This window comes from Musa acuminata, chromosome BXJ3-2 (assembly GCF_036884655.1).
Source record: "Musa acuminata AAA Group cultivar baxijiao chromosome BXJ3-2, Cavendish_Baxijiao_AAA, whole genome shotgun sequence".
Classification (NCBI taxonomy): domain Eukaryota; kingdom Viridiplantae; phylum Streptophyta; class Magnoliopsida; order Zingiberales; family Musaceae; genus Musa; species Musa acuminata.
Window position 1 is genome coordinate 24,070,001 of NC_088350.1, and position 57,142 is coordinate 24,127,142.

The 57,142-nt window shown below is 45.0% G+C and overlaps 10 protein-coding genes and 1 non-coding gene across 11 annotated transcripts; 3 read left to right on the forward strand and 8 right to left on the reverse strand.

Moving 5' to 3' along the window:
• The first annotated feature begins 4,413 nt into the window (after positions 1-4,413).
• On the forward strand, positions 4,414-5,310 carry LOC103972259 (zinc finger protein STAMENLESS 1-like). The gene has a single exon (XM_065137899.1). It carries the CDS (start codon positions 4,663-4,665, stop codon positions 5,059-5,061), a length of 399 nt encoding a protein of 132 aa, XP_064993971.1. The 5' UTR covers positions 4,414-4,662; the 3' UTR covers positions 5,062-5,310.
• A 2,516-nt stretch (positions 5,311-7,826) lies between these two features.
• On the reverse strand, positions 7,827-9,188 carry LOC135630819 (cysteine protease XCP1-like). Its single transcript, XM_065138043.1, has 4 exons — positions 8,724-9,188; positions 8,414-8,646; positions 8,205-8,345; positions 7,827-8,123 (listed from the first exon to the last, which is right to left on the reverse strand). The coding sequence occupies exons 1-4, from the start codon at positions 9,181-9,183 to the stop codon at positions 7,908-7,910; spliced, it is 1,050 nt and encodes a 349-aa protein (XP_064994115.1). The 5' UTR covers positions 9,184-9,188; the 3' UTR covers positions 7,827-7,907.
• A 2,376-nt stretch (positions 9,189-11,564) lies between these two features.
• LOC135631134 (zinc finger protein CONSTANS-LIKE 5-like) lies at positions 11,565-12,954 on the forward strand. Its single transcript, XM_065138568.1, has 2 exons — positions 11,565-12,316; positions 12,411-12,954. Exons 1-2 carry the CDS (start codon positions 11,708-11,710, stop codon positions 12,711-12,713), a joined length of 912 nt encoding a protein of 303 aa, XP_064994640.1. The 5' UTR covers positions 11,565-11,707; the 3' UTR covers positions 12,714-12,954.
• A 37-nt stretch (positions 12,955-12,991) lies between these two features.
• Positions 12,992-15,935, reverse strand: LOC135631133 (probable receptor-like serine/threonine-protein kinase At5g57670). The gene is made up of 11 exons (XM_065138567.1): positions 15,564-15,935; positions 15,361-15,470; positions 15,163-15,284; positions 14,976-15,097; positions 14,481-14,891; positions 14,149-14,403; positions 13,897-14,054; positions 13,750-13,829; positions 13,549-13,684; positions 13,336-13,485; positions 12,992-13,265 (listed from the first exon to the last, which is right to left on the reverse strand). Exons 1-11 carry the CDS (start codon positions 15,796-15,798, stop codon positions 13,137-13,139), a joined length of 1,908 nt encoding a protein of 635 aa, XP_064994639.1. The 5' UTR covers positions 15,799-15,935; the 3' UTR covers positions 12,992-13,136.
• Positions 15,936-16,512: 577 nt separating this feature from the next.
• On the reverse strand, positions 16,513-17,908 carry LOC135631535 (PTI1-like tyrosine-protein kinase At3g15890). The gene is made up of 4 exons (XM_065139270.1): positions 17,862-17,908; positions 17,625-17,772; positions 17,294-17,556; positions 16,513-17,224 (listed from the first exon to the last, which is right to left on the reverse strand). The coding sequence occupies exons 1-4, from the start codon at positions 17,906-17,908 to the stop codon at positions 16,513-16,515; spliced, it is 1,170 nt and encodes a 389-aa protein (XP_064995342.1).
• A 2,452-nt stretch (positions 17,909-20,360) lies between these two features.
• LOC135630798 (protein GLUTAMINE DUMPER 5-like) lies at positions 20,361-20,963 on the reverse strand. The gene has a single exon (XM_065138007.1). The coding sequence runs from the start codon at positions 20,885-20,887 to the stop codon at positions 20,477-20,479; it is 411 nt and encodes a 136-aa protein (XP_064994079.1). The 5' UTR covers positions 20,888-20,963; the 3' UTR covers positions 20,361-20,476.
• A 1,952-nt stretch (positions 20,964-22,915) lies between these two features.
• LOC103972302 (uncharacterized) lies at positions 22,916-25,404 on the reverse strand. Its single transcript, XM_009386601.3, has 6 exons — positions 25,250-25,404; positions 25,114-25,140; positions 24,943-25,005; positions 23,365-23,443; positions 23,235-23,280; positions 22,916-23,146 (listed from the first exon to the last, which is right to left on the reverse strand). Exons 1-6 carry the CDS (start codon positions 25,289-25,291, stop codon positions 23,137-23,139), a joined length of 267 nt encoding a protein of 88 aa, XP_009384876.1. The 5' UTR covers positions 25,292-25,404; the 3' UTR covers positions 22,916-23,136.
• A 330-nt stretch (positions 25,405-25,734) lies between these two features.
• Positions 25,735-30,047, forward strand: LOC103972311 (uncharacterized). Its single transcript, XM_009386612.3, has 9 exons — positions 25,735-25,969; positions 26,062-26,241; positions 26,328-26,403; positions 26,971-27,097; positions 27,179-27,299; positions 28,939-29,030; positions 29,141-29,210; positions 29,312-29,394; positions 29,691-30,047. Exons 1-9 carry the CDS (start codon positions 25,859-25,861, stop codon positions 29,776-29,778), a joined length of 948 nt encoding a protein of 315 aa, XP_009384887.2. The 5' UTR covers positions 25,735-25,858; the 3' UTR covers positions 29,779-30,047.
• A 1,488-nt stretch (positions 30,048-31,535) lies between these two features.
• On the reverse strand, positions 31,536-34,690 carry LOC135631180 (ATP synthase subunit epsilon, mitochondrial-like). The gene is made up of 2 exons (XM_065138642.1): positions 34,461-34,690; positions 31,536-31,767 (listed from the first exon to the last, which is right to left on the reverse strand). Exons 1-2 carry the CDS (start codon positions 34,645-34,647, stop codon positions 31,739-31,741), a joined length of 216 nt encoding a protein of 71 aa, XP_064994714.1. The 5' UTR covers positions 34,648-34,690; the 3' UTR covers positions 31,536-31,738.
• Positions 34,691-36,666: 1,976 nt separating this feature from the next.
• On the reverse strand, positions 36,667-40,820 carry LOC103972339 (protein SMAX1-like). Its single transcript, XM_009386646.3, has 3 exons — positions 38,966-40,820; positions 38,471-38,732; positions 36,667-38,374 (listed from the first exon to the last, which is right to left on the reverse strand). The coding sequence occupies exons 1-3, from the start codon at positions 40,267-40,269 to the stop codon at positions 36,800-36,802; spliced, it is 3,141 nt and encodes a 1,046-aa protein (XP_009384921.2). The 5' UTR covers positions 40,270-40,820; the 3' UTR covers positions 36,667-36,799.
• Positions 40,821-46,468: 5,648 nt separating this feature from the next.
• On the reverse strand, positions 46,469-46,541 carry TRNAE-CUC (transfer RNA glutamic acid (anticodon CUC)). The gene has a single exon. It is a non-coding gene; the product is annotated as a tRNA-Glu (tRNA).
• Between the last annotated feature and the right edge of the window lie 10,601 nt (positions 46,542-57,142).

The window sequence follows — 57,142 nt, forward strand, 5'->3', positions numbered from 1 at the left end:
TCTATAAAGAGAGATGAGGAAGAGCCAAAAGAAGCTAAAAGATAGAAATTTCGGGAGATTAAAAGTTTGTAAATCATTATGCTGAATAAAAATTTCAGTTTTGAGTCTCTTATTCTTTTCTCTACGATTATATTATATGCTTCGTTAAGATCTGCCATTATCTTCCGAGTAATTTTCCAACATGGATTAGGAGTGCAGTTCTTCTACGAGCTATCATTATATCTTCCCTTAAATAAGATGAGAATATCATATTTGATATAACTAAATTGGTCATCATTTTTGGTGCATGTAAAAGTGAATAGTTTTCACTATTTTGGGGGCCTTCTCTTCTATTTCAACTCCCATTTTTTTAAGAAATTAGGAGGGTGAGATATTCAATGAGAAATTTGGTCGAGAAGATGTTTAGCTAAAATGTGTGATTGGAAATCAAAAGAAGTTGGGCGAGAAGAACTGTTTCGGGTTTTTTCTTGTGAAGCAATCAATGCTTAATTGATTCTGTCAGACTCAAACACAGTCAGTATGAGCAAATTGGAAGAGTCAAATCGAATCATTGCATGCTTGCACGCATGCAATCGTAGTAGATCAAGAACCATCGAATCACAGGAACGATGGTGATTAATCGCATACCACGCAAATCACGAGGTTGATCGAGCCGAGTCGTCGAGCTAAATTATCTGGTGGCGAATCACATATATAGAGAGAGATACGACAACGACACCGTTCTTCAGCCACTGAAAGAAACTGGTGGGGGTAAAGTTTGATGCAACATTTATCCTTATTATTTCCTTGTTCATGTCACAGTTCTTCTCGAGTTCACATTTGCATTCTTCGTTTCCTCATATGAATGCCGACCACATTGAGTTGGACCTTTCAACCGATCTCTAATATCGATGTATATAAATCTACGTTCTCTTATCTCTTATTTTCACGACATGTCGTTTTCATTTGTTGTCATCGTCCACTGTTGCTCACTCATAAAGGGTTGTCGACAAGTGTTCCACGAGGTCAATAGCATTTGAAGTCCATTCAGTATATTATATCCGATTTGTGAATTAACATTATATCTGTTGAATAGGCTAAAAAATAGTCATGATTATATTTGGTTAAGATATTAGATGGAGTGGATTGCACCGAGGGAAGCAATTCCTTTTACTAATAATCTCATGAATGTACCATCAAATAGCTATCGGAGACGGTCACGCTTGTTGTCTTTGTTGGCGAGAGAGGATGGGTTGATGGCGCCATTTATATTGTTTGTTCTTCCGGGAGTCCTTTTTCGATTATTTGTTCATATTTCAAAAGAAATTTAGTGGATATTTATCACAATGATTTTTCTTCTTTTGGGGGATCAAATACAGCCAAACACAAAACCCATGCACACGATTACGAGGAGGATGGAATCATGAGGTGATCCCTCATCATGTCCTTACAAATCCACCGAGGCAGCGGTGAGGAGCTTTGTTTCCACCCTTCTGTCGCCATGCAAACATGCATGTGCTTATTGTCAATGCATGTCGCAGTCCACATCTCAAATTGCCCCCCTTGACGACCACTTAAAACTCCTGACTGTCGTTCGATCTCGGATTGGCACATGCTCAACTTCCGGAATCGTAATCTATCGTCAACTTGCACCTACCGATTGTCGTCAACTGAAGGGTGGGACGTATGTCAACTTCCTTTGGAATTCGTCGACACCATCACATTTTATTTCCGTGGCCAAGACAAACGATATATCTACTGGTGTGGAGCTGGATTCGGTAGATCATTTCCAAGTGCGGCTCTTCTGTGAAGGTCTGTAGTGAACATGATGATGTGTGATCTGCGTGTCTTCACTGGAGCTGCAAGTATCAAATGACATACATGGCTCAACAGAGAACCTGATGTTGCGATGGGAGACAAAGCTTTTAACGCTCATCAATCACATTTATTAGGCTCGACATGTAGATCTCGGAGCTACTCGGAAGACAAAGATAACCTCTAGATTTTACTGCATCTTTTGTCGATCTGAGAAGGAAATGCTGCCCGACCACTCGTTTAGCGTCCATGGCAGGCTTTGTCCGTGCATCTTGCTCGAACTAATGCGTCCGTTTCTATCAGACAAGGCCATATACTCTCCAACCCGTACGCTGATTTCGATGTCTCATACAACGAGGTTATGAGAAGCGGATGGAGACGAGGTTCGTGCTTCGATATCCACCCCGAGCAATGGCAGCACTCTCACAGGCACATGACGACTGCGGCAACAAAACATTATCTACCATATCCGCAAGAACAACAAGAAATGGCACAGACCGGTGTGTCTGCATGTGGTAGATCACAAGACAATGCTCACGTTTCCCAACACGATTCATCCATGGCTTATCGTTTTCCACGGAACGGAACGGCAGGTGCTGTCAGGAACTAAACTTGGGAGGTGGTGTCTTGTTCACCATTTCCATCATTCTGGAGGCTTGAGCTCGTTCCTGTGGTTGCAAGTCCTGTAAGCTAATCCAACCAGGCAAAAACCAGTGATCCTTTCGTGCTGCTTTCACCTGGCCATGTGTGGACAATGAAACAGTTGTCCTCATAAATGGGAGGCCCCACTGACATTAGTGATGCATGTCGAGTACCGCATCTGCCATTCCTGTCGCCACTGAGATCTACGACAAGTTTGAATTAGATCACGTGCATGTAGTAGATGGGCGACTTCTCCCCTCTCCCCGACGCACTCGGCGACTTGGAGCCTCCATTTTCCATCTGCTACCTCAATCATCTTAAACAATGAACACACATATGTAGACATATAACAAAGGCCGGAAAGCCTTGGGGCCTTGGAGGATGAGGTTTCCCAAATCACATCAATCATAAAATAATAATAATAATAATAATAATAATAATAACATATGACTTTTGAGTGTTTGACGCCTATAAGGCTTCATGAGTCAGATTTGTTTGTGGAAAGACGTTTGTGAATGTATAGTGCTACTCTCCTTGTTTTTCCTCCTGATATTTCATAGTTTATGCCATGTGATTCATGGGAGTCGTGGACCGGAGTGATGCTGTCGCCATTGATAAGTACTTCAGGTAGGAGACACTTTAGATCCAAACCCATCTCATCATCTCATTTTATTATATGCGACATGAGCATCAATGTCTTGGAATATTAATTTTGAGTTATGCGTGATTCTGATACAAGAGAACCATGAAGTAGATGATGTATGTATAGTATAATATTATGAAGGGTTTTGGTAAGTAATTAGGGGGAGGAATACAGCTATAAACTTAGCATAATAATGATGTCATATACTAAACTGTGTGTGGAATACAAACAAATATAAATGTATTTAGTTAAACAATTTTGTGATGCACCACTGTACACCCATTTCTACAGTCGAGGATGGAACTGAGCATTTCCAAAGTTGCCTCCATAAACCCTTTGACGATGACGGGATGATGGAGGCGGCAGGAGAGTGATAATGATGTGATCGGCAAAGGGTGATAATTGGCACAACACAGCAGAAGCAGACACTAAAGAATGTAGATGAGTTTGATATGGCAACTGTTGATATATGAAAATAACGTTGGCGATGGTAGATTGTTGTATCATAATATTCATGTGATTGATTGTTGATAACGACGATTGTTGTAAGCGTAGCAAAAGTAATTATAATTATGGTAGGGTTAGAAATCTCTCCAAAGATAGTAAGCAATGGGACTTTATAGAGAAATAATAATAAATGTATAGAATTAAGGAATATGTTGTGAAAGAGATGATCTTTATTTATTGAGGAGATAAGTTATTTATACAAATTTTGAGGGAAAAATTTCTCTTAATTATGCATTCAAATCATGCAATCTACTTAAATATATGATTGATCTTCAAATCATAGATAGATTGATTGAGGATATAAGAAAGTTAATCCATATGTGTCTTTACGAATACTTCAAAACAAAACAAAAAACTCATGATAATAAAAGACTATAATAGATTATAAGAGTCTTTTATTTATGGAGAGGTAAACTTAAGACTTTGGTTGATGATAGTATTATTATCTTGACTAACAATCTCAAGTCAAAATTATGTTTGATCATAAAGTTCGATTTAATATTTTCATATTAGAAATTTAAGATATATCAAGAATATAAAAAAAAAGTAATAGAAAAGGCTATTCTTCTCTCTCAAAGAAAACAAGCACTTAGTAGGATGAGGGAAAACACTAGTGAGAATTAATGAAGTGAAGCCACTGTGCATGTTGTCAAGAATCCTTTTGGGTATTTAAAGCCCTAAAGAAGGAGAAGAAAGCACAAGAAACCGAAGCGGCGTGCATCTTATCCTGGATATTAGCCATGCATGGCTTGGATTGAAGAGACCGTCCCCATCTTGGGAGTTTTACGGCCATTGATCATACCAAGCAGCAGCAAGCTATCTCCATTTCTTCCCATGTATCCAAAGACCCGAGAGCACCCTTTGTGCCGCTCAAACCCTACCATAAATCCAGGCGACAAGTCTTCCATCTCCTTCAACACCCACCCCCCTTCCCCTTCCCCCTATCCCTTTCTCTTCTGTTCCCATACATCGCTTGCAACGCTCCCCACCTTTATATCCTGCCCCCACTTCATCTCTCTCTCTCTCTCTCTCTCTCTCTCTCTCTCTCTCTCGATCTCTTTCTGTGTCCGCCTGCAATGGAGTTTGAGCTGGAGAAGGACGATGACGATGTGAACCTGGAACTGGGGCTGGAGCCGTCGTCGATGCCGCAGCCGGAGCGTGTCTTCCGGTGCACCTACTGCCAGAGGAAGTTCCACAGCTCGCAGGCGTTGGGCGGCCACCAGAACGCGCATAAGCTGGAGCGGAGCCTGGCGAAGAGGAACCGGGAGGTGAGCTTGGCCATGCGGTCTCACGCTGTCGGCCAGATCCAGACCGTGGTGGCCTCCACCAGCTTGGATGGCCGGTTTGTGAGGAAGGAGGAGGCGGTCACCTTGACGCCGTGGACACGCGGAGGCGCCGACGGCAAAGGACGCGGCGGTGGTGCCGACGACAAAGCAGGGATCGCCGGTGACATCGACTTATCTCTGAGACTATGAGACCCATCCATGCATTTTAATTGTTAGTATATTTTATTTTCTTCTCTCCAAATTAGTAATTGAATTAATGGTCAACAATGACTTCTCTCTCTCTCTCTCTCTCTCTCTCTCTCTCTCGCTCGCTCTCGCTCTCTCCTATTCATGACATAGGAGATATGATTGAGCGACTCATTCTGCTGTGGTTGTGAGCTAAACTGTGTAGAAATAGAAAACCCTATATTTGGTACCAACACTTGTTCCTTTTTCTCAGTGGGTTGATGTGTTCATTGATGCACTAAGAAAGCTTGCAATCTTTGAGGCAAACTATATCTTCCAAGATGCACATAGGTGAATAAATAATACACAGATTGCAACCTCGATGCAAATTATAAGATCTTACAAAAAGCAAGTCCACACACACAACAAAGAATTGTAATCTCCCTATATTTGTCTGTCCTCTTCAAGTAGAGCATGATGACTAGTAGCATCGACAACTTTCAATGCATTCACATGAGAGCATATATTTGCGAAAGAGATGTATGTTTTCATAAATGATCTCATAACAACATGCTAAGATAAAAAGTGAATTATGCTCTGTGATTAGATGATAGCAACCTTTTGCTTTAATTCCCATCCTAAGTTTCTCATGTTGGTCTTTCGTTCTCAAAGATTCATTGCTCCATTCATTCATTTCTTAGATGTTAAAGAACATGTTTTTCTTTCAACTACTTCAGAATCACATTCCAAGTGCCTTAAAATCTAAATAGTGGTTTAGAAGAAGGGAGATGCATTAATTAAGCTATCATCTTAGTGTTTTATAGTAGTAAAAGGCTGAACACCCTAAAAACAATCACTTCAAAGCATTCCTTATGTCAGTGGCCAAATGAATTCGAATGAGTAGATAACATAAACTATGGTTCAGGCTTTTGATGTCTAATATGCCGATATGAAGAGTAGATTAATTATTGCCAAACAAATATTATGTATATATATATATGATTAGAAACTAATGTCCAAATATTAAGGAAGCCAATTAGCTCTGTCTGTCATTATAGAATGTCATTGCCATAGTAATGAAGAGAAAACCCCATATAAAGTAAAGTGTCTTCATACCTTGTCAAAAAAACTAATGCAACACAACCTATAACACACTATCGCATTAGAGATCAAAACTTCTGCAGTCATGAACAGAAGAATAGACATCAATAATTTGGCATAATTTAATTACTTAGTCCAGAAAATCTAACTTTTTTCCTTCAAGGGAGATCCAAAACCTGTTATCAAGTCCCTCAAAAATGTAGATGTAGTTTACAGGTCAATTACTACCCTCTCATCATCTGTTGAGTGGGAAAATGTCACTCGGTACGACAGAGAAAGAAATGTTGTGTGCTTTACAGCTACTTCATTGTTGTCACCTTTGAATCCCTCGCTTCTCCTTGCGACTAAACTTGCCTCGTCGCTTCTCAGAATCTAATAAATGATATCTAATCATGTTCTACTACATCCGGAAAATGACAATGCGAGGCAACTCATTTGACTTTATCCATGCTTCGAAGACAAGCGAATGCAAACAAAATCCAGTACGTGATCAGTGCAAAGTGAAGTCCTCATCGAGCCTTGGGTGAAGTCTTACAAGGTTGTCATATGACACGATGATCTGAGAGAGAATTAATGGCAGGAAGACTTCAGGACGCAGGTGGATTCAGAAAGCCAGACAAGATTGCATTTGCCACCTTACAATGTCTCATGTTAATTTGCCATGCTTATCCTTGGACGAATTCAGCACCTCCAACTTGTGAAACAGACATCTCAGTTTGATCTAAACATGAGCGAGAGTGAGTCTTTGATTAGCTCATCATTCCATAAGTACTTTGGTATGCACTAATCTTGTTTCAATGGACTCTAAAAATTAGCTCAGAAGCATAAGCATTCGTGCTACAGTTTAGAATCACTCGGTCTCCTCTTCTAAAGCTGGAATCTATTCCAAAATCTAAGGAGTGGAAAGTAAAATATGTTGCAAGTTGACTAAAGCCCAAAAGTTAATTGTCTTCTGAAGCGTGAGATGTACTGCAAAAAGGACCATATGCAACACAACTTAACCATGTCGCAATAGATGCGTATAATTAATATTAGGGTAATGTCAGCTGTTCCCTATGACACCACATGAAAGTACAGCATTCATATCCGACGATGACGTTCACATGAAGACTATTTAATCGACTGACACATGTTTGAGATGGGGTATTGCAATAGTAAAGCGAACAAATATTTGGATTGATTTATAAACAAAATGATGAATATATATTTTTAATTTGATTTTAAGTATTTCGGATAGATGATTTTGAGTAAGATTAGTATTATAAGAGATTCGAGTACTGCTACATAACACTCACATGACATTGTGTTGAATTAAGTATAAAAATACAAAAATCCATAAGGATTTTATATATATACATACATACACACACATAATGTTTTCGGATTAGTAGTCCAACCTATTTACCCTTAATACCAAACATGACACAAAAAAAAAATACAAGTATGTCAAATGCTCAAATTCCTATCACATAAATTAAATGGCTTCTTTTTTTTTGTTTATATTTGATTATTTATATTTTTTATTTAAGGGAGAAAACCCCCCTATAAATCACATTACACTCCTCCCTCAACTATAGACACCAACCTTGAATGACACACCATTCCTCCAATGATGTAGTCATCAAAGGTTTCGTCTTTCCAAGTCATGTCTGTGTCACAGAACAAAGGAAGTTGCGTAGAAGGAGATCTCCAACAAGCAAAGAACGGTAGTCTTTGTTATGACGCTCCATTGTGAAGAAGCAAGTAAAAACAAATAAGATGCAAATGCCTCAGGCATGTTTAGTAGGATAAGAAGCCATTTTGTTGATTCCACAGAGCCCTTGTGGTTTCCCTGTGTTCCTCTTCATCCGTATATACCCTCTCTCCCCCCACCTTTGGCCCCATGAGTTCTTCACGGTGAAGTAATCTTGGCCCTTGGATGAGCCATAGCCCACCGCTGTCACCCCATGATCGAGTTCGCTGCCACAGGATCCATCGAACACTCCCTGCAAATTCAACCCGTCGCCTCTTCACTACGACCTCTTCCATGAACTGCTTGAACAGATCGATCGAGGAGAAGAACTCACCCCACTGTAGAACTGGAAGTCTCGACCAGAAGCTTCGATGGCGACGCTCACAGGCTGGTGCGCCAGCGCCTTCAACAGGCTCTCTTCGCTGTTCTCTGGCACGTCCTCGTAGCCGCTGATCGTGACCACCTCAAGATCGGCCTGAAGCCAATACGAATAGTTATCGTCGGATAGCAGCATCATACACGAGAAGGTTAAGTTCATCGTACCCTCGTCCGCTCGCAGGTGCCTTCCTCCATCAGATAAGGGTAGTCGTCCTCGGTGTGCAGTCCGCCGGTGGAGGCTATGTAGGAGAAAGCGTAGTCCATCAGTCCACCATGGCAGCCATTGTTCTCGCTGTCGCAATCGATCAACTCCTGCTCGGACAGCGATGTCAGGTTCCCCGTCACTATCTGGTTTATGCCCTCCACCGCTGCCACCGTCGAGAACGCCCAGCAGCTGCCTGCAAACGATGCCATATGCCTTTCTGATCGTCATCTCTTCAAGTCTTACTACGACAGATTAGAGTCAGGTACTTACCGCAGTGACCTTGGTTCTTCACATGGGTTACCGCACCCTTCTTCCTCCAATCCACCGACTTGGGCAAGTCCACGGCATTCTCATACCTAAAGCTGGAACCGGAGTCTCTCCTTCTCGGCATGCTGGTGCTGACTCCAAGATACGTCGCCTTGAATTCATCGTGGGTCATGTCGGCAAACGCATTGAGCCCGAGCCAGTAGCTCCTCTTCTGCCTGTTGGTCTCGTCGATGTGTTTCAGGTTATCCTTGAACACCTCGAACCTCCTCAGCTTCTCCTCGAAGTTGGCGTACGACTTGCTGTGCCTCGACATCCAGGAGTCGAACAGCTCGATTAGCTTGTCATGGGAGGTGAGGTCCTCCTCAGAGTATCCGACGATGGAGAAGCCTCCGGGGAGGGCAGTGCATGTCACGAGGAACATGGAGAGGAGGAGAAGGGCGAGGTTCATGGTGGAGGAGGCCATTGAGATGGTTTGTTTTGGCTGGAAAGATGAGGGGACGGGCAGATGTTCATATAGCCTGTGCTCTGACGTTGCTTTCAAGTAAAACTCATGAAGTTGCCGGGCCTTTGGGAACAAGAATGGCAAGACTTGAAGCTTGCTTGGATTAGACTTTACTGTCAAGCACCCGACCGTATCAGTAAAAGAATAAAAAGGAAAAAGAAGTGCAACCCACTAAACCAAATCGATTCAATACTTCTTATCTATAAGAAGTGCTATGAAAACATACACTTCTACATGTCAGTGTATGAAAACATACATTTCTACATGATATATAAGAACTGCTATGAAAAGGCGTTCCGTTCCCTCTACGCAAACTTCACCGCCCCAATTCAAACTCAATTCAAACCAGACTCGAGTATATCTCAAACCTGCAACAAAATCCAATTGAACTGATCGGATAATGCTACCATCTTCGTATATAATAATAAAAATAAAATCCTAGTGAAATTCATCATACTAAAATCCAACTAGTTTTTTAGAAACTTAAATATTATTTATACGTCTATTTTTCGTTTAAATCCATCAGCAATTTGATTAAAAGGTTAGCCAATGTTAAGCAAACCAAAGTAAAGAATAGCACCAGATGTCGTTGTCATCTCGATGTGGGATCAGGAAAAGCCCCGACCTTTCGGCATTTATTGGATCCGCAGTGATGCGGCCAAACGCTACTCTGACTCGACTTTTTTATGCGACGCCACCAGCATCCATGAACATCTTTCTCCGTACAATATATTATAAACAAGGGAACTCCCCGATTTAGAAATTAAGGTTTATTATCGTATCCCAATATCAGATTAATACTGAACGTGGCAGTTCATCAGATCTCATGGTAATATTTTACCGATAATATAGGATGACTTGTACACGAGTACGTAGTAGTTCCAAGTCCACAAGATAGTATACATGTATGCTTCAAGATCGGAGCAGATATAAAAGTTCGGCGAGGGAGTGGAATAGCAGTTTGAATCAGACGCAATTCAAACTGCTGCTTTTGGGCAGCATGAATCAGACGACAGTGGTCGCCCAGATCACGGTTCTCTAGAAAATCTTGCAACCGAGCTGTCGTAGCGATGGGTGGGGAAGATGATGTAGACGAAATACAGAAAAAGAATTGTAATGTTGGCGCCGACGTACTGCCACCGTGCCGTCATCGCTATCGTGCTACCACCAATGAAGGCGCGGACGCACTGCGTGTAGCACCGTACTCAAAGATCTGCTGCCGCCTTCACCGCACCATCTCGGTTCCATCGCACAGTTTCCACCTCCACGTGTCCGCACGAGGTCAGACGGACGTTCCAAGTTCCCGCTTTGGGTCCCAGCGAACAGTGGCTTATCGACGAGTTTGTTGCGGATCATGCTGTATAGGTGGCGTCAGCCTTGTCGTCATACCAGGACGCCAACGGTCAATTTTGCCCTCCCCCGTGCTACCTTCCGTCCTGAGTTCCGCAAACGGTCCATGTCACCAGTGTGAACGCAAACCTGATCAAACTCAAATGCTTCAATTTGCAGCTTCGAGAAACAGCAGCACAACAAAATTTACGGGACTCAACTAAGTTATTTAACGATCCGCTTGACGATTTAAACAAAATCAAATTAAGTATTATAACATATAATGAATGGCTAATTAAGTCACCAACTCGAACCTCTGAATCATAAGAAACATAAATGCATAATTATTTATCTAAGTAATAAGATTATCTTTAACAGATTCTTATATTTTTAAAATTTATATTAAAATCTATATACTTTTTAAAATAAAACATTTAACTTTGATCGTCTTTTACTAGTGAACACATTCTATCATATTTTAATTTAACACTAAACACGATAATATTTTTACCAGTAAAATCAACGATAAAAAAAATAAAACTAAATATTTTTTTATATAAAAAGTTAATGTATTTTTTAAAATATAAAAAACATAATACTAAAAATAATTAATTAAGTAATTTCAGATAATAGACTACGGAGTTCCGCCGTGGGAACTCCGCTTCTTCTTTCACCTCCACGTGCTCCTCTGTCGGCACACATCCAAAGACAGGTGACCTAACGTGGCGACTTGGTCATTCGATCGTGGAAGTTTATTTGTCATTTTGCGCTACTCAGTCAACGACACGTGTCTCAATATCTTGTCGCCTTTTCGTCCTCCCTATATACCGTCAAATTTTTGTATGTCTACTAAACTTATACCCAAAACAATACCGGCCTTGCAAATGGTGAAAACTGTGGTCCTCGGTCACTTTGTCACGTCCCAGAACGTCGAACCCGCGGGCGTTTCGTTTGTCTTCGCTTCTTAAATCAACTAAACCACGAATCCAAACGAACCGAGATAACTCGACCGTAGAAGGCCGCGATGGTCAGGGAAGCGGAGGGGAAGGGAGCGTATTGGGCGCGGTAGGCGGCGAGGCGGTGCAATTCGTGCAAGGCGGCGGTGGCGCACTTGGACTGCCGGCCTGACGCGGCCTACCTGTGGAGTGGCTGCGACATGAGGGAGCACGGGGCAGAGCAACTCGCCTCGCGGCACAAGCACGTGTGGATTTGCGAGGCCTGCAAACAGGCGCCCGCCGCCGTAATCTGCAAGGCGGACGCCGCGGCCCTCTGCGACGCCTGCGACGCCGACATCCATTCCGCCAACCCCCTCGCGTGCCGCCACAAGCGAGCACCCATCGTCCCATTCCTGGAACCCATCGCCGCCCCAATCAAGCCCTCCACTGCCTCCGCCGCGTTCGCCTTTGGCGCAGGGGCTGGCGACGGCGTCGACGAGAAGGAGGAGAACGATGCGGAGGAGGCTGCCGCCGCCTCCTGGATCCTCCCGAACTCCGGCCACGCTCAGTTCAAGGGCTTGATTGAAGCGCCGCTGCTAAAATCGATGGAGTACTACTCGAGCGTGGGTTCTTACCTTGATTTGGAGTACGCCCTTTCGATGGAGACGCAATTCCACCAGATGAACAGCGTCGTCCCCGTCCGTGCCAAAACCGCCATCGTGGACAGCGGAGCCCCGCCTATCTCGTCGTTCCTCCCGCCCGATGCCGGCGCCGAGCTCGATTTCGTCCCAACAAAGCCCTGCCACACCATCCACTCCATGAGCCAAAGCGTAAACACTAATGAAACCCTCAGATCTAAAAACCATTTCTCACTAATCTACGTATATTGCCTGATTATTCGCGACCGCCTCTGGATCGGAGCAGATGCCGCCGTCGGAGGTGGGAGTAGTACCTGACGAGAGCGGCGGCGCCGGAAACGCAGCGGCGCAGATGGATCGGGAGGCGAGGGTGATGCGGTACCGGGAGAAGCGGAAGAACCGGCGATTCGAGAAGACGATCCGGTACGCGTCGCGGAAGGCGTACGCCGAGACGCGGCCGCGGATCAAGGGCCGGTTCGCCAAGCGGGCGAGCATCGAGGCGGAAGTCGACCGCATCTACTCCTCCGCGTCCGCCGCCCCCGCAGCACTTATGGCGGACGCCGGATTCGGCGTCGTGCCCTCCTTTTAATGGCGATCGCCGCCTTCTGCTTCCACACCGAGATGTATGTACTGGTGTTTATCACGCTCTCCTTCCAATTTACTCCATCTGGTGTTTATTATATACGTCGAGAGAGAGAGAGAGAGAGTAAAAACAAATCAGAGCATGGCAATTGATGCTTCATTTTGGAGGGAAGAGGAGAGTTTGAAATATATTCCATTGGCGCCATGGAATATAATATAAGAATAGGATGTGGGATTGCTTTCTTGTATTTCTGTTTCTAGTGTTCATCAAGTATAGGACGGTCATCAAGGAACAGCAACCCACTGTTCAAAATCATGTTTACAGCACAAGAGGCAATCACCATCAAATAGTTACAAGTCAATCGCTAAACCTAACAAAATCCATGCAAAGAAATCCAACTCCCAAAATTCCATAAAGTAAAAAAGATGGCTAGTAGTCAAAGTCAAAATAACAATTTGTTGCTAAATTTTGATCATCCATCTTGTCGGCCTGGAATTCGGTATTCCTCGAGATTTGTGCTTCCATTGAATCACGCCCGTTCGTTAAAAGATCCAACACCTGACATTTCAATTATCAAGACATAAATTGATATACTTAAGATCACTGCTCGGCTGTCATCGTCACTAACCTCACTCATGGATGGACGCCAAATCGATGACTGTCTCACGCAGTAGGAAGCAGTAAGCACCAGTCTCTGCATCTGGTTCATGTCAACCTTGCCTTCCAGCTTGGGGTCAGCCAGTTCAGCTATTCTTCCAGACTCGATAAGTGGCTTGGCCTAATCACCGTTCTTCTCGGTAAGCAATTCTCCATGCATGGAAGTATAACATCACAAACTTACCCATAGGAGTAGGTTCTGCTTTGAGGCATCTACTGGCCTCCTGCCAGTGACAATCTCCAGCAGCAGAACACCGAATGCAAACACATCAGTTTTCTCATCGACTATCCCATGCATGAAGTACTCTGGTGCCAGATACCTGCCCAGAATGAGGAGTACGTGAGCCATTTAACTTCGTATCAGGTTGATAATGCAGTACTGTACCCAAATGTGCCTTCAATGGGGATGACAGAGTGATGAGTCCACTGTTTCGGGAGCCATTTCGCGAGTCCGAAATCTGAAATCTGCAAGAACAAGAGTCGGAGTAAGCTTTTGTCAATGGTGGATTCTGCTAACCCACGATTAGGCCACCTGGGGCTCGAAGTCTGGACCGAGAAGAACATTGGAGGCCTTGATATCCCGGTGAATGATCCGGTGCCTGCAGCATTTGTGCAGGTAATGCAGACCTCTAGCTATTCCGATGGCGATCTTGTGCCTCGCAGGCCAGTCCAGAAACTTGCCGTTTTTACCTGAAGCAAGGTGTGGTATCCATGTCATCCATGGCTGCATCCCGAGAACAGAGGAGAAAGGGAGGAGGAGAAGTGGCTGAGGCAGAGGGCTCACTGTGCAGAGCTGATGCCAGGCTTCCGTTGCAGGACAAGTCGAAGACGAGATGAAGCCCGTTCTCGATGCAGCAGCCGATTAAGTTGGCTGCGTTGGGATGGCAAACGTGGCCGAGTATGCCAAGCTCGATCAGGAACTCCTTCTCCTTCTGCCGATCTCCATTTCCTTTTGCCAATCTTTTCACTGCTACGCTCCGGCCATTGTACAGGCTTCCTCGGAAAACCTCCGCGAACCCACCTCTCCCCACCAAATTGTCTGCTTTCCGAGATCAAGCACAGAGAACATGTTGAATGTTCCAAATCAAGCTAACTGTGAACCTTCGTTTGATTTACCTGGATGGAAGTTACTTGTAGACCGCGAGATCTCCTCGTAGGTGAAGCACCTCCAAGAAGGCTTCAGGTCGTCGGTATAGGATGAGCATGCATCGCTCTCCTTGCTCATCGACTCCCCTGACGAGCGAGGCAAAGAAAAGAGCAGCTTCATGACGGACGATCGCCTCCACATGTTGGCGCCGCTGCGCCTGCCGGTGACGCTGCTGGGTGGACTCAAGCAGTCCTCTGCCACCACAGGGCTTCCTGCGTCCGGCCCTTCAAGAACTCCTCTCGGTGAGTCCTTCTCGCAAATGCTTTCCCTGGGAGAATGCCTCTTTTCTCGCTTCGAGATCGAGTAGAAGAGCTTGTGGAACGGGGAGAGAGCTCTGACCGTGTGATTGCTGGTCCATCTGGAGCTCGAAGAACTGTTATCTGTTGCATGAATTGAAGCTTGTGAATTCCTCGCAAGGAGAAAAGGATCTGGACTTCTCATTCAGACAATTAGAGTTCTCCTACCTTCATATGTCGAGGAGTCTGCAGCACCATCTTTTCTAGGCAGAGATTGCATGTCGATACCGACAATGGAGCAGCCTCCGGGAGCATTCTTGAAGCAGTATCTCATGATCTCAAATGAGTTTCTGTTCCACAGAAAAAAGGATTAGAATCATTATCAAGAGGAACAGAAAGAGAAGAATTCAGTCACCTTTTGGGTGTCGAATTCCTCGATCTACCGAGAACAAGGAAGTTGGCCTCGACCTGTGCCGCTTCCTCGGTGAGTCCTTTCCCCACACTGGAACTACACCTGACCTTCGCTTCCAACGTCACCTGAGAAGAAGCATGGAATGAGACCGTCTCACCGAAGCAGGCAATGCAAAAGCAGAGATACTTTGCTCCGATCTACCTGCTTCGTTTGGCAGGTTTCAGCAAACTCTCCAAGAGCAGAGATCACGGACGCCTTGGCCTGCCGCAATCTACTCCTCTCAGAGCTGACCCTGTTCCCTTCTTTTTCGGCTGCTATGCTCATCAAACAGATAACAGAGGGATTACAAACCACTACTGACTGTCACAGCTGATGGCAGGTAAACATGTCGATCAAGAACGAACCGAGAACATGCAAGGCGACGACGGTGTCATTTGGATGAGCAGCGACAGTGACTGCCCACGAGAGAAGCTGGAAGCTGGCTCGAGCATCAAGTGAAACTCCGACCAGTATCTTAGCCGATGGAGCACTCTCGTCAACCGAATCCATTAGGAGAAACACAATCTCTTTCTGCAACTCAGATGAGGGACAAAGATGTTGCTCCGTTGCTTGAAATTTGTAGAGCAGAGGAGACTGCATGAGTGATGGTAGGATCGGATTGTGGAGACCACCATATGGGTGTCACTCATGCAGCCTTGCTTGAGAAGCACAACAGAATGGCGTCACAGAGTAGAGTGTAGGGGAATAGGATGTGAATTGTTCCACTGGGAGATGGATAGGGAGATGATGGCCTTCTCATCCCTGCTTCATCCTACACTGGATATAATGGGGTTGGTAGGAGGAGGTTTGGGGTGGAAGCAAAGGTCTGGAAATTGACTTATCTTGCTGTTGAAGCCAAAGCATGTGGTCAAGGAAATAATGAAAAGCAACATTAACTTCATTTATGTTCTTATGTGCATGCAACATAGGATGGGATAAAAACCTTTGCCAAAAGGTGAGGCAAAGTGAGGGAATTGTGGGGAACAAAAGGAATCCTCATGGTTGGCCAATGTCAAATCTTCATTTCAAGGGCACTATGATCGGGTGACAGGGAAGAAATGGCCAATGGACTATAAAGCATGTCTATGAAATGATTCATTCTATTCTGTTCCCATATAAGAATTCGGAGAATACAGTAGCACAAGATTAGATGTGTCAATTACATTTGTATCTGAAAAATGAGGGAACTTCTAATAAGATAAACAAAACGAACCATTTGCTGCATCACATTATGTGATTTTGCTTATATCTAATGGCTTAGTAACCTATTGTTCTTCTTAACATCCATCATCCGTGCACAAACTTTCTCCTGTCTCACGGCTTCACGTAGGGGTCATGCATCTCCTGCATCTCCATGGCTCCAAACACCCCGTAAGAGTTGGTCTCATCTTCAATCCTCCCTCCCCTTCTTCCTCCACCAACACCAGCGTCAACAGAGTCGTCAAATCCTTCATCACTGTTTTGGTCCATTGTCATCAGGTGCTCCCCGTATCTGATGCTCTTCAACCTCACCACCTCCGTCTTCGGTCCCATGACCTCCCTCCCCCCCAGAATACCCACCACCTCCTTCATGTCCGGCCGCTGCTCGGCCTCCCCCTGGATGCAGAGAACGGCGGCCTCCACGACCCTCCTGAGCTCGGCCCCGTCGAAGTTGCCACGAAGCCTGGGGTCGACCAGCTCCCTGAACCGACCCTTGGAAATGAGCGGCTCCGCCCACTCGATGATGGTGCGCTTCATGCCGCCTGGGAGCTTCTCGATGGGCTTGCGGCCGGAGACGAGCTCGAGGAGGAGGATGCCGAAGCTGTAGACGTCGCAGCTGTCGGAAACTCTCCCCCACATGGCGTACTCCGGCGCGAGGTACCCCAGGGTGCCCTTCACCCGGGTGGTCATGTGGCTCACCCCCTCGGGGACGAGCTTGGCGAAGCCGAAGTCCGCCACAAGCGGCTCGAAGTTGGCGTCCAGTAGCACGTTGCTGGCCTTGATGTCCCTGTGAATGATGTGGGGCGTTACCTCGTGGTGCAAGTACCTGAATCCAAGGTAACACTTGCTTAGCCAATCAATCCTTCTGCAAATGCACGAAAGCTACATGACTTACACCAAGGCTTCTGCAGATCCAAGTATGACGTTCATCCTCCTCCTCCAGTCCAACCGCACCTCATGTGCAAACTGGCCATGGAGATGGGACAATAGGCTGAGGTTGGGCATGTAGTCATAGACAATGAGCCGCTGGTCCGTTGCAGCACAGTAACCTCGCAGGCCAAGAAGGTTCTTGTGCCGAACCCTCGCCAACACCTCAACCTCCACTGCAAATTCCATTTCGGCTTTCGAGTTCATCGACTTCAACTTCTTCACAGCTATCTGCACAATCAACAAGAAGCCAATACTAAGTCATCCGTTCGCACGCTACTGAGCTAAGAAGACATCACCTGAAGACCATCGGTGGTCTTTCCCCAGTAAACGCTTCCGAATCCCCCTTCGCCGAGCAAACGATCGTCGCTGAAGCCATTAGTAGCGGCGTGGAGCTCCTTGTAGGTAAAGATCCTCCACGAACTATTCAATCCCCCACTCACAACCCTAATTCCAGATCAGAGAGGCGACCTCAAACACCACAGTGATCATCCTAAACTAGAACAACATCTACATGAAGTACACATCTTACGCACCCTTGCTCAACCTTCTCAGCTCCGCAGCAAGACATCGATGAGCCCATTGGCGTTCCCGTGGATGTCAGTTATCGCCGTCGTACGTTTTCCACGAGGCTTTTGTCTCGCTTACGGTTTGCACGGAGAACAGTGAGAGGTTTGTCCTTTTAAACCGGGCCTGAGCAGGCTTGGGCCGGCACGACAAGGACAAGCTTATGAGCAGGTCAACGCGTACAAGATCCAACGAGGTGGGGCCTCTTGTGTTCCTAGATTTTGAAGTACCATAGCTTAGATTTGGCCAAGTCAGCGTGCGCAGTGTTCTACCACTTGGAGGGTCGTAACATGTTGATTGAACCTAAGCACAAGCAGCTTTGTTTTGACTACGTTACAACACGTCATGGATTTTGACTTTTTGTTCGATCTTTGCAGGCTAATTTTTGGGCCAAACCCATCCCATGAATAACATCTTTGTGGATCGGCTAATTTATTTTTATTTGAAACTCTAAGGCTCATTCTAATTCAAGCAATCATTAAATCCTAAAAAAATAGAAAGAATTTTTTTTATTGATAATATCTTTTTGTTATTTATAATTTGATTTAAAAAAAACTTTAATAACTTCAACTTATAACTTAATTTCAAGACTCTTCCGACTTCTTACACACACCACCTTTTCTTCTCCATTCTTATTATTTTTCTCCTTTCTTAATCACACGTATAAGATTTCAACATCAGCGAATAAAATAGATTGTATAAAATAAAGATAATTAGGGGTATAATTGGTAATTAAGATATTATATTTAGTAAGATTATATTTTTTAGGTGATAATAGCAATCTCCCAAAAAAAAATCTTCCCTTTCTTTCTGTCTCTTTATTTTTTTTCCTTATTTTTAAGTAAAAACTCTATTCTCTCTCTCTCTCTCTCTCTCTCTCTCTCTCTCTCGTTAAGCACTTTAACTTTACTTTTTTGTTGCTTTCATTGTCTAAAGTCCCTACCATTTGTCTTTTATGTTGAGCTCCTTTCTAATGTTATGGTCCTTCATGAATGACCTTCTTCATGCATGGCTCCATCTGTCTCTTTCGTTAGCAAGCAAAAGGCGTCCTGTAGAATGCTCCTCCTCAACCATCACCTGTCGGCCACCTTCTTCATCTCTCCCTTTTTCTGCTAATTCTCAATATCAAATAGCTTCTTCTTTCAATCATGTATATATAGATACAGCAAATATATGTCATAGTAAACCATATATATATATATATATATATATATATATATATATAGATCAAGCCTTGTACTAATGCCATTTATCTTCCATGACCTGTGTGTGTCTAAGGAAGCTGTGGCTGTAAATACCTTGGAACATCCACAATGGATCCAAACAAATCTTGATGACACAATATTCCATCTCTCTCTCTCTCTCTGGAGGAATGGTTCTCCGTGTTCCATTATTTAAGGCTGCTTAGATCTCCTGAAATGAACTCGGTGGACTGGCTGCAACTCGAGTAGGGTTAGGACCAAACCTTAATCCAACCTCGATCCTAAAAGGAATGATCATGATCGGACAGTTTTACTGTGAGGAAAGGAAAGGAAAGGACGGTCATGATCGTTGAAATGGGTCATGAGGTTTCTGGAGATCATTTAGTATTTTTCTTGGCAGATAGCAGCAGTACTGCGTTCGTGCATGTCTTTATTACAGAAAAGAGGATTCTTTCAGGATGGCCCGATGGCTGTCATACTGCGTTCCTTATTACTGTTTGTGCATGCACCTGAGCGTTTGTGCATGTACCCGTCTTTCTTACAGAGTGGGCACACCACCTGAGCAGCATCACTGTTTGTGCATGCACCTGTCTTTATTACAGAAAAGAGGATTCTTTCAGGATGGCCCGATGGCTGCTGAACACCTCATACTGCGTTCCTTCTGCTGTGTTGTCCCTTCTGCAACGCTTTTGTAGGGTCACTTCTCTCCTCCATTATCATCCCCCACCTTGAGCTTGATTTCTGCAGCAAATTAAGGAAGCTTGGAAGAAAGCAGGACACGGAGATCTCATCCTATTACTGCATTCAAAGTGTTGTTGATTCTAGCTGTAACAGCAAAAGCACTGTGGTGTGACAAGAGTAGCTGCACTGTCTCTGTACTTATTATTGCCAATGAGAAAGCTCCAGTGCTTAGTGGAACCATCAAATCTATCAATCATTAGAGACAGATTCATGGTGATGGATCCCAATTTCCATTATGAGACATAATTACTGTCAGGTCCTAAATCTTAGTGGTCTTCATGTTATTGCGATCATGATCAAATTCATCGCCAGATAGGTGAACACTAAGCTTGCAAATCTAACATCTCATGCTGTCCCATATTGCATTCTCTTGCATGTCATCCTTATGATTATTTTGATGACTCCAACTTTCTTAAACTTATCTGAATTGCTTGCATTCTCTCTGGCAGTAAAGTTGTCTGAAGCTTCTTTCAAGCCTGACGACCAGTCTTCGGTTCAATTCAAGAATCTGAATATAGACTATAATTTTGAGCAAGAAACTGCATTTATCAATATTAAATGAAAAAAGAAACATGAACATGAACATGTCACTGCTGGTTGTGCTCGCCGTCACCGGGGTTTTGGGTCTCGACACTACGAGGTCAGTTCGCCGTGCTCCCTGCCTTCTCCCCGTCATTACCGGCCTCATCAACTTTGTCCGTGAAGGAAGCGGCTCGGCTGGACATGGGGGTGGCAAGGAAGGTGGGCTTACGGTCGCCGGCCATGATGACGACGATGCTATCCTCGAAGAGCAGCGGGGGCTTGGCCTCGTCGCCGCCATCGCTCGGGGCTTCCCCATCACCGTCTGCTTCGCCGCCGGACTCGAGGTAGCCGGAGAGATGCCGGAAGGAGCAGAAGAGGACGAGGAGGGCGAACGCGATGAGACCCAGCATCGCCGCTAGCCCGCCGAACAGGTACGGAACTGGAGAGCGCCATGCCGAGGAGGCCGGGTACGGCGGTGTCGCCTCGGTGCCGGCGCCGCCTTTCGCGTCCCACCCTCCCCCAGGCCTCATTTTGTATGTGTCCTCTGAATTGGTTGTGATATGGGGATGAGAAAGGATGGAATGGAGAGTCCTTATAATACTTCATGTAATTAGTGGTTTAATTGTATCAAACTAATCGGATGCTTACATGCTATATATATATATATATATATATATAAAGGGCGACAACAAATGATTCGAGGAATGGAATGTAGTGAAGGCAAAGGTGGTGGGCTGTCTTTTTGCCTCGTCATTGGTGGTTTGGTGTGATTTGATTTGAAGGGAATGCAGCAGGAAACACACCATCATCTCTTCCAAGTTCATCTTTCACAAGGCATCATGTATCTTTTACCTTTTCTTTCTTCGATGCTCGTTTGGTGATAAGCTATATTTACTGTATCTGATGTAAGAGGATGAGCTAAATTAGAGTGAGTACACTTACCAATTTAATCCATCAACCTGAAATGAGAATGTTGGCATAGCAACAAAGCGAATAAATAAAAATGAAAGATATATGGAATTATATATTTATTTCCAACCTGCTTTTTGGACCATCAGCACATTATCTACTTTGCATTAAATATAAAGCCATGAATATACATGCATTTCCTATGTGTTATGTGGAGAAGTAATTGATTTGGGATAAGAATACATGTATTGGAGAGGTAATGGATGATGATGAGAAGCGGTAAGCTCACCTCGTAGCAGATGCAAACACATCTGTATGGTTCTTGGCATCAACGCATGTTCTTGCCGTCGGTGTTCGTTCAACGGCGCCGCTAAGATCGATCATATTGGACGGCCGCGATCAGCTGACTCTTTCCGCCCTGCCTCTTTCATTGAGCAGCGGCGTTCCCCACCCCGAAGGACACGAACAATAGAGACGCTTCCGGACGTGGATCCCATTACGATGAAACACGGGAAGGGAAATGCGTCGTGACGCGAATGGTATCGCGAATTACGGCCCCACCTGAGTAGGTGGGACGCATCACATCTCCATCAACCGTAGCTGCATCACATGTATGAGTCATCACTATTGTGTACAAGAACCGACAGGTCGCCAATTAGGTCCCCGCTTGTGTTTTTCTGACATATAAATAGATAATTTCGTTAGAAAATACTCATATTTTAAATTATTTTCAACTGATATCCTCATTTTATTTTAATTAAAAATATCCAATCTATCCCTCAAAAAATTATTCACCTGTTTCAGTTTTTTTATCTGTTATAATATTTTTAACCTTATTTTGATCGTCATAATAAAAATAAAAATTTATTTAAAAATATTATAAATGATCTAAATAAACTTCAAATAACAATTAGACTGATTACAAATCTAAAAAATATAATATTATAATGATCTATAATCAATTACAATAAAAAAGCACGCTATGATGTCATTTATAATAATTTTATAATAATATTTATAAGTATTTTAATTATATTAAAAGAAAGATTCGTTGTTAAGAATATAAATAACTGACGCTGCACTTTAAGGCAGCTTATGTAAAATCTCTTCACGAGGAAGAATACATTCTCAAAGAGCAGAGAAGATAAAGACTTTTGTGGCCAAAGTGATTTATAGGCAGAGATTCCATAGCATGTCAAAGCCTATTGAAACGAGTGATTCAAAGCACCGGTGTTTTTGTTCTTCCAAGTATCATGAACTTGGAATGATAACCTTCCCACAGCAAAGGAGACAATACCATGCAAAACTAAAGCAAGCTGATTAAAAGGAGACAGGTATAAACCTTCCCACAGCAAAGGAGACATTAACATGCAAAACTAAAGTGAGTTGATTAAAAGAAGCCATTAACATGCAAAACTAAAGCAAGTTGATTAAAAGGAGACAGGTATAAACTTTCCCACAGCAAAGGAGCCATTAACATGCAAAACTAAAGCGAGTTGATTAAAGGGACATTAACATGCAAAACTAAAGCGAGTTGATTAAAAGGACATTAACATGCAAAACTAAAGCAAGTTGATTAAAAGGAGCAGGTAAAGTTCTGGGTGTCAACTTCACATGTATGTACAATCCAGTGACACGAGAAACAGTGATTCTCCCAAAGCCTGCAAACTTCACATTCAACATATCTTTGACCTATTACAGTTGCATTAATTAGAATGCTTATAACATCCTAGAGAAACATTTACCATCTCACACATTCAGTTAAAAAAGCCATACAGAATTTGCCAATACAAAAGTTGAAGCTACATGGTCTCTGAAGTCTAACCTAGGGATGCTGGCACCAGCCAAATAACCCAACAATGGCATATAATCATTTACCCCTGGAAAGTAAAATGGAACACAAATTTAGGAAGATCACTGTCGTAATGACTCGAAAACATGGACAAGATATGATTTATTTATACTTACGTATTCATCATCAAGGTTATGTTGTCTCCCTTCAACAGAATCCTCCCTACACCAAAAAGAGTAGACTTAAAGGATCAATTAAAAGAAACAAAAAAAAAGAAAGCAATAATCAGTAAGTTACATGACTAACCCAGTGGCTTTCTTGTTTTCTTCTTAACATTAACTTCTTCAGCTTCTTCCAGGACCAAATTCATGTATTCATCAAAGCCCTGCACAACAATCATGAACCGAGTGTTCAGAACTTCAGAAATTAAAACAAATGTGTGGCATTGCTTTTGTTATCGACATATATTTTTGTCCACCATCAGACAGGAGCCTTTTAAGACAACAGGTGAATATTTTGACTAGGAACACAATATTTATATTTACTATGTCTTGAATAGTTTATTCACTACCAAAACAGATTAACACAGCATGTGAAACAAAAGATGCATATCTGCATCATTGTCATCAACAGCCCAATCGGTCAAAACAACAGCCAGCACTCACAGTAACAAGCACAATGTATCCTTCAATAATGGAGAATGAAGAGCACCAATGGCATATGCAGAAAATAGCTAAGGTGAAAATGACATGCAGTCTCGAACACCATTAAACATTTGCTCATGACTCTTCAGTGATCACCGCTGACAGGTGAACCGTGAGCTAAGAATGTCATAAGATCACTAGGACAACATAAGAAAGTAAAATCCAAACTCTTTGGGGATGACTACATTAAACTTTCTAGCCATTGAGCTTGGTTAAGAGCAGCAACACTAGTTGAGTAAGAGTATAATCACAAATATGAACAGAAGAGTTGGCAATGTCTATTGGAAACATTAATTAATGATAACTGAGGGAACTGTAATATCAAAGAATACAAACAGAAAAGACTGGAAGCTATATAGATAAATTAATGAAAAAAGTGACTTAAGGTTTTTGATGCACCAATGTTTAGCATTTGTTCTAAATTCCAACAAACCAAACATTAATCTCAAATGCATGCAATCTACAAAATTACCCAAGAGAACTAGTAGATAGTCTCATCCGCAGCATCTAAAAGAAACAACAAGAACTAAACTGAATTATAGTCTGTTGCTTACAAGATTACTACCGAAGGATACTAAAAGAGCTAATCTAGTCATGATGATTATCCAAGATTGACCTGCCACTGTATTGAATAAACAGAAAATCTCTTTTAATGATAGACCTGCAACTCATGCAATTATATGTGATGAGTCTGATGACAATCTACCACACCATAACATGGGTATGTCTATGCCTTTCACATGCTGGAGACACATAATTATAGGTCCATATGGATTTAAAACAATAAATTACAACAAAATAAACAAGAATGGCTATAACCAAATGGCTTAAGATTTTAAGACATCGTAATATCCAAATACAGTATTTATCCCTTGCTCATGTGGTGTTCAAGACAACCTCCAATAGCAGATAAGGTAATGGCCCGTGAAGCTTGTTTTCCTTACTAATTAGCTAAGAGCCTAACATGAAGCTGATATAAAGTACCTCAACTTATATTATACACCACATGCTCAGTAAAAGAGAACTCTTTTTCTCAAATTCCGACGGATTAATGTGGTAAATTTAAATCAGAAGCATGAACAGATTCAAATGCCTTTCCTATAGATTTCCCAGTTCATGATAATAATAAAACTTTAACCCTGATCATCTAAAAATCAGAAAAGTAAAACAAAGCACTTACTATGATACGCCCCTCGATCCTCAAATCCTTCTGCTCAAAGAGCCATATCTGGATGCGAGCTTTCTAAACCAACAGCCAAATATCAACCAGATCAGCAATCTAAACATTAGAATATCGCAAGAAAACGAAACAAATGAAACAACAATATATAGATTATTCATCGGAACTTACGCTTTGGAGGAACCTGAATATGAGATTCTGCAGCAATATGATCGGCACCCGTCCGAGACACAAAGCAAAGAATCAATAACATAAGTAGAGATGGAAATGAGATCAAGGGATGAAGAAGGAGGTAAGGAGACCGTACGATAGGCTGGGTCATAATCCGCTGGACTTTGGTGGACGCCATCGCTGCTTCTCCCTCGGAGTCGGACCTCTCTCTACCTTTCCCCTGTTCGCTTCCTCTCCCGACTCGACTGGTTTGAAACCCTAGGCTCCGTCGAGGACCGAAAGAAAGAGCGGCTTGTCGAGGGTTTACCAAGGCCGCGAGTGGATCTTTCTCCGCCGTTGGATTATGTGATCTCAAGTGGGCCGGGATATAGACATAATCACAACCGTTGATCATGGAGATTCAGAACTCACTCGTTCCCGACTTCGTGAGTTGAGTCGGGGCGACGTTTCCAAACAAGCTTGTGGACACTCGTCTCGAAAGTCGTACGACAAATGACGCTGCGTGCATGTGGATTGTGGTCCAGATCCGACCCGTGTATGGTCCAAACAATGAACCCGATTCGTTTATTCGGCAACGGTAACGGATCCACTACTTAACGCCACCACTTCACGGGGCGTCGTTTTTGTTCGCCGCGCAACTCCAGGAAGCGATTAGAGAAAACGAATCCCCCGAGCCAGAGGACGAGGAGAAAGAGAAATCCCTAAACGAGCACATCCAGGGTTAGGGTTTTACCACACCCCAGCAATGGCGGGCGCCGGCATGCACCCCTACCACCAGCAGTGGGTGCCTCCACCCGCTCCAGCTGTCGCGCCTCCCGTCCCCGTCGATACCCCCAACCGCCCTCCCGCTGACGAGGTACGCCCTCTTCCCCGGCTGCCCTCGTCCTTCTTCCCTTTGATCCGGTGGGGATCGCTGGCATATTGATGGTTCCCCCTTCCATCTCGAAGATTCGGACGGTCTTCATCACGGGCCTCCCCGGGGACGTGAAGGAGAGGGAGCTCCACAACCTGCTGAGGTGGTTGCCTGGCTTCGAGGCGTCACAGATCAACTTCAAGGCGGAGCAGCCCATGGGGTTCGCCCTCTTCTCCACGGCGCAGCATGCCATGGCCGCCAAAGACGCGCTTCAGGTGATCTCCGCAGCTCTCGTGGCCGGGTTATTTTGTTTCTTGATCTCGTCTCCGGCCTTGTTTGATGTCTGAGTTTATCTGCTCAGGACTTGGAGTTTGACGTTGAGATGAAGTCCGCCCTCCACACAGAGATGGCAAAGAAGAACCTTTTTGTCAAAAGAGGTGTGTTTTGCTCGCATACAGCGGCTTCGTTTCAATTATTAGAACATAATTAAATCGCAATCCTTTTATTTTTACCAATTACATAAATTAATTTAGAAAAATTAACGCATTTTTTAAGTGAAAGAGCCCTAGTAAACTATTTTACGTACATATACAAACTTAGTATACGCTCGACTTTGCCCCAAGATCTATCCCAAAACGTCTCTCTGCATGAACCAAATACCATTTTTTACTTGCTTTCATATGCCATCTTAGGACTTTTTAGACATCATCTTGACATTCTTGATGCTTTTGATGAAACATACATGTTCATAATTTGTCTGGTTATGATGCTTGTTTTTACAATCTTGGTCCCTTATTTTTGTACAATTTAAGTGCATCTTGTATAATATAATTTCAGCTGGTGATTCTTTTAATAAGCACATGATTGTGCTGGAATTTACCGTTGCATTAGCTTATTTTGTAACTTAATTTGTTCTGAAAATTTATGATGTGAGAACACTATGGCTTTCTGCCTTTCTGCGCTTCTGCTTTTATTTAGGTTGTCTTTGATTTTTCATTGTGTAGGTGTGGCATCTGAGTCGAGTTCAATCGATCAAAGTAAACGTCTACGGACTGGTGGAGATTATACTCATGCAGGCTATGCAGCTCCACCATTTCATCCACAACCAACTCCTGTTTGGGGAAATCCAGGGTAATATAATGGATCATAATTAATTTTATTCGGACCTTTCTACATTTGTGTTTCTAAATAATCTCTGTCCTTAAATTCAAGTGGCTATATTGCCCCACATCCACCTCCACCATATGACCCATATGGAGGTTATCAAGTACCTCAGGTAGCCATGACCACCCCTCCTCCCCTGCCAGCTTCCAGTCGTTATGCCCCCGTTCAGGTAATATATATTGTTGTTCCCCCAGAGTTCATCACTTTGTCAGAATGGATTTTTCAGTTAATTTAATTTGTTCATGTCTTTTGTCTTCATGATCATAATTGTATGGCTGTGTAATGCAACCCTAATGAGCATTTCCTGTTCGTTATCCCGGTTGTTATTTTCAGTTTTGTGTTCCACGATGAATTCAATTGGTGTTATTGCTCTTAAATCTTGATAATGATTTTCAATCCTAAATTTGGTCTTTTTGTTGTGACATCAGTGATGATAAGATACCAAGTATTAAATAATGTACTAATTGTTTTTCATAATTATCAAGCTGGTTTCTTTGCGACATAAGGATAGAATCAGGGTTTGTGAAAAAGTGGAGCCGGATTGAACTAACAATGTATTTCATGCACATGCATTTGGGAACAAAGATTTTTTTACCATTTAGAAGGATGCCTATAATGAAAATTTTGGTAGGGTACTAGAAATCCTATCTTAGATCTAGAATAAGTGAATGTGTAGTCTGATTCATGAAGTTTAAACCCTAAAAATCTAAATTAAGTGGATCCATGTGGCAATTTGATTGATGTTGCATCTACTCTGGAAGAAAAAAAATCCCACTGGCAATTCAGTTATGTGCACTACAGGTAAACTGGTGAAATGTTATGTGGATATTTTTTAAACTAGGAATGTCATGTTCACAACAGGATCACATCATAGCATGATTTACCTGTCCGCCACAAGTTGGAGTCAAAGATGTTTCCTTAAAATATCAAAAGTTTTCTATCTGATGTTTTTTTGGGCAAAATTTAAGATGATGAAGCTTTTTCAACATTTAACTGAGTTGTATCTCAGAAGAGTAGTTGAATTAGGACAATACAGACACATTCTCATGGTTCCGATGAAGTTCTTGAGCATTTTCATGAACCTGAGGCCAAAGACAATCTTGATTTTCTCATCTTTTCTATTTAGGCTTTATGTTTGGAGAATAGTATGAGATATTAGAGACCAATTGAATAGAAGAATTATCAAATTAATTTACAAATATCTAAATAAGGTGATGGTTGAGGAATTTTTGCTTGAACTATTGGTTCTGTTATTATTCTTTGCTGTCAAATCATTTCATTTGTATTGTGTGTTGTTGCCACTTGTTTTGAATTGGTTCAGTGATGAAAACAAGCCTTACGAAAACGACCAATCATGTAATGACAATATGCAAAATATTTTATCAAACAAAATCTGACAGACTTAATTGTCAACCTTAATGATTTATAGATTTGATTTTGTATTAACTCTTGAATTTAAGTTTGCACCATTTACTTGAATGCAGTCTATATGGCAAACATCATTGAATAACTGAGCCAAGAAAGATATGCAATGTTATTATTAGTAGAAACAATCACCTGTGCAGTAGTTTCATTATTTTGCCTGAGATTAAATTCGCAGATTGAATTTGGGTGCTAAAAGAAGTTGGTTACTGGAGACTTACTTTATCTCTGGAAGCTGATATTCTGCTATATTTTTTATGATGTGTTCCTGTTACCATTTTTTGGTTACCATAGTCTGGAAGCATATTTAGAGCATATGTGAAATTACCAGTGCAAGCTATCAGATACTCTTTACTTATTTCATGTCTTTCCTCTTTATTTTGCAGAATAATAAAGATAATCCTCCATGCAATACTCTCTTCATTGGAAATCTTGGTGAAAATGTAAATGAGGAAGAAGTCAGAGGCCTTTTCAGTGTGTATGAGTCCTAACCTTTATATACGTTTGCATCAATGTTAATAAAGGCTGTTGAGTCTCTATAAAGGCTGTATGTGAACTCTGGTCACCCTTTTTCGTTCCAATATGCAGTCAACCTGGTTTCAAGCAAATGAAAATCTTGCGGCAGGAGAGAAATACAGTTTGCTTCATTGAGTTTGAGGTAAGTGTGTAAACATGTTAAGACAATGACTGTAGCTTTAACTTGTCTTTTTGCTCTTTGCATCAACTTTGTCTAACCATTCTGTCTGTCTTCTCATTCAGGATCTGAATAGTGCTACGACTGTTCATCAGAATCTGCAGGGTGCGGTTCTTACTAGTTCTGGCCGCGGTGGCATGCGAATTCAATATCCTTTTTTCTTTACTACTTTTCATCAGTCGCTATTATCTAGTTGAGTACATAAATGGAGTTAGATTTTGTTGATCACATTTGAAATCTTGCTCTTTAATTTGTTGTTTGAGGTGTAGTGGTGAGCTTTTCCTTCTTGGTTTTTCTCTTTGTTGTCGTATGATAGTGCCAATAGTAGTTAGTATAATTGCTTATAGCAATGTCCATTTTGGTGTTATGTATGTTTTATAATTAGATACAACCTTCTTTGCCTGTTTCATTATCCCTTGATCTGCTTTTCTTGACTTTTCAAACATTTTCAAAGAACCCTTTTGGGCGACGGAAGGACTTCATCAATGGTGCTGCATCGGAACCTAACGGAGCTCCTACTTACCAGCAGTGACACAAAGGGATGTATTTTTGCTCTCTTTGCTCAATCATGAAGATTATGGAACAGGAATGGATTGCATCATGGAAATTACACAAAAGTTATCATCAGCATCCTTGTGTGAATGAACCTGGTGATCATGAGTGTCATTATCATCTTTCGCAATGCACGAGTTCTCAAAAGGCATCATGATCTGTTGGTAATTGTGCATTGGCATCATCAACATGGATAATTGTTCATCTATATGCTGTTTACATTGTTCAGTATGATCTGCTATTTTATTATGCATCGGCATCAGTGAATTCTAGTTTATCTGTGCAGTTGAAGCACTATATTTGTCTAATGGACAATATGGTCGAAACCGACCATTCTTGCATGGCTATACAACTTGATCTTCAAGCAACTTGCTATTGCAATCTCATTGCATTGAAGGAAAGCTGCCAGAACTCATGTCATGTCATGGCATATCATAGCTTGGGACCATGGGCCATTACATTATCATCAATCCACATTCAGCAATTCATCATTCATGCTTTTGCTTAGCAGCATGAAACTGATCAATATGTTTTTTACCTCCAGGCTTGCATAAAGCCATTATTCGCAGGGTTTGGTGGTCTGTGTTTGTTTGCAGAATATTTTGAGATGGAGCACACTTCAGTGCTATGGTGGTCTTTGGAGATGGAGCTGAAAATGTCAAAAGTTGGTAAGTTTCCTGTGAAGTGTGGATGTCTACATCCCTGATGTAGCTGTAGCTACCATTCTAAGGTGACTTGACACTATGTGGAGATATAGAAATTGATAGGTTTGAACATTTCAACTTAGTTAATTGGGCATCTATTGGAGCAAATTCTCAAAGTAGTCAAGCTCCATTGTTGGATGGATTCCAAGCTGCTGGAGTAGAGATAATAAGGCCTTCTTGATTGACTGTTGTGTTTTATTTTTTTTTGTTTTATAGGATAAAGGCTAAGTCCATTTTAAACTCTGTGCCGGATTAGCTGATTTCCTCATAGCATTATATGGATAGGAATTTTCATTGGTGGGAAGCTGAATTTAGCTGGTTGCTTTATTATCATCATATGGCAATGCAATAATCAAAGTGTCTTTCTAACATAATAGGGGTGGGGGGGTGGAGTAATTTGAAACTGGCCATGCTGCTATGCATTTGGTATGAAATAGACAGTCCGGATATGCATTAACAAGGGAAGGGATGGTAGGAAAAAGAGTGATGTGCAGGACTAATTTTATAGTGAGTGCAGGCAGTGTTTTCTTTGGACCTTTTGTCATGCTTGGTTCTTTACTTGCAGTATATTTTGGCAGACGAAGCACAGAATTGAGATCCACTAGCGGACAGCAGCATCGTTAAAAGATTGCATTTACTCGTCCTGTCGTTCCCCATGTGGTGCCCGATAGTCTTAGGTAAGGTTTTTAAAAAGATTTTAAGGTGTTAATTAGTTTAATTAATAACAAGTTTTAATAAATTATCATAAAAAAGATAAATTATCACAGGCTGTTGAACTTTGGATAAACCCTATCTTCCCTACTTATAATCTATGCAGAGAATGGCTATCCAAACCTGAAAGCGATCCCAGTAATTATGTTTGGATGGCAATAAAGAAATTATCAGACAGCAGTTAGGATCAGATGCCAAATGTTACAAACCAATCAATCATGAAGGGCGTTGACAATTGAAGAAATTTTGCTCACTGCATTGAATCTGATCAGAATCATCAAAACCTAGCAAACACCACCGGCAATAATGTGGCAACAAAGAATAGAAAAACAATCCATAATTTGCATATTGCAGATTTGAGTTCATAAGAAGGTAAATTCCAAAACAGCCCAAAGGCAAATACTGGTTTAACAACTTGTTTTAAACTTTATTCCCTGCAAGCTGAAAAAAGTCAAACATTACACGAACCACTTAGCTGTAGTTGGAGCGACCTTCATGCAATTATCAAACTGTCTTCATCTCATTTCATGCTTCAGGTGAATCGGAACGGATGGCTGATGAGCAAAGAAACAAATTAGCATAAACAAAATTTTCTACAACATAAATTAAAATTTAAAACCAAAACACCAAGTATAGCATACTCGGATGGTAAAAAAAAAATGCCATGTAATTAACTTTTGGACTAATTTGGCAACCATGCATATCCAACCATAGTTCCTTTGACACTCACATTTCATATACATCACATTATTCAGCATACTCATCATAAAAATTTGACATAATTCATATAGGATATTGAGTTCTCTCTTAAGGAAGTGATTTTGAAGTTCTATAAGTTGGAATTACAAAGAAACATCAATAACAGAAGAAACCAAAGAATATAAGATCTCTGATCTTGCAACAAGGAAGTTAGCAAGGAGGTCAATCTACTAAGATTAATAAGCACGGTGGTCTTTGGGATTCAACTCATGAAAAGGAAATCAGTTGCAGTTTATCCTTGATCAGTAAGACCGGTCATACTTCACACAGGAGCATATGTAAGCCTGGTTCTGAAAGATGCTATCACTTTAACTTTACAAATACACTTGATATGACATGCGAACAACATCAATGAATTAGATGGGTGTATATTCTGTTTCTCTTAAATCAAGAGCTGATCAGTAACTATGCTCCTAAACAAAGTGTTCATAGAATTCAAATAACTTTAGATATGAGTATCATGCAAGATATCATAATACTCGTGCAGATTGCTTCCGAGAACGAAAAGGTATTATGAAAGATATCTTATCCATTCAGTAACAATTTTAAGGACAGAGAAATGGCACAGTAAGATATGAGTACTTCTCAGAAAGGATCCTAGAGAATATACAACTTGTGAAACCATAGAAATAACTAGTCTGATGGCACGCATCAAGAATGACCTTAACTCAAGAAAATCAAATCTAGCACTTACTCATGTCCATGATTTTCAAGTATGGCAACCATCAAGAAGCCCTTAACTTAAGATAATAAAATCTAGCACTTATTCATGTCCATGATTTTCAAGTAAATGTGAATCACATTACCATATAGAAGATTTTGGGCTAGAACATCTACAAAAGGAGAAAACCAAAGCGACTGTTTAAGCAGTAAGGTCATGGTGTTGACATGAGACTACTACAAAACAATACTAGTCCAATCACATTACTGTACAGAAGATTTTGGGCAACAACATCTACAAAGGGAGAAAACCAAAGCCACTGTTTAAGCAGTAAGGTCATGGTGTTGACATGAGACTACTGCAAAACAATACTAGTCTGACTATTTCTTGCTCCATCTGATTAATAGGTTTGTTGAACCCTCTCTGATGTCAAAATCATGTCACTGAAAACATTCGGTATTCACCAGTGATTTACTTGGATTGAGAGACAAGAGAGCAACCTCCAGATCCTCTTTTCTTACCAAGAGAGAAACTGTAGAATTTTGTCATCTTCACAAAGTATAACCCTTTATGCGGATTTGGTTCCTGGAGGATTTCCAGAATGACCCTAGAATCCAAACACTAAATAAATTCATGTTATGGGCTAAGATATGATTTGATGACTAATACAGCAATAGAGTAGCATACTCAGTGAAGTCTTTCATTGTCAACTCTTAGCTATGACATTGTATTGGGACATGAAGGACTTTAAGCCTACAATGAGAAGAAAGTAATTGATGCACTAGTCTCTCATGATTGAGGATGCAAATGTTCCTTTCAGATCAACATGATTGATCCCATGAGCAAGTACTGAGTTTTGAACCTATTATTGTTATCACATCTGAGTTTAGTCGCACATTATAAGTGGAAATGTGGAAAACACAGGTAAGTTTGTAAGAGTTTTATGGGTGTGCCATCATTAACTTGGCTTACACATCCTAAGTCATACGCTGGAAGTGAAAGAAGACTTAGGATAGCTTCTAAAAACTTGATGGATATACTAAGATTAACTTCGACCTAAGCATCCTGAGATAGTAGTCCAGTTCAGGCTCAACAAAGTTAATAGGTCAATGGCGTCGAGTCATGATGGTTGCTCTAATCTTCAGTGTATCACACATATAGAAATTCATTATTGCCACTTTAAAGGGTCAAATGCATGATTACTCAAGTTGGCTCACAGATACAGGATAATGCTTCTACTTGCCATCATTCTCGACCGCAGGCAAATATATTGATAAAGAATGATGCTATGGACAATATAAGCAAAATTATTTTTCTCTATTTCCACAATATAAGGAGGAACAAGAAAAAGAAAAGAAGTGGATCACCCACACCCAAAGGGCAGCAAGACTGCGATCTAAAATTATCAGGGCACTTGATAACGTTTCCACCACCTCCAATCCGACAGTCTAATCCGACATCTAAAGATCATAGACAACCAAATACCTAAATCCATAATTGATCGTGCCCATCAGTTAATCCGTCATGAGCAAATCGAGATCCCAAACACACAATGCAGAAGCCCGATGACCAGACGAAGGCTTGAAGAAGGAATCAAGGAAACAAAAAATACTATACAGAAGCATGTAACCCACTAAATCCCCCAAAAAAATTCCAATCGCCACGTTGTAGCCAATGGTATCGTTTCAACAGACAATACGAAAAAGGCATGATCTTTCTCCTAAAACGAAACCCTAAAACAACCGATTTGACTCTTACGAGAGCTTCGGCATAGTAGCGAAATCCATAAAGAGGGATTAGCCTTAGATCAGAGAAGGGGCGACTCACAGGGCTTCTCGGGCTTGCCGTCGGCCCACTTGGAGACGATGAAGTGGACCTTCTCCCGGGCGACGGCCTCCGATCGGTAGGGCTCCTTGAGGCAGCCCCGCACGAGGGAGGCGCAGATGTTGGAGTAGGTGATGTACGTCATTCCCGCCGCCCTCCAGAACGGCACCGCCGCCGCTGTGCTCGCCATCGCCTCCTCCTCTCTCTTCTTTTCCCACACAACAGTTCTCCTCTTTGGGGCATCTGCGATTAGCTTAATTAACAGTTGAGGACATTTATGTCATTTCATGCAAGTCCTGGACGGGCCGGACTACTTGAGTGGAGGTAGAGTGGGCCTTAAAAAAGGCCCATTAAAGGGCCCAAATTGCTGTAATGTGTGTTAGCTTTGCGTGGAAAAAAAAATTAAAAACACTTTTAAAAAATAAATTACCAAATTTACAGCTCAGCATCTTATTATGATCTCACAAAATTGTCAGAAATTTCACCACTTACCCTTTACTAATAATAATAATAATAATAATAATAATAATAATGATTATTCCTATAATATTGATGGTTTTTATTTTTTATTTTCCTTCCAAAGTAGTATGGAAATAACTTCATTGCTTATTGTTTAATTTATTTTTTATAGTGACGTTACTTTCTCTTTGTTGGATAAAAAATTAATATGCATTAAAAAAATAATAAATCAGATTCATGAGGTTCTTTTGCAAACCCTAACTGGTGTGATTTATGCCAATGATCTCAGCAGCCGCATGTGTTTTATGCCACAGTACTGTGCTTCTTTTCCTTGGGAGTTTGTGGAAGAGGGAGGACTCATTGCTTTGAGGGTGCCTTTGATGGCTCCTTTTACCAACAAAAGTTGCTGCTGACTTCTATATATTTCTTTGGCTTTGCGTGGCTGCGTCAAAAGCTACTTTTGTTGATCTCTCTCCTGTGTGGAAAGGCTCCACACCATGTTCTCTTGGCTGAGATATAGAGTGAGCAAGGCTTAGTGATCCATGCATGCTTGTAGTAGAACTCCCTACTATTCATACTGATAGGAGATTACAGGATGAGTAGTGTGATGTCGCATGTTAATTTGATGCACAAGCTGCATGCTCAGACTGTGGTCTGAGTTGGAATGATGCATGCATGAAGCGTCGTGTTCAGAACTCTCTCTCTCTCTCTCTCTCTCTGTGCCTAAATAAGTCTGATAAAGAGTGAGAAACAAGTCTGACAAATGCTGAACATGAGGCATGCTTTCCGGTAAAGGTTCGTGTCAAGATGAGTGGCCGTCGACCTCATGTATGTAGACAACCAGCTCTAGAGAATGATGATGGCAACTCTACCGCCAGACACTGTAGACATGGCAGACTGACCATCTTTGACAGCACTTGAGCTTTCATGAGAAAAAGGAGCAGACCACAATCACTGTCTCTTTTGTACGTGTTTGTAGGTGACCTCTGAGCCCATCTCTCATGCTCTGATCTCATCATATGTGCCACAATAATATATGTGGAATAGCTGAGGGAGATATGGCTGCAACGAGAGGAAGCAGGTGGTAGGCAAAAAGGCAATGAATGGAGGCACATGCATCACTGTTGCCGGAGGACCCTCTCCTCCCTTCGAGCTTCTCGAGAAGTGTAAATGACTTGTCTTCTTCTGAAGCATCGATCTTTAGACACCTGTGAATGAATGAGCCGTGTGCAAATTCCCTTTCTTTTCTATCTATCTAACCTGAGGCAACTTTTGAGCAGGCCATGCATTTAATCTGCTGCCTCTTTTATCTTTCTTGACAGATGAATTCACACGACACATCCCTCGCCGGTGGGTGGGGTTGAATTTAATGGAGGCCCGCCGGTTTAATGCTTTGCTTACAGGGAAAGGGTGTGTCCTCCATTGGAGTCAGCACAAAAGGTGTTCGAGAGTTGTCTTTTGGCATTCCTGGCAGCAGGCAGAGATTGCATGAAACATGCAGCCAACGCCTTCTGCCACTGCATTTAAAATAAGTGGCCTATCTTCTTCCCTCTCGGTCACTGCTTCTCGGTGGAGAAGACACCTCCACGTTGTATTCCTGAAACTACTAATTGTTGCTGCACCAATTGGAACACACACACACACACATTCTACTAATTATAATGTTAGACACGACATATGACTGCAGCATTACATGTAACATACACAACAACAAGAGAATCCTATATCAGTGCTGATGTCAAACAAAAGATCGGCTAAGAATATGATTTAGATTGATGAACATGTTATAAACAGCCTCATGATTCTAACTTGTTTGGGTTTTGAAGCCTCAGTATCCCAGCAGCATCCTAAGAGAAAAAACAATAGGAAGCACTGTGTGATGTTCATGTTGTCCACAACCCATCGACGGCAATTGCCACCGACGTCGGCAGCCACTCACGGTCGCCGGGACTCTTTGCTGGGCCCCCTTTCACCACCGATAGCCTGACGACCACCACGCCGTCGTCTGCTTGCAGATTACATTTCAGTTGCCTCAAGTTGGGTATTAGCACCCTTTCGGACCATTCGTCGAATGCTGCTCCCGCGAGCCATGCGCCCGCGACGATCCGGTCGACGGCGTCCTCGTCGACCTTTATGGAGCATCCGTCGCCCATTACGGTGGCAAATTTCGTCGATATTGAGTCTGATACGGTCCTTCTCAGAGGGCTGAAGTCCACAGGATTGAACATTATGGTATTCTCCACCAATTCCATCCATCGGGAGGCAGAGGACGACGTCGAACACTTGACGGCCAGCCTTCCATTCTCATGTTCGTGCTCGGTGGTGAGGTCGCTTGAGTTCCATGAGCCCTCTCCGGCTGCGTCCTCCATGGCTACTGCCAAGTTCAAGTCCAGCGATATGCCTACGCCACACGACGACTGCTTCCTCAGTTTCGTTGGTTGATCACCATTGCCGAGCCAATCGGCACAACGCTTTCCGGGGTTCTTCTCAGCTGAGAGCTCCAGTTGCCACCCATGACCGACGGAGTGCAAGATCTTCTCCTCTAGAAGGATGAGGGATTCATGGCGGCTCTTGAGCTCTTCCGGCAACCAACTCGAAGTGAGGACGAAGATGACACTCCCCAAGCTGACCTCCCGGCCGTACGAGTCGAGCAGTCGACCCCGTTCCATGGCCCGCTTGATGCCTCCCTGCACGACCCCATCTGCCTGATCTATATCCTCGAGCACGACCACCGAGAACGGGTTCCGGCGCACAGCCTCCGACACACGATCCATCGGAGTCCTTCCACGCGAGACCATGTTCGACTCTCCATCATCTCCATTAGAGCATGTTGAAGTGCCACTGAAACGAACCATGGTCGGGGCAGTCCCGAATAAGGTCTCCGACAGCGCGGTGGCCATCGTCCTCTTACCAACCTTGTCGGGGCCGATGAGAAGAAGCCAAGTGTCGCCTTTAGCACCGCCGCCTGGCCGCTTCCAGTTCTCGGGTTTGGAGTGCATCAGAGCAGTAGCAATGGCGGAAGCTGCTTCCTGTTGCCAGCCAACCTTCTCGGTGAGCCCCTTCAACAGCCGCTTGAAGGCATCTTTCTCCGAGATGCCGGTGACTTTGGCCCTCTGCTGGATCGAGAATCCATCCTGCGTGCACTCAGTGAAGTCCTTGACGCGCTCTGCATGGGTCTTCTCCAACAGAGCGTTTGAGGCTCTCGAGTTCCCGAGGACCAGATCAGTCTTCACCGGGCTCCGAGGAAGGCTACATGGCTGCTCACTTGATGCGTTCAGCATAATCTTTCTCCGGTGGACGAGGTTTCGAAACAGTGTTAAGTCCGAATCAGGCTGGGGAGAGCCGAGGAGCACCGTATGAGAGAGGCTGGGGTGAAGGCGAGAGCACGTGTCCTGCCATTTCTTGAGCAGCTCCTCCGTGCTCTGCTTCCCCATCAGCTCTTGTTCCTCTTCCTTCGCCTGACACAAACACGATTCAGATCAAAGAAATTTTAGCTTTCAGGAAACACTACCGTGCTTCGACTATGGAATGTGTATCTGTAAACAAAATGAGACCTGAAGAAGACTAGTTGATGGTTTCGTGCCACCTCCATTGCTAAGCTTAGCAAGCTGCAGCCACTTCGGCAATGCCTTGTTGTCTTCAACCTTGGAAGGCGATTTCTTGATTTCCTCGGTGACAAGCCTGGCCAGTTGATGCTTGTAGCTCTCCATGCAGACAGAGCACAGGATTTTACCTGAAGAATCTGCGCCATCGGGAGGTTGACTTCTGGTTATAGCAGCGGCAGCGGAGCTGCTAAGATTACCAATGACCCCAAGCCTACAATTCGAATCAATAAAAGAATGGTTGATGCTTGATACCAAAAGTGTTGTCCGCAAAATGAGATCTAAGGAAGGCATTTAATCCATTCCAAGAAAAAAACACTGAAATCTATCAGCTCCTTTCCTAATTGAATGGCAGCGTATTGTGCAATCCAAATAGAGAACAAAATCAAGACACCAGCAAGAACTTAGCAGCGAATACTGCTAACAAGAAAGGGAAAAAGATCTCACTTTGGGAATATACGCGGCCGTGAAGCGATCGGCAGCACCTGCAGATCCCAATCATTCTCCATCGCCGGGTAGTAGACCTGGCACCGGAGGTACGTCGCGCTCGTCGCCGTGCCAACCAGCCACAGCCGACCGTGGTCTTCAAAACTCTTCACAAGCTTCCCCATCTCCGCCACCACCACACGGCCGACCTCGCAAACGATCTGCCTCGTCTGAGGCCCAGCCGAAGCTATTGAAGCCCCGCCGGGGCTCTCCACCAGCCAACTGAGGTCTCCGAGATCAAGAACCACGCCATGGCCCCGGCTCATCTCGGTCTCGATGGAGGCGCCCAACTCTCTGATCCATGCGGGGATCCAGGACAGGTCGCTAGCTACGGCGGCTGTGGCCAGTTGCTTCGCGAAGGAGACGACTTGGGCTGTTTGGAGTGGCGGCGGGGCGTCGCCAGATTCGATCTTCTGTAGTACCTCCTTCATGACTGCGTCCGGATGCGAGTCACCGACAAGGACCGGATTCCGTTTCTCGGATCTCAGCAGAATGTCCATCACCCGCTTCACCTCCTCTCTCCGGGGTTCCTCTAGGCCACCTCCGGCGGTGGCGCCACTGCTGTGTCGGTGCTGGTAGAAGCGGGGATTCATGTAGAGGTTGCGGGCGGGGGAGGCGTGGATGCTTAAATTGTGACTGAGACCGCCGCCGAGGGAGGAAGCGAAGAGAGCAGGGGAAGCAGGGGAAGTGAAGGTTGAAGCGGGGGCGGTGGTGGAGGAGGATGACGAGGAAGAGGACAGGGATTGCTCGACGACAGCCTTCACAGCGGTGGAAGAGAAGCTGGCCTCGCGCATAACGCGGCTGACGGAGGGGTCGTCGAGAATGGAGATGACGAGCTGCGCGAGCTCGACCTTGACAGCGAGGAGCGGCGTCTGCTGCTGCTCCGGGCATCCACGGCGCTGGTGCGCCTGGGCACGCTTGAGCGCCGCCTTGAGCGCGTTAGACATCGGCGGCTCAGCAGTCGAGTCGGCGCCGCCGCCGCCGCCCCCGCCTGAGGAGGAGGATGAGGAGCAAGGGAGGCGGTCCAGGGCAACGGAGAAGCAGAGATCGAGGGCGCGACATCGGAGAGGGTGGACCGTGTCAGAGAGTGAGCTGACGCAGGCCCGCCGGAGTAGACCGGAGGGGGCAGCGACAAGGGTGGCAGCCACGTGGAGAGGGGTGGTCTGCCCGTGCTTCCGCCGCGCTGCCTCCTCGACAGAGCGGGTCAGAACGCTCGCCGCCTCCGGCGTCAGCGTCTGCAGGATTGCGCTCAGCCCTCCCCTCATCCTTCTCTCTCTCTTCCTCTCTTCTAACAGATAAAAATCTCACCTATAAAAGCTGACAACCGATAAAAATCTCACCTTTCCAAGCTTACTGACAACGAATCTGAAGAAACCCCGCAAAAACACAACTTTTCTCAATCGAAACAAGAAGAAGAACGAGATGAACAGCGAGCCGCCGAGGAAAACAATTCCCTTTCGACTTGATTCCCTTCTGTCACAAAAGAACAGGACTCAACGTAAAAGCCAAGGCCACTGTAGCTAATGCCCGAGGGGAAAGATGACACCTTTGGAAGAGAACGGAGAACAAGAAACCCAAGAGTTTTAGTTTGTTCACTCTCTCTCTATCTCTCTTTCTCCTCTTGTTTCAGCAGCAAAGTACGGAGTCGAAAAGGATCAAAGAAAGGATGGTCGAATAGAAACTTCCTTCTCTCACGAGCTGCCTCTCACCTCTTTTTCCCCTCAGGGAGAGAGAATGTGAAATTGCCTTGTGAAATGTGAAAGGAGAGACAGAGAGGATATAAATTCTAATGGTGTAGGCGTCCTGAGAGGCTGAGAGCCATCTCCTTCTCCTACCTTTCTCTCAAACACCTTTTGGATGTCATTAGTACGTTAGACCAGCCTTCTCAAAAGGCCTTGTCTGCTTGTGATGATATCATGTTTAGGTTGGCTTGTCATGATCTATTGTTTATTCTTTCTCTCTCTCCCTTGCTTTTCGATCCTTAGCTTTCTGAATCAGTTCTTTCTTTCTCTCAATCCTATCATTTTGACGTTTGACTATACTACCATGAGTTGTCTAAATCTGTTCGTGCCTCTCTCTCTCTCTCTCCTCCCTCACTTTTTGATTTCAGCTTTCTGAGTCACTTCTTTCTTTTCTGACGTTTGACTACACTCCACCTACTACCATTTTCTCTCTCCTCTGCCAAATACCTTCTCCGCGTATAGAACTGATACGACCTTTTCTCCCATTCATAGTCTGCCTCTACTGTACTATCCTGTCTACAACGTAAATCGATAATAAATTAAAATGCATGGGATTCAATATAAAGCTGAATGAAACATCGGATTCAAAACTAGTGAGGTTTTCGTCTCTCTCTCTCAAGCATCAGTGGTTTCACACGAGCATTATGTGTTCACTCCCCTTCAAGTCTCCGAAGTCGGCCAAAGGGATCAGATCGTTGTCGTCATCATTCCTCGTCTCAGTACTGCCACCAGTCTTCGCTCCATAACGCGCTCTCCTTTCGCCTTTGTCGCTCTCTCTCTCTCTCTCTCTCACGCGTTTCTCCAGCAGTTCGGTAGACCAGGAGGAGTAGGAGTTGAAGCGACTCGCCGTTTGGCTCTTTACTGCACGCCATCTTCTCATCGGCTTTTCATCGAAACCTTTTGTGTTCCCTCCTTTCGATGTAATCGCTGTGGTCCATGCAGCATCATCAGGTTCACAGTAATCAACCCCACCTGAAACAAGACGAGATCGAAAAGGCTGCTATTCCACCATTTTTTCCTCTCCTCATCAGAAACTACTTGCTCCAAAATTCAACCCACCATCACAACATCACATGTCGATCGAAAAGGCTGATCCACGAGCATGACGTACCCAACACCAAGCTCTTCGATCATGTGAAAAGAAATAGGCATCTGGATTGACATGTTTAAGATATATGGCACTAATATTTGTTGAGAGGGGGGAGAATAATTCCAAAAATCAAATGAAATCGCAGCGATCAACAAGCTAAAAATATATCAGAAATTTTTTTGCTCTTGAATTTTGAAGAAATACTGTGATGTTTACAATTTGAAAGGCTAATCAGTTCCCAAAATATTCATACGGGAGAAGCAGTCAAGAGGTATCTTTAAACTGAAATGTGGCCGCTTGTCTTCTTCTTGGAAAGTAAATTAATTTATGGGTTTGAGAAGATTCGCATATTGGGTATTTAAATGAACCAAAGGATCACGTAACAGCGAGCAAGAATTCCTTCGGCTGTTGAGCTTGCTTTATCAATAAGGAAGGAAGAAAGCTAAGGGTCATCGATGAACACACAGTGGCTATGCATGTGTCATGCCTTCCCTCTCCCTGAAACAATGGCCACACGTACAAAGTAGAGGGAGTCTCTTACTAATAGGGAGTATATGTGAATGCTTGCAAAACGAAGCTTCTCCTCTGACAAAGAATAGAATATTGCAACTGTGGTGTGCACGTTGAAGTCTCTCTCTGTCTCTCCCATCCTTCTTCCTCACCCTAAAAGCCATGGCTGACTTCATTCCACGACCTTTAGACTGCCTTCATCTGTGGCCTTGAGAACTGTCGCGGTTTGAGTTTGATCAGCAAATCTTCCATCCAAGCCAGAATCACAGAAGCAAGGATTCATGAAGAGTTCGTTCCCCTTCGTGAATTGATATCGATCATGTCATGAGGGGTTCCATTATGCTTTCCATTTATGCAAAGTCTAAGAGTTTGGACTTCCGCTAATCAAGGAAGAATGGTGCCAAATCACGGCAGTTCTTAAAGATTGATGGTTAAGATCACTGCAACTCAACAGTATCGATATTAACTTCGTGGATGGCTTAGGAATCCTTGAAGCTTGCCAACAATAGTATCCAGTCTCCATGAAATGGATCTGTGACATTACATTAGTCACCGAAGCTCATGTAGAACTCCCATGTTTGTTCAAAGCAGGCCTACAAAGGAAAAGGAGAACAACTCAAAGCAACAATGTCAGCAAAAACAGGCCACCATTTTCTTCTTCCTGACGCACGCACGCACAATCAGGAAATATCAGATGGGGAGGAAGGTTGTGATGTTACATGTAGCAAGTAGGCATACCAACTCCATAAAAGTTCACATTATTTCTCTGGAAGAAAAGTAGAAGAAATGAATCATTAAAGAATAAGAAATTGGAAGTGTACATGCTTCCAAAATATTCAAAGCCTTTGATTCAGATTTGGACACTTTTGATTCCATTAAGTTCAGCAACACCTTTCCCTGTTTCAGCAGCCAATCTTAAAAGTCAACTACCATACCACATGCAATTTCTTGAACATATCATGGCAAGCAATTTGTATGTGAACGGTTCCTCGTAATCTAAAGTCTCGCGGCTGATGCAAGGAAGCACTAATAGCTGGACGACACATTGATACCAAATCATCCGTCCCAGTATATTTGTCTTGAGGTCAGCTGACTCACACTCAGATTCTAATTGCAGATATTTATTGTTTACCACCGGGATAAGTAACTCAGAAACACATTGACCACAAGGTAGGGACTTAATTAAAATATTTAAGCTCAAGTTATCGATGAACTTATATTCTGGTCAAGAATCGAATTCAATGTATAGTGACACATCTTCCAAAAGTTCATATCAAATTCAATGTGTCGATTCGACGATCAAGATATATCTCATCAAGATCATCTCCAATCATAAATTTACAAACTCGGAAAGATATCTCGAGACAATAAGATTGACTCATAATTTCTAATAGCCTTATCGGAACAGCAAACACAGGATTTTTAAGAATAATTACAGAGATTCTCCTACCTGATAACTGCAAAGAGGGAGTACATACATTAGGTAAACATCCATGGTGACTGTTGGTGAACTGATGTGCCGTGGTGGGTCAGCTCGGGCTGGTCCACGGGCCGATGTCGAGAGACTTCGCTTGGTCGAACGGGTTGCCAGGATGGATCAACCGCAGGTCACGATACTGGTTGGTGTCTCTTGGTCGGGACGATCGTGCTTCCGGGGGGTGGCCACTCTCCTGCACAGAAGACCCTCGTCGGGTGGTTACCGACTTTGGCCCCTTAACGAATTAGTGCTTGGTTCTTTTTGTTTTTGACTCTCCCTGGCCAGATGCCAGCCAGTGATTTTTATACTATTGTACCAAGGCATTCCTCGGTACATCTTATCCCGGAAATCCTGTCATGCCAAACCCGTGTACGACCGACCCTCGTACAACAATATAAAAATCCATGGTCGGCATCTGGTCAAGGAAGGTGAAAACAAAAGAGAACCAAGCGCTAACTTACTCGTTGAGGGGCCAAAGTCGGTAACCACCCGACGAGGGCCTTCAGTGCAGGAGAGCGGCCACCCCCCGAGGCGTGACCATCCTGATCGAGAGGCGCCTTTCTCCAGACGGATCCAACATCCCAACCTACGGTCGATCAACCTCGGCGACCCGTTTGATCAACCATTGACTCCCGACATCGATCCGTGGATCGGACCGTGCTGACTCACCGGCCATCGCCCATCAGTTTACTAACATGTACTATGTTGTTCGATTTCTTTTCGGCAGAACAATTGTGATGGCACGGTTGCATGTTGAATTCCTTGTGCAGAACAAAAAATAGTCATTTGCAGGACTACATTACTTCTGTTGGAGTCTTGTCAGACAAAAACTTCAAACCAAATAACACTGATGTAGCAGATTGGTAAATAAATTTCAGTTCCTTGTTATTTTCTGCTGGATTACCTGATTGCAAGTTAACTCAAATTCCTTCCTTCTTCAACAGTAGAAAAGTTTACATGCTCATTCGATTTTGATGTTGTTTCAGGTGTCTCTTAGGGAATATGGCTGGAGAAAGGCAAAATACGAATCCACTTCATGTGCTATTTGTTTGGAATCAAAATGCACAGTTGCTGCAGTGGGTACATATCTTGAAACTTTGAATGAGATAATGCATTCCATCATCAATCTGCTGCTTTTCGCTAGATTGAGATTGGAATTACTCTATTCTGGAGCAACTACTCTATTCGGTCATCCATCAGCGCATACATATCGATACAGCACCTTTCTTTTCTTCTTACTTAGGGATAAAAAACAGAGCTTTCTTTTGTTTTGCAGGTTGTAACCATGAATTCTGCACCACTTGTGCATTGTATCTTCTGTTCAACCAGCAACACCGACCTCAACAGCACCTCCAGGATCAGTGGCATGTCCTCTCTGCCGACATGCCATAGTCTCTCATTCATCAAGCTTCCTGATACAACAAGCCCGGTGAAAGACCTGGTGAAAGTGAGTCTGCCCACACCTCTCTGTTCACTACAGCCTCGACACCGAGCTTAAAACCTGCCACCTCGAAGGCCAAGCACATAACCAAGTCCGACTTCCTATACAAGCGAATCAAGCAAAATTCTTCTTGCATGCCTTGCATAAGAGCTTATCTTGATTATATCGAGCTTAGATGTTCTTTTATCAGCTATCTTGATTTCTGTATCCTGTATTTGTTGCCGATAATATTGGCCTTTCAGATGTGATTTGTTAGCATTCTTGTAAACAGATTATAAGACCATTAGTAAAGCTATTAAGATGTAAAACATAAGATGTGAGAAACTGTTGTGTGTAGTGCAGAATTATTGTACCAAAAAAACTATTCTAGTTACCAGGAAAATGTAATTCCGAAATAATTATTTCCTTCGTATCCAGTCAAGAAGTACTTCCATGGTGTATCAGCAGATGTTTTGTAGATGATTACTGGTTGACAACATGTCTTAACAGCTCTTTCACTACTCCTGAAGAGTAAAATAGGTGCCGTTAAACCAAACAAGCAAGATCGTACCATACCGATGTTTCAAGGTTGACTCGGTACAATACGGTACCGGTATATCGAGCGGTATATCAGGACGTATCGAGAGGTACACCAGGGTATACCGAACAGAAGTACTTCCATGGTGTATCAGCAGATGTTTTGTTGATGATTACTGGTTGACAACATGTCTTAGCAGCCCTTTCACTACTTTGAATAGTAAAATAGGTGCCGTTAAACTAAACAAGCAAGATCGTACCGTACCGATGTTTCAAGGTTGACTCGGTACGATACGGTATCAGCATATCGAGCGGTATACGGACGTATCGAGCGGTACACTAGGGTATACCGAACAGTTTTATATATTTTCTTTCTTAATATAACATTGTTATAGTATAGTACTGTAGCACTACTACAGTGTAATACTGTATCCGAATGGTCCGCGTATCGATATACCGTTGGACCGGTACATACCGCCCGTACCGGACGGTACCATTCGATATTGCATACCATGAAATCAAATATAATAAAATGAATAGTAACATGATAAAGAAAATTTTATTTAAAAGAATAGGTGGTAGTAAAGATGAAAATTAATGTTGACAAGAATAATATATTATAAAAATAATACTATATTAAAAATCGTTTTCAGGAATGTATATAATAGAAAAACATGGAAAAAGTAACTTCCGTTGCCGGGACTCGAACCCGGGTCTCTCGGGTGAGAGCCGAGTATCCTAACCAACTAGACTACAACGGATTGCTTGATTAGGCCATAATTCATAAAAACACAAATTTAGATACGACACTCGAATATACCCGGCGGCGCCAGTGGTAAACGTTGCTTCGAGTCAATGGAGACGTTTTGAGCGACGAGCTCCGCCTCCGCCGGCTTCGCGCCCAAGGCCTGGCCGACTGCTGCCGTCCTCACAATTTGTGGCCTGGGACGAACCGTCGACTACATGTTGAGCAAAGGAAGTCGGGACGCGGTTCCTCTTGCCGACATCTCTCGTGACTTGGATGTTGCTCTGAAGGTGTTTGGTACAGTGCCCGAGAGAGAAATGCGTCTCTTGGACGGCTACACAAGCAGCTGATCGAACTCTCTCGGGGCGGGGGCCATTTATTTCGATCCAGGTAATTGATTCATCAACTTTAGTCAACTTAAATTCTTCGATTCGATTGACTTTTTACATGTGCGTGTCGAGACTTAAAAGTGTATGGTAGGAACGAAGAATACCTCTGAAGCAGCTGAATCCAGGAAACAAATGGAACTTTGTTGTGCAATGGTGAGGCCTCATAAACAATCAATTAGAAAGATGGCTTTTCCAGTTCAGAAAGGTCAGTTCGATGCATACATATCTCTTCAGTTTAGCCTTCTTGGGTGTTGGAGGGCCGCCGTATTCAATGGGAAAGTTGGTAAGCAACGTCGACATTTGGCCCATTTCATCATAGGACAAACATTAATGGCTATTTGAGTTGTGCCAAGTTAGATGCTGCTGTGGTTACTACTACTGATATGTGTTTTATGCCTTTCAATATGAGGCTTTTATAATTAATCTTTAAGATTTTGTTTTTCTTCCCCAATTCTTTTTCTTGTTCTACCAAATGTCTCTGATTATTTGCAAGCTGGAAATACGTACAAGTGTAATTATTTGGATGGTTGTAGGCATAATGACTGCTTATTATTATAAGTAAGTTAGGTTGATTGAATCACCCCTGAAATTGACGGATGCTATGTGAAGCCACATATCGCCCCGATAAGCCTGCAATGTAGGCGGGTTGAGTCAGCCCGAACTACATATGTTGGACCCAATTTTGGTGAGGGGTGACGTCGCCCTGACAAATTTCATGGGTGATCCAGTGCCCGTTCATTTCTTAAAGAAATCCTTTTTCTGGATTTATTATTAATATTATAAATACTAATATTATTATCGTTATCTCTGTGATGGTTGGAATCCACAGTCCAGCCGAAAGCGCGTTTGGGCGTCTCGCTCACGCGTCCCACCACAACCCACCCCTCCTAGCTCGCAGTATTTGTCGTTTTAGATCGGCAACCAGTCACAGTCGTGCTGCGTCACTCAATCTGTCTCTGTCTCTCTCTCTCTCTGGTTCCTCTTCTTGGCCTCTGAGGCGGATCGCATATTGCCCGCTAACCCCTCGTTGGATTTCTGATCGTTTCTTCGTTGGTCGCACCGGCACGTAAGAATCCCCAATACTTCGGCACCTAGAGTTCTTTGATTTCTTAGATCTATCTTCTGAATCCGCTATGGTTCCTCCTTTTCTTGATAGATCTCACTCTTTGGAGCTGATCGCTTGGGTTTGACTTTCTTTTGCTTGTATATTTTGGTCTTTGATTCTTTTCTTGTCGTATGGTTTTCGGTTCTGATGATATTATCTAATCCGTGTGAGATCTGAGGAATGACGGACGTGATCCAGCAGATGCAAAATGTACTCTTTTTGCCTTCGTTGTTTTCTTTTGGTTCGTTTTTAAGATCCTATTTTTTTGGGCTCATAATCAATCGTCTCTGTTGTTGTGTTGTGGAAACTAACTTTGAGCCGTGGCCTCGGGGCCGACGCCGCTCGGTTCGGGTCCGGATGACGCGAAATCTTTTCGGGATGGCCGTGGTTGGGTGCGGTGGTCCGATCGGGACAGTGTAGCCGTCTCCTCCGGGCAAGAACTCATCGCCTGCTCGTTCGGCGGGGACCTTCGGCTTCGCACATGCACAAAGGTCGCTCGGCCCGACCCCTCCGACGATCAAGTCATATGACATGAAAGGGGTTTTAGATGAAGAAGTCTTTTTACGTGTCTTTCCCCCCTTCCTCTCTCCCCCTCCCGTTCAGAATACGAGGGTATTTATAGGGAAGCTTACTGTTTCCTGATGTGCCCGCTTGTAGGGGCAGGCTGGTAGCGTCTGACACTGGTGTTGGCGTGGCGTGTAAGACCGCGCCTGAGCAGGATGTTTAATGTGCTTCGGCCGGCGTTCTGGTCCGTTTGACCAGGTGCAGTCGGGTCGATCGTGAGGCGTCATCTGGGACAGCTGACGTCAGCCCGGGTCTTGTCGCCATTATTATCCTCATCATATTCCCCCCCGGAAAGAAGCTATGCGTCGGTCGTTGTAACGGGAGTCCGAGGCATGGCTTCGGCTTTGGCGGGCTGGCCGCGCAGGGGTGGTCTCGGGGAGTGTGGAGCCGAGGAGCACGACGCAGGCGGGCTGGTCGCGCAGGTGTGTCTCGGGGCATGGAGCCGAGGAGCACGACGCAGGCGAGCTGACCGCGCAGGTGTGTCTCGGGGAGCATGGAGCCGAGGAGCACGACGTAGGCGGGCTGGCCGCGCAGGTGTGTCTCGGGGAGCATGGAGCCGAGGAGCACGACGCAAGCTGGCTGGCCGTGCAGGTGTGTCTCGGGAGCGTGGAGCTGAGGAGCACGATGCAGGCGGGCTGGTCGCGCAGGTGTGTCTCGGGGCATGGAGCCGAGGAGCTGAGGAGCACGACGCAGGCGGGCTGGCCGCGTAGGTGTGTCTCGGGAAGCATGGAGCCAAGGAGCACGACACAGGCGGGCTGGCCACGCAGGTGTGTCTCGGGGAGTATGGAGCCGAGGAGCACGACGTAGGTGGGCTGGCCGCGCAGGTGTGTCTCGGGAGCATAGAGCCGAGGAGCACGACGCAGGCGGGCTGGCCGCGCAGGTGTGGTCTCGGGCAACACGCGGCCGAGGAGCACGACGCAGGCGGGCAGGCCGCGCAGGCGTGGTCTCGGGCAACATGCGGTCGAGGAGCACGACGCAGGCGGGCAGGCCACGCAGGTGTGGTCTCGGGCAACATGCGGTCGAGGGATGCGGCTCAAGCGGGGAGGCCGCCCTGAGGGGAACTCGACAGTTTACGGCCGAGGGACACGGCTCAAGCTGGGAGGCTACCCTGAGGGGGGGCTCGACAGTCTACGATCGAGGGACACGGCTCAGGCGGGGAAGCCGCCCTAAGGTGGACTCGACAGTCTTCGGCCGAGGGACACGGCTCAGGCGGGGAGGCCGCCCTGAGGTGGACTCGACAATCTACAGCCGAGGGATACGGCTCAGACGGGCAGGCCACGCTGAGGTAGACTCGACAGTCTACGGCCGAGGGATACGGCTCGGGCAGGCCGCGTTGAGGTAGACTCGGGTAGTCTAAGGGATACGGCTCGGGTGGGCAGGCTGCCCTGAGGTAGACTCAACAGTCTACGATCGAGGGATACGGCTCAGGCGGGCAGGCCGCGCTGGGGTAGACTCGGGTAGTCTACGACCGAGCCGTGTAGATTCAGAAGGGTTTAGGCCGGGGCTAACCGCGAGCCGAGAGGTTGTCAGGTAGATACTGAACCTTCGCTCGGAAGAGACTGAGGCAGGGCTTAGATTTCTTTTCACGAGGACTACGTCGGATAGCCACCGCGGGTGCTTGACCCCTTCTATGGAGCCTGCTGCCGAAAGTCGTCCCTTCTCCTTACGGCCACCCAGGCCTCCGCCGCGATGTACTGGTTAGCCCACCGGAGCATCTCTGGCACCGTGGTGGGGGGTCGCTCCACGAGAGACCAGAGGAATCTGGAAGGTCGCAGGCCCATTATAAACGCCTGCACTAACAGAGAGGGATGAGTGTCCGGCAAACCCCGGATTTGTGTGGCAAAGCGATCCACAAAATGTGAGAGGGGCTCGTCCTCCCTTTGTTTGAGTCTGATGAGCAGTGCCACGGACTATTTCGGCCATGCATGGGCCACGAAGTGGAGCTCGAAGTCCTTGACGAGCTGGTCGAAGGAAGCAATCATTCCGGTCTTCAAGCCGCCATACCACGCGTGGGCCGGCCCTCTCAGAGTGGTGGGAAACGCTCGGCACATCAGGGCATCAGAGGTTCCGTATAGCGCCATTTGGGCACGAAAAGCAGCTACATGGTCCGTTGGGTCGGTGGAGCCATCGTAAGCGTCTAGAGAGGGGAGCTGGAAGTCCGGGGGGACTGTTTGATCTTGTATTTCGGGCGCGAACGGAGACCCTTGGTGTGCGTCCTCCCCGAGCTCTCCCTTTGACCTGCGAACCTCCTTTTCCACTTCGTCGAGCCGCTGGCCAACAAAGCGTAGCTGGGCTCGTAGGGAGTCAATAGAATTCGAAGAGAATGCCTCGGGTTCCGGGTGGCCACTCGGGTTTGCCATCACTGGATCCCCGGGTGGGGCCGGTCGGACCCGAGGCGAAGCGGGGGGCTCCGGAAGTGTCGTATGGGCCCGAACGGGCGCCTTGCGTTGTCGCAGTGGTTCGATCGCAAGCGGGTGCGCCGGATGAGAAACGAGCGGGATAATGGTTTGCACCATACCTATCAGAGCTCGAACTTGATGGGCGAGGTCCTGGAAGGCCTCGGATGACACGGGCATTGAGTCGGCTGGGGCGCCGTCGTGACACGGACTTAGTTGGATTTGCCTAAGTCGTGCGGCACCCTTGCGTGTCCGTCCGCAAAGGTCAGCCTCCCCGAAGCCCCCCCATTATCCCTTAGGACCAATCAAAGAGAGAACGGGTTAAAAAGAACGCCTCAATCGGGATCCACAAGCAGACATGTCCGAAAAACACTTCATAGACAATGCAAATTACAAACAGACTTTACAAGCTCTGAACAGTGGCACAACAAAGGGTAAAATGGTCCATTACAGACCGAAAAGCTCTCGAGCGTGTCCACATGACACAACCTTTATTTACAAGCCTAAAGAGGCCACCAACCCAACTAAAATGGGACTATTAAGCCTTCGGCCGCCCTTTTACATTCTGTACAAGGCATGAACATGCCAAACGACACGGACATACATAAGCATTACATCAAACACCTTGTTTAGAAGTTTGTCCGTGACATTCTCCCCCACTTATCCCTTCGACGTCCTCGTCGAAGCCTTTGTGAACACTGCAACTCTTCGCCTTTGCTGAGTCTTCAATCTTCTGCTCCAGCTGCAATGTGCCTCCTGGCTCCCAGCTGCTCGCCGCTACTGTTTTTGAGTAGTCGAACCTTTGATCTGCCATGCTGCTTCAACTCGCCAATGACTCTGACTCTGGTGTGGGGTTGGCTGAGTTGTGTTGATCCTCGTTGATTCCTGCGGATCCACCAAATGAAGGAAAAGACCATTCTTACTGCGCCAGTTTCTCAAAATTTCCACATGCTGCTTGAACTGGGTGGATGCTTGTTGGAGCTTTAACGAGCATCGCCTCACAAACTTCTGAAGTTTTGGGTCCTTCCTCCACAAAATCTGCTCATTGACTCTTCTTTCAGTTAGTTGTCACATCCAAGTAGGTTCGCATCACTTCCGCTTTCGATTGGCATTTCGTTGGGAAATGAAGCGGACAATCTACTCTCAGTAGCACTGATCACCATTGGTGAGGATTTGACAACTATTGTCTTCCATTATCTTCGAAGGGTCTTTGAACTTGTGCAGAGCTCCTCTGCTAGATAGATAAGAGAACTGGGGTACTCGGTTTCGCCCATCCTCTTAAGGGTTGAGAAGGCAAAGGTTACTTTGACTTCGCCCGCCTCCTCGAGGTTGTACTTCATGCATCGAGCTGGTTACTGGTATTCACCTGCTCTTTGCTCACACTTCTGAAGCACTTGAAGTGTTTGCACTCCTTGCGTTGAGTTAGCTACTGTGATTCACCTTCTCAATGCCATCGAACTTCTGGAATGCGGGAAGTTTTCACCCCAACTTGGAGTAATTCTCTGATAGATGAGGTCGCCTCTGGGATTGTACCGTCTTCTCCATCAACCCTGCCGCCTACTCCACTGAGTAGCAAAGGTACAGCACTGCGTACTGCTTGCTTCGTTCCTTGGTCGTGCACTCTTGCATGACCCGAAGTCCTTCACTTACGGCTATCTTGATGAGAAACTTATTGACACCGGTCTTACGAAGTTCTTCGGCCTCTGCCCTTCAGCCTTGTCTCGGTACTTGAAGATTGCCTCTGCATTCTCCACCTCCTCGGCCCCTTTCACGACCAAGCACTCTCCCTCCGTGGGAGCAAGGATCAATGACTTTCACGGAAGTCCCGCCTCTGCGGTACCATGGCGCTGCCATGCCCATGGCCCTACTATCCGTCGCCTCGCCTCTGCATCCCTTTTCTCCATGATCAGTAGATATGTCTCCGTGGCACTCCTCTGAGTCCACCTCCATTCTAACTGATGCTTGATTTTGGGTAGCTAAGTCCCTCTGGACTCATCGTCGCTTCCTCGCCCCTTTCGACCCCCTGCTTCAACACCTCTGTGTTCTCCAAGCAGTCTGTTTGGTCGATGGAAAGACAGACTGCAACTCCCATGCATGGCCTCTGCCATCACGTTGTAGGGTTTGCACCGATTCTGTTCTCCTTAGCTTCCTTTGGTAGCAACGTTCGCTTACTCGGCCTTGTCCTCTGACTTGCCGTGCTCCCTTAAGCGAATATGAGCTCTGGAGCAGTCCAACTCTCCAGCTGCTTCGATCATACCTCTGCATGATCAAGTCCCTCCCATGGGACTCACTGGTACTTGCATTCAAACTTTTCCCTTAGTGGAACACAGCCCCCATATGCTGATGACCAAGGTTTCCATCCGATGCAAAATTCGATGCACGCCCGGAAGACCCGCCTCTGCGGTACCATGGCCTTCACTCCTTGAATCCATAGCCCTTCTTGCCGTCGTGTTGTTCACCGAAGTGGAGCTTCCAGTAGCTCCCGATCATACCTCCATATGATCCAGTCCCTCCCGGGACTATGTCGTGTGTGACGCATTGCCACGAACTGTTCCACCACGATCCGCTGCACCATGTCGCCTCCTGGTGACATCTCCATTGCATTCTGATCCTTGTGGAATAAACTCGAATTGTGAACCCTCCATGTGTGGCCTCTGCCAATACATCGCCGGGTCTCTTCCACCTTCGATTTTGTTCGCTCCTTTGGCAATCGACCTTCATCCACCCACTCTTGGGTCACACCTAGATGAAGCACCGCTCTAGGACAGTCCGTCGCCTAGTAGCTCCCGAAGTCCACCGACTTTACTGTAATTTGTGCACCATTGTCTGGATCCTGGGCCTTTGCCTCTACCAGCACAATCTCCGCTGCGCACCGCTTCCTTCATAACAACTCGAATGGCAACACTGGCATATTCTTCAAGAGTACCCGCCTCTGCGTCCTCTTGCCCCGTGCTAAGGCCTTCTGAACCCAACTTCGCCTCCGCAAATTGAGTCGCCTTAGTTCCTCCATCAAATGCTTCTACGAGATAAGGTGCATGTGCCCCGAAGCTCCCTTCGTCTTTGGCACCATGCAAGATGAGTCCACTCCGTCAGAATGAAGGACCCATGGAACAACATGATCCTGCTCTTGCCTCTGCAAGAGCTCATGTCCTTGACCTCTGTCTAAGAAAAGCACTGTGCCTCTGCTCCATGTTCCAACTTCTCTGCTGGCTCCCTTCATGCGGCTTGGGTACTTCGCCAAGTTACACCCAAGTTGCTCCGCTCCTCGTTTTTGCATTGAGTCGATGGTGGCCCTCGTGCCCACCATTCCACGGGTCAGCCCTCCCTTGAGTCCGATCTCCACATCAACTCCCAGTGTGCCTTCATTTAAGTTGCTTTAGGTCGCTCCCCCACTTGATCTCGCAATGCATTCACCAATGCATTCTCTCGAGCGAGATCATGCGATGACTCCTCGCTGCTTGCTCAGTCCATCGAGCTTCGTGGAGTTGTTGTTTGTTGAGGTACTCCTCCTCAACATGTGAGGTCCATCTCACATGATTCTCCCTCTGGAGAGCCGAGACTTATCCCTCCTGGATAACTGTCCCATTGGAGCAACATCTCTCTTCGTTTCGGAGACCACCATCCCCTTGGACTACTCCGATCTGCTGAACAAACTGTGCATTGTTCTGCCTCCTGCAAACACACTTGCTAGATTGCGCCTCCACGTTAATACAGCCACCACTGCACCCCTCAAGGCCTAGCAACATGCTGAACTCGTTGCACACTTCAGCCTCCTCCGGACGTATCCTTCGCATGCCGAAGAGAAAGTTTCAATGCTCCATTGCGCCGAGTCTCGGTCACCTTGGGATGGCCACGAACATTCCGTCGTCCGCATACAAGCCCATGCATGAGTACCAAATTCTTCGAGTTAGCAATTCCCCTCACCTCTGTGAGCTTTGCATAACTCTTTTGGTCGTTGAGCAACTCATTCCACCTTGCATGGTCTCATTCTTGCCAAGCGCCTCGCTTGCCTAGAGCACCATCAAGTATGGTTGTCAACGTTGAGCCGTAGCTCAAACTCAGCCATCCCAACCTTTGTGCGCTCCAAATTCTTCCAAATTTGCCTGTTCTCGTGGTGCCTCTTGCGCGAAGGGTTGGCCATTCCTCTGAATGCCAATCTCAGATGCCCGCTCCTCTGAGCGACTCTTTTCCATACATCTCCATGCCCGTTTTCCCTCAAACGGTCGCGCGTGTGCTGACTGCCCTCAACGCAGCCCCGCTAGGTCCCCCACGTTTGCATGTCAAGTGTTTCTATGTGTGCTTGTCCCGCTCTGATACCATATGACACGGACTTAGCTGGATTTGCCTAAGTCGTGCGGCACCCTTGCGTGTCCGTCCGCAAAGGTCAGCCTCCCCGAAGCCCCCCCATTGTCCCTTAGGACCAATCAAAGAGAGAACGGGTTAAAAAGAACGCCTCAATCGGGATCCACAAGCAAACATGTCCGAAAAACACTTCATAGACAATGCAAATTACAAACAGACTTTACAAGCTCTGAACAGTGGCACAACAAAGGGTAAAATGGTCCATTACAGACCGAAAAGCTCTCGAGCGTGTCCACATGACACAACCTTTATTTACAAGCCTAAAGAGGCCACCAACCCAACTAAAATGGGACTATTAAGCCTTCGGCCGCCCCTTTACATTCTGTACAAGGCATGAACATGCCAAACGACACGGACATACATAAGCATTACATCAAACACCTTGTTTAGAAGTTTGTCCGTGACAGTCGGGCGGTGACAAGCCCGGGTCATTGAATATTCGCCAATATCGTTCTGAGGTCGTGGCGGGGTGTTCGTCACGATGGTCTCCGTGCGGGGGATGTTCCCCCGAGGCTTCAGTCGGGTGCGACCTCTCAGCCGTAGGCTCATCTGAGCCGCTCGGGTGATCACCCGACATTCCGAGCCCTTCCTCTAGCGCCAATCTGTTGTGGGAAACAACTTTGAGCCGTGGCCTCGGGGCCGACGCGGCTCGGTTCGGGTCCGGACGACGGGGATCTCCCTGGGGCGTTCCTCGAGCCCGCTGAGGTAGTCGGGTGCGGTGTCCGATCGGGACGGGGTCGCCTTTTCTTCCGGGCAGGAACTCCTCGCCTGCGCGTCCGGCGGAGACCTTCGGCTTCACACCTGCACAAAGGTCGGGCCGGGGTGCTCGGCTCGACCCCTCCGACGATCCAGTCAAATGACGTGAAGGGGGTTTCAGATGAAGAAGTCTTTTTATGTGTCTTTTCCCCTTCCTCTCCCCCCCTCCCGTTCAGAATGCGAGGGTATTTATAGGGAAGCTTACTGTTTCCTGATGTGCCCGCTTGCAGGGGGCAGGCTGGTAGCGTCTGACACTGGTGTTGGCGTGGCGTGTAGGATCGCGCCTGAGCAGGATGTTTAATGTGCCTCGGCCGGCGTTCTGGTCTGTTTGACCAGGTGCAGTCGGGTCGATCGAGGCGTGAGGCGTCATTTGGGACAACTGACGTCAGCTCGGGTCTTGTCGCCATTATTATCCTCATCATCTGTGATATTTTTGGAGTTTAAGTAGTCGAATGGAAGGAATTTTTTGGGACGAACTCCTTGTTCTTTGTGATATTACATTTCGTTGTTGAAGTATCTTATCTAAACTTCAGATTGATCTATATGTCTTGATGAGTGAGCGCTAGCGTTCTATGGACTTATACCTATCATCTGCAATGATCTCTTGTGGACATACCGTCAAATTCCATCTTGCAATTTCGCCTTTTTTTGTAGAAACTTTAGAACCTCCGTGTCTTAATCTTATGGATCTTTTCTTGGGTTGAAAGATTAGAAATTGTTCTTTGAACGTACGGTGTGGTTTATCTCATTTATGGTTGTCTTTTTATCCATCTAAGCATTTAAATATGATCACTTCTTTCCAGAAAACAAAAAGCCTTTTGTACTTTCCGTTTACAAATTGGTGCACCAATCAATATTATTCTTAACAACCCTTACAACAATGTGAAAGGATGTACCGTAAACAGTTTGATAAAAAACACGTAATACCAAGGCACCTGTAGGAGTCTTTTTGAGTTAGATAATGTTTGCTGGAAGTGTATGTATTACAAGGGAGAGAATAACATATTTCATTGGTTGGACCAGATGCATGCTAGTTAGGATTGAG

Excerpts from the sequence above, each read along its gene's own strand:
- LOC103972259 (XM_065137899.1), top strand. The coding sequence starts at position 4,663 with ATGGAGTTTGAGCTGGAGAAGGACGATGACGATGTGAACCTGGAACTG.
- LOC135631134 (XM_065138568.1), top strand. The coding sequence starts at position 11,708 with ATGAGGGAGCACGGGGCAGAGCAACTCGCCTCGCGGCACAAGCACGTG. Across the intron at positions 12,317-12,410 it reads TCCACTCCATGAGCCAAAGC|ATGCCGCCGTCGGAGGTGGG; the intron begins GTAAACACTAAT and ends GGATCGGAGCAG.
- LOC135630819 (XM_065138043.1), bottom strand. The coding sequence starts at position 9,183 with ATGGCCTCCTCCACCATGAACCTCGCCCTTCTCCTCCTCTCCATGTTC. Across the intron at positions 8,346-8,413 it reads GCACCTGCGAGCGGACGAGG|GCCGATCTTGAGGTGGTCAC; the intron begins GTACGATGAACT and ends TATTGGCTTCAG. Across the intron at positions 8,124-8,204 it reads ACTTCCAGTTCTACAGTGGG|GGAGTGTTCGATGGATCCTG; the intron begins GTGAGTTCTTCT and ends TTGAATTTGCAG.
- LOC103972339 (XM_009386646.3), bottom strand. The coding sequence starts at position 40,269 with ATGAGGGGAGGGCTGAGCGCAATCCTGCAGACGCTGACGCCGGAGGCG. Across the intron at positions 38,733-38,965 it reads CGGCCGCGTATATTCCCAAA|GCTTGGGGTCATTGGTAATC; the intron begins GTGAGATCTTTT and ends TTCGAATTGTAG. Across the intron at positions 38,375-38,470 it reads CATCAACTAGTCTTCTTCAG|GCGAAGGAAGAGGAACAAGA; the intron begins GTCTCATTTTGT and ends TGTTTGTGTCAG.
- LOC135630798 (XM_065138007.1), bottom strand. The coding sequence starts at position 20,887 with ATGAGGCCTGGGGGAGGGTGGGACGCGAAAGGCGGCGCCGGCACCGAG.
- LOC103972311 (XM_009386612.3), top strand. The coding sequence starts at position 25,859 with ATGGCGGGCGCCGGCATGCACCCCTACCACCAGCAGTGGGTGCCTCCA. Across the intron at positions 26,404-26,970 it reads GAACCTTTTTGTCAAAAGAG|GTGTGGCATCTGAGTCGAGT; the intron begins GTGTGTTTTGCT and ends TTCATTGTGTAG. Across the intron at positions 27,300-28,938 it reads GTCGTTATGCCCCCGTTCAG|AATAATAAAGATAATCCTCC; the intron begins GTAATATATATT and ends TTTATTTTGCAG.
- LOC135631133 (XM_065138567.1), bottom strand. The coding sequence starts at position 15,798 with ATGCAGTCTCCTCTGCTCTACAAATTTCAAGCAACGGAGCAACATCTT. Across the intron at positions 15,098-15,162 it reads AGGAATTCGACACCCAAAAG|AAACTCATTTGAGATCATGA; the intron begins GTGACTGAATTC and ends TCTGTGGAACAG. Across the intron at positions 13,266-13,335 it reads GGCGTCCATCCATGAGTGAG|GTGTTGGATCTTTTAACGAA; the intron begins GTTAGTGACGAT and ends TTGAAATGTCAG.
- LOC135631535 (XM_065139270.1), bottom strand. The coding sequence starts at position 17,908 with ATGGGCTCATCGATGTCTTGCTGCGGAGCTGAGAAGGTTGAGCAAGG. Across the intron at positions 17,557-17,624 it reads AGACCACCGATGGTCTTCAG|ATAGCTGTGAAGAAGTTGAA; the intron begins GTGATGTCTTCT and ends TTGATTGTGCAG. Across the intron at positions 17,225-17,293 it reads GGATCTGCAGAAGCCTTGGT|GTACTTGCACCACGAGGTAA; the intron begins GTAAGTCATGTA and ends CCTTGGATTCAG.
- LOC103972302 (XM_009386601.3), bottom strand. The coding sequence starts at position 25,291 with ATGGCGTCCACCAAAGTCCAGCGGATTATGACCCAGCCTATC. Across the intron at positions 25,141-25,249 it reads GGATTATGACCCAGCCTATC|AATCTCATATTCAGGTTCCT; the intron begins GTACGGTCTCCT and ends ATATTGCTGCAG. Across the intron at positions 25,006-25,113 it reads TATTCAGGTTCCTCCAAAGC|AAAGCTCGCATCCAGATATG; the intron begins GTAAGTTCCGAT and ends CTGTTGGTTTAG.
- LOC135631180 (XM_065138642.1), bottom strand. The coding sequence starts at position 34,647 with ATGGCGAGCACAGCGGCGGCGGTGCCGTTCTGGAGGGCGGCGGGAATG. Across the intron at positions 31,768-34,460 it reads CGGCAAGCCCGAGAAGCCCT|CCATCCGTTCCGATTCACCT; the intron begins GTGAGTCGCCCC and ends TTTGCTCATCAG.